Source organism: Calonectris borealis, chromosome 2 (genome assembly GCF_964195595.1).
Source record: "Calonectris borealis chromosome 2, bCalBor7.hap1.2, whole genome shotgun sequence".
Lineage (NCBI taxonomy): Eukaryota > Metazoa > Chordata > Aves > Procellariiformes > Procellariidae > Calonectris > Calonectris borealis.
In genome coordinates, this window is record NC_134313.1 from 53,063,724 (window position 1) to 53,135,812 (window position 72,089).

The 72,089-nt window shown below is 38.6% G+C and overlaps 1 protein-coding gene across 1 annotated transcript; it reads right to left on the reverse strand.

The window, feature by feature from the left end:
* Positions 1–13,144: 13,144 nt before the first annotated feature.
* Positions 13,145–56,047, reverse strand: RBBP8 (RB binding protein 8, endonuclease). Its single transcript, XM_075141990.1, has 20 exons — positions 55,949–56,047; positions 54,327–54,464; positions 52,547–52,771; positions 46,784–46,826; positions 41,153–41,248; positions 39,054–39,166; positions 37,297–37,372; positions 33,985–34,154; positions 32,431–32,532; positions 31,274–31,371; positions 30,506–30,633; positions 28,666–29,548; positions 28,453–28,579; positions 25,320–25,420; positions 24,402–24,516; positions 23,328–23,498; positions 22,629–22,698; positions 21,548–21,644; positions 16,331–16,472; positions 13,145–13,743 (listed from the first exon to the last, which is right to left on the reverse strand). The coding sequence occupies exons 3-20, from the start codon at positions 52,656–52,658 to the stop codon at positions 13,646–13,648; spliced, it is 2,742 nt and encodes a 913-aa protein (XP_074998091.1). The 5' UTR covers positions 52,659–52,771; positions 54,327–54,464; positions 55,949–56,047; the 3' UTR covers positions 13,145–13,645.
* Between the last annotated feature and the right edge of the window lie 16,042 nt (positions 56,048–72,089).

A 72,089-nucleotide genomic window follows, 5' to 3' on the forward strand; every position in this document is an offset into this window, starting at 1 on the left:
GGGGCTGTTATTTAGAAGGTGCTGGGTTAAATGATTTATTAGTGTGCTCAGCGCTGACGCTGAGAGGGTTCTTCTCGGGTTGGCTTTTATCACTGACACCTCCTTATGGGGTCTCGCTTACTGGAAAATTCCTAGTAACTGGATAGTGGGAGGGACCTGCAGCCCCAGGTCATGCAGCTGATGATCTTGTGCTCGAAGCTGTGTAATCCCTTTTAGCATGAGGGGACGAAACCCACAGGCACGGCTGTCCTGGAGGCATGGCCCTGCACTAGTGAAATCCGATGGGAGAAGCTGCAGCGTCTGCACTAGTTGCAGCTCAAAGTTTCTCCCTCTGCAGTTTCTTTCTCTTATTTTTGAGTTAGAGGTGCCAGTGCAGCAGTCAGAAATGACTTCCCCCTGTACAGACGCCTGAGCAGCCACCAGCAGAGACCAGGCAAATCTCGTGTGTCTGTAAGCCTTCCCTGTTTAAGGGAAATCCTTCATTTAGAAAGCCCAATAGCCTAAAACTCATTTATTATCAGACTTTAGGTCACTTATTCATCATCACTGCTTTCAGCAGAGCAGAACCCCAGACATGGGGATTCTGTTTTTACGTTCATGAAGCTTTATTTTTTGGGGGTTGCTGGATCCAGCAGCCCAACAGGGGAGGATAGCCTGTAGCCAGGCTGAGCACAAATTCCCAATAGGCACACACACGTGTATACACGTGGCCACGCAGCACAACCCAGAAAACACAGCACTCGCACGAGCAGCACGAACAGCTTTAGTCCTGTCCCCCTCCGTGTCTGATCAGGATGAAGGTCCATCGTCAGGAAATACGTATATACACACCATGTGGACAGCAGCTGTCCTTATACATCCAGTCTGTCCAGTAACTGCTGGCACCTGGGGCCACACGAGCCCCCGGGGGCCCCAGCCCCACGTCAGTTGCAGACACACAGACCCTCTTGCATGTCCACCCACACAGAGGCTATGGACCCCTCCAGTAACCAGTCATGGACACGCGTCTACCCGGCAGCTGGCCCTGGATGCTCGCATCTCCCTTTGCACAGACAGAGACACACACACATGCAGACGGGTCTCGCAGTGGACCCCAGACCCCGCAGCCCCCCCCGCAGTTGGCCTGGACCCCCTGGCCTGGCCAGTAGCCATCTCCTCCAGCTGTCTCACAGGCAGGGACACACACGCATCTGGCCCGGGCTTATCTCCGCTTTGACACCTGGCTCCCAAGCCACCTATCCCACTTGCCTGCCAGCAATGGTAGGGACCCCCTTACCCAGGGAAGCAGTTAGAAACAGAGTTCAATGAGCAGACAGGACAGACGGCAAAGATGAGATGCAGGGCATGGCCAGACGAGCGTACTGACCAGCCGCTGTTGGCATGCACTGGCCTCTTTTATCCCCTAATTTTCCCACACTCGTTATTCCCCAAACCACCATGATCCCTCCCTTCCGCCGCTTTTGGTTTCTCCCCGTAACATCCTATAAGTCTGTGCAATCCCAAGATGCTGTTCCCCTGCGTCCCATAATGTGCCACCCCCCCCCCCCCCCAGTCTGTGAGGTGCTTGGGAGAGCCTCTTCCGTTGTCTCACCCTGATGGATGCCACCCCCGGCCCATGGGGGCTGAGGCTCCCCTGGGACAGCCCCGCAAGGGGCAGGGAGGGGCTCGTGTCCCCAGTGAGGTTATTAGGGTCTCCCCTCCTGCTGTCATGCCTCCGCGCTCCTCTGTGTGTGTGTGGGGTCAGCCTTTTGTCACATAACTTAACAATACTAGGTTTGACATGTGGAAAACTTTTTGCCCTCCCAGGTTTTTTGAAAGCTTTGCCTAAATAAAAGCAGAAATTTATACAATTTGATTGCAGGGGCTGAAGCTTTAGTGATGCAACAACTGTGGGCTTGGCGGTGAGATCATGACCCTCAAAAGCATTGCAGCGGTGAAAACAGGGAAGTGGAATGGTCTGAAAACACAAACAAAATACCTAAATGCACACACGTAAGTAGCAAAAGAGAAAGAGCTCAAAAGGGCTGCCAGTAGGCCTAGGAAAATCCAGGATCTAGGAAAATCCTGGAATTTCACGGGTTGAAAATTCATCAAATCTCCTTGATATAAAATTACATGTAGGCCACTTCTGAGCAATAAATGAGTCTCTATTATCCCAAAGCCTTAAAAAAATGAATAGCCTAGTGAGTGGGCAGTTTGGAAATCCTCCCTGGAAAATTCTTCCCTTCGGCATCAGCCATGGCCAAGGAACATCAGGTCTTCTATGTTGTAGCTTTTTTTTACCTTTCGAAAGAGTGAGAGATGTGCAGAGCAGCAGATATTCTGCTTGAGGTCTGTGAGGACAGCAGCCGTAGACATAATCACATTATTTTATTTTTCTACGCTCTGTTCCTGATGTTTTTCCACTTGCATGATTTATTCTTGGTTGGTATATAGCATAAATACATAAAAAAGATGCAGTCCCCTCTGCCTGAGTGGTAAACAATACAGAAAAAGAAGCAACTAAGATTTAAAATACAGTAAGCCAATTTAAATATTTGATTGAAGAGCCACCAGTTGTATGACGGCTCAGGGAAAGCCACCAGAATAGGTTAGTCTAGATTGGTGAATTTGAAAGTGGCTGTAGAATAGGCCAGGATCTGACAAAAGGGTCTCAGCCATCCTTATGTTAACATTCTTCTCAAACGCTGGGGAAACAGAGTATTTTCACACAAAACTCCCTCCACATGGGTTGCCCTCTGCCAGTGCCCCAACCTACAGCCAACCTTTTTGCAGTGGGATGTGAATTACAGCGCCTTGCTTTCTAATTGCTGAACTCCATCGCGTTTCAGAGCATCTTGAGTCTCTTGCCCTTTGAAACAAGATCCCCTTTGGAAAACATTTCAAGTTAGTCTGAACCAAAAGTCTGAATCCAGAATTGTGAGAGAGATGGGAAATTGCTGAGGAAAATATTTTACCAGGAGGAATGCAGATGATGGCCCTTGGCAGGCAAGTATCAGTTTTGTTCCTGAAAAGGTACGTATATCTAGGACTTGGAAGAGTTGAGCAGATTAAAGCAGGGTACTACCTCTAGGTAGCAAATTAGAGTGGCAAAGAAGAGGTGTTTGTTTTTGGGAGACTCCTGCGAGTCTCGTAACTGTACATTGAAGGCAGTTCCCTCTAGAAGGATGAATGACTCCGTGCTTACTACAGCTTGTGGGTGTCTTTGCCTGGTGTAAAAAGAGCTACCACGGCTTATGGGGACATGGGTGAGAGCCCCTAGAATAGGTCATGTCAAGTTAACATACCCATTTGGAATAATCATTTGTAGCCTCCTGGTAATAAATGCCTTAGGTCTTAGTGTTCATATTCTCATGTCCTTCCTTCCCAGTTCAGTCCTAGGATGAACAGATTCTGCAGAAGTTTTCTTCTGAGAAAGCCCACGAGATCCATTTTTACATATACTGAATTGGAAATAGTTTTCATCACAAAGGGAAATACATTTTAAAAAATGTTGTTTCACATTTCCTTTAAGGAACATAAATGCCTTTATAAATGAACCCCTTTCTGGGAAGAGATCATATATGCAGTAACTTTAAACAGCTAGCACAGCCTGGAGACCACCAGCCTCCACAGCACATACCTGTCTTTTTTAAAAAGTATTGATCACTTTTAATGACTTATGAAATCTTGGTTTCCATAATGCTATGTTAGAACTGTTTGGTCATCTAACGTCTTGACAAAATTTTCACAAAAGCCTCCTTTGCTTATTCTTAGCGTGGAGAAGAGCCTTAGCAAAGTCTTGATGAGTGCAGCTGTGGAGTGGCTTACCTGTAAGCACCACTAACCCAAGACTCCCCTGGCTTGATGCTCTCCATTAACTAAGGCAGAAGATGGAGCAGATGAGACATATATGCAATTCCTTTCTCAGGAATGCATAATACCTTTCAAGAGTCACTAAGAAAATACTCTGTGTCAATACTCAGAGGTTGAGGAATAAAAAGGGCTTTTTGACACCCCCCCCCCCACACTTAAACAGTTAACTCTTTCAACACAGCCTTGAGAAGAACAGAGTCGTATTTCCAATGATTTCACGTGCTTATCTATTATAGACCAAGAGAGAAGTAGAGGGAAGTATGGCTAAAAACATATTCTTTATAACTTTTTGTATTTCCTTTTTTCCTTGCTTAAGTGTCAAATTATTAGGACTAAACTTCAAAAATCCCATTGGTTTGTCTGAATGATTTGCCAAGCATTTAACAATTTATTAGCAATTAATAGAGTGTTATTTGGCAGCTAGAAAACTGAAAAGTATTCAGTTGGTACCCAGCAAGGAAAACGCTTTAGAAATGCTTATAAAGAGCACAGTGATTTCAAAGAGGGTTGTCATGATGAGTTGGAGTTTCTTGCCTGCTTCTATTAATTTGACAGTAATGACATAAACTGAATTGCATTAGGACAGAGTGAAATACTTCAAGAAGTCTAATATTTCAAACCCAATTCTTTTAGATGTAAATTTGTGGAAAATTTTGGCTTTTTGTTCCAAAGTGGAATGCTACTACAATTTGAGATATTGGACGTTTCCACGGAATAGAAATAGGAAATCAGCTTTTCTGATTTGCAACTATTAGTGTCTTGGTTCTAATTATATTCATACTTACACTTGTTTAAGTATGTGTGTGACTCCATCACTTGTGTGATAAACATGAAAATGAAATGACATTGCATGATAGAGTACCTGTATTTTGCAAACTGGCTTAAGTAAAAGAAAATTTGAATTAAAATAATCGCCTCTTCTAGGACATCTGTTCAACATTAAAACAATATCAACTCATTATCTGATACACATTATCCAAGATAATGTTAGCGTTTTTTTTTTTATTTTATGCTTCTTTTCAATTGCAGCTTAAATTCCCAAGCTCTCTGAAATGGTGAGTCATTAGGAATGTCATTTCAAAGACTCTATTTAATCTCTTTATCTTTTCCCACAACTGATTTACCCAAGGGCACGAGTAAAGCACATGTAACAGATTCCCAAAGGCCCCCAAATTGTTATTTCTTTCTTGTCTAGCCTTATTTTATTCTCACTTTATTTAAAACTGTTCTAAAAAGACTCATCGAGCTGGTAATTTTGACTGTGAGGGAATTGGGTGGCTTTTATCACCACATGGATTTGAACTGAAGACTGGATCTGAATTTTGTCTCCTCTGCTTCTTGTTTCACATGTGTCTGATCCACAGCATAGCCTCCTGTCTATTTCTACTGTCTTTGGAGTACAGGCATACAAAGGTCTTGTCTTTTCTATCACTATGGGGTTTTTTTAAAGCCTTCTCCACACGACACTGTTGGCTAAGTATAAACAATGTCAGGTAAGGTATCAAGTAAGTGAAAATGAATTAATTCAAAACCGTTATTAAAGTTGGTGAATATCAAACAACAAAAAAACCCTTGATCTCTACTCTGAAGTTTGAAGTCCTAGGTACGTTCAAGAATGTTCTATGTAAACTACTCAGAAATAAGAAGGGAAAAAAAGGGAGATCTTCTGTATTTCCAAATTGTGGTTAAAATTACATTTATTCTGGAACAGTAGTTGAAATGTATTAATACATGTCATCACCACATGGAAGTGGTATCTTTGGAGAAGAAATGGGTGGAATAGAGGTAGACATGGGACTCTTCCTACCATTATTTCAGGGATATTTTCCTCACTTTTCTTGTCTGAATATCTCATGTGTGTCACCAGATTGTATTTAAAACCTTGCTTGTGCATTGACTAGTTCCAAGCATAGCCACATATCAGTGTAGAACGTATGTACCAAATGTTACTGTTCTGATCTGGTAACATTCTAGTTTGAGGATGCCTTCCCAATAAGTACATGCTTTTAGCTTAAATCGGCTTTCCTGTCTGTAATGAAAAACTTTCCTCCCGTGTTGACCTTAAGCTCCAACTAATTTCCTTAACAAGATGCTAACAAGGAGCCTTGGCTATAAATGAGACTCTGATTAGTCTTGTTCATGGCTGCAGCTGGAATGCAGACAAAAACCACCCAAGGGCAAGTGGTCTTCAAACGTCCTTCTCAAAGTTCCTACTGGGCAGGGTTATCTCCCACCATTGCCAAGTGTGGGAAACAGACGTCGCTGTCCTTGACTGGAGACTCCCAGTGCCTCTCTTCACAATGCAGTAACTCCTCCCAGCCACCTGGGAGTCCATGTGGCTCTGCTGTGATGGTGCTTGCACCTCAAGCACTGTGCCCAGGATGCCAAATGTCTAGCCACATGCGTATCCTAAAAGTATTCTAAAGAGGAGAAGCAGATTAAAAAGAGTGGGAGACAGAAGACACAATTGTAACCCAGGAAAAATCTCATATTAATATGACCATCAATGGGAGAAGAGATTTATCTATATTTACAGCACTCATCATTTCAAACTTAATGGTCAAAAGACATTGTGTATTTTTATAGCACGTCCTTGTTCTAAGACATGGCAACCCAACCTGCGCTGACCCATCACTTTGTAACCTGTAAAATAATTCACATAAGACAACACTGTGTACATCATCTGCAGCACATCATTTTTCCATGTGCTGACATACAGGAACACAAACTGTCCTCTAAGACTTCACGCAAAGCAGAGACTAAAGAAGCAAGAGGAATTCTGAGGAAAACGTTTTACATTTCAGTTTTTACCGAATAAAACTATTCTACATGGGCATGAAGCAAGCTTGGTCCATATTCCATTGAGTCAAACTTTGGGCTTATTTCTGCATTCCTCACTCCCTCCCTTGATAGTTAGTACTTGTACACGAGAATGCTCCTGGAAATTTTATGCTCACTCTGTGCAGAAACAAAGCAAAGAGGGAATCGGTTCAGGCCGAGCAGTCTTTCTGCACTAACACACGCAAGAGAAGGTATCTTTAGTTCCTCCAAATTTTCCACAACTAATTAATTTAAATACAGCAAAGCCCTTTCTTTAAGGATCGGAGTCAACAAGGCCAGGCTGATTTTAGTGTTGATTATGTCTAAAAAGAAGACTTCACTGATACCCCATGATATATCAACAATTAGCACCTCACCACTCTCTTCCCCTGCCTATAACTTTGTTCTCTTGTATTGTTTTTTTTTTTTTGACAGGAGTTTCCATTAATCGGCAGACAGACATTGTCTTCCTCCTGCTTCATTAAGGAAAGCCATTCATCCTTTCTGCGTGAGAAAGGCAGAGTTCAAAAGCACAACTAATTAAAAGCAACTAATGACCAAGTTGGCCTTGCAGGCAGTGCAGGAAACGCAGCTTGCCTGTGGACATTTTAACAACAATCTGTCTGACTTCTGTGCTCCCAGCAGCCCAAGAAACGGTTTATGATCAAAGGCTTGCTTTTCAGGCCGAGATCTGTTTGCAGGTTAGACAGATAGTGCTCTGGATGTGCTAAAGCCATCAACTTGTCATCTTTATAATTTTGGGAATGATGCTAGGCCACTGACTTGAAGGCTCTACCATCATTGGGCCCATGCCAGTGTCATAACATCACAAACTTCAATATACGCTAAGAATCACTAGGAATACAGAGGTGACACTTTGTGCCCCAGTACTCCAGAAGAAGCTCTGCTGGAACCCCTGAGCGTTACCTTGGATGTGAGATAAGAAAAGCTGATTTTCAGAAACCACTTCAACCCATTCCAATGGGGGTCATTTTTGAAGATGTCAAATGGATGGGTTTGCAGCTATTATCTCTTTGAGGGTTGTCACTATGACAGATTCCGGGGAACTACAGGCCTATCAGCCTGACCTCAGTGCCGGGGAAGATTAGAGAGGTTTGTCTTGAGGGCGCTCACACGGCATGTGCGGGACAACCAGGGGATCAGGCCCAACCAGCACGGGTTCATGAAGGCAGGTCCTGCTTGACCAACCTGATCTCCTTCCATGACCAGGTGACCCACCAGTGGATGAGGGAAAGGCAGTGGATGTGGTCTACCTGGACTTCAGTAAGCCTTTGACACTGTCTCCCACAGCATTCTCCTAGAGAAGCTGGCGGCTCACGGCCTAGACAGGTGCACTCTTCGCTGGGTAAAAAACTGGCTGGACGGCCGGGCCCAGAGAGTTGTGGTGAACGGAGTTAGATCCAGTTGGCGGCCGGTCACGAGCGGTGTTCCCCAGGGCTCAGTACTGGGGCCGGTCTTGTTCAATATCTTTATCAATGATCTGGATAAGGGGATCAAGTGCTCCCTCGGTAAGTTTGCAGCCAACACCAAGCTGCTCGAGGGTAGGAAGGCTCTGCAGAGGGACCTGGACAGGCTGGATCGATGGGCCGAGGCCAACTGTATGAAGTTCAACAAGGCCAAGTGCCGGGTCCTGCACTTCGGCCACAACAACCCCAGGCAACGCTACAGGCTTGGGGAAGAGTGGCTGGAAAGCTGCCCAGAGGAAAAGGACCTGGGGGTGCTGGTCGACAGCCGGCTGAACATGAGCCGGCAGTGTGCCCAGGTGGCCAAGAAGGCCAACAGCATCCTGGCCTGTATCAGAAACAGTGTGGCCAGCAGGAGTAGGGAGGTGATCGTGCCCCTGTACTCGGCACTGGTGAGGCCGCACCTCGAATCCTGTGTTCAGTTTTGGGCCCCTCACTACAAGAAGGACATGGAGGTGCTGGAGCATGTCCAGAGGAGGGCAACGAAGCTGGTGAAGGGCCTGGAGCACAAGTCTTATGAGGAGCGGCTGAGGGAACTGGGACTGTTTAGTCTGGAGAAGAGGAGGCTGAGGGGAGACCTCATCGCGCTCTACAACTCCCTGAAAGGAGGTTGTAGCGAGGTGGGTGTTGGTCTCTTCTGCCAAGTAACCAGCGATAGGATGAGAGGAAATGGCCTCAAGTTGCGCCAAGGGAGGTTTAGATTGGACCTTAGGAGAAATTTCTTTACTGAAAGAGTGGTCAAGCACTGGAACAGGCTGCCCAGGGAAGTGGTAGAGTCACCATCCCTGGAAGTATTTAAAACACTTTAAAAGATTTAAAAGATGAGGTGTTTAGGGACATGGTTTAGTGGGCAGGTGGTGTTGGGTTGATGGACTTGATGATCTTAGAGGTCTTTTCCAACCTTAATGATTCTATGATTCTTACAAACAGAAGTGGGATGAGGCTGCCACGCAAGCATAGCATCATAGAATAGTGTCAAATTCTCCCATATATGACATAGTCATTAAAAAAGATGCACAAATCCTAGCATTAATTACCCTTATTTCATAAAATGAGAAAAGGCAGCATGCGGATACACCTGAATCCCAAGACACTGTCACAGACAAGGAGAGGAAACTAGAAGATAGCTGTGACTGTCCTGGCAGGGGTGTCTGATGATGAAGGTGTGACCCAACAGGCACTGCTAGTCAAAGATTCCCTTTTGGATGCTCACACTTGAAAACTTGAAGAAGTTTTCCCCTTCTCTCAACTTGTGAGTAGTGGCTTCATGTGAGAAAGTGTACGAATACTTGGCTCATGCACATTAGTTTTAGTCAATTGTCTCAATCTCCTCCAAAGATACTAACCCACTTCAGCTTATGGCTTTTATCCGAAATTCCCTTTCTTCTTCACTACTTACACATGTGGAGAAAAACATCCCAAAGAACACTGTTCACTCCCCTGACAGCGCAGCTGACCGCAATCGCAACATGTTGCCATGCCATTAGGAGTACAAAGATGGCCAATGCTAATTCTGAATGTAACAATCTTTGAGGTTATTTTTTAGCAGACTTTCCTTCCTGGGTTTGACTGGCTCCCTTCTTCCTTCCATTTCCTCGGGCAAAAAAATACACTATTGCAGGAGTTTGCTAAAAATATAGGTAAGCCATAATTAGAAATTGCAATTAGAAATTACTGCAAAAAGAAATCTGTAACTGAATTTCTAAAATTTATAAATTTCAGTAATTTTTTTTGGTACACAAAAAGTTGCTCAGACTTCTGGTACTTCTTTAAGCATTTCTCTTACTCATAGTCTATTTCAGCTGTTCTGTTTCTATTCTTGTTTCTAGATTTTTTTTTTTTTAATTGATCTTTTACTTGTCAAGATGAATAGTGAAATTTTTCTGGCATTAGAACTGGGCAAGAGATCTACCTTTTTAAAAGGTAACTGGAGTCTTAAAAAGGAAAAAAGGGTAATTCTTATAGTTTTACATATAAAAGCAGTTCCTTACTGTCCTCTAGTGGAGCGGTACTACCCTCACGGACACTAACCACTTTTCAAAAAAGTGTGTATTGCTAAAATATTCAACTATATGTTGTTCACTCTTATGTACCAAAAATCTCTGCAAATTGTCTCTCTGTATTTTTCAGTTGAAATACTAACGAACTCTGAAGTAAGCAGAAGTTAGTATCAAATGGCAGAGTCTAAATAATGGCACATTTCAACAGCTTTACAACTATAGATCTGTGGACACAGGATGCATGTCATATATTTAGTGACACAACTCTTAAGCTATTCCTAAGTTGGCAGATGCAGACCAAAAGCTGGGGTATATCACATTTCGAAGGGGAAATGGTATCTCAGATAGTAAGACTCTCTAGTAAATATACTGTGGAATTTTGACAGGATGGAACATGAACATGAAGTATGACCAGACTGAGGGACACCTACTGAAACACAAATACTTCCCCTAGGGTACTCTCCCAGCTTCCAGCAAGCTAGACTTCAAAAACTCCTCAGGCAGTGGTAGTATCTTTAACACATCCTTGATGAATTCTTTCCACCTTACATTCTTCTTAACCTGCCCAAACTGTTTGTATCCATAACATCCTGCAGCAGTTCCATAGCATAATCCAAGGTTCAACTGGGTTATGTAGGAAGATGCTCCTTTCTGCTGGTAACTAAACCTGCTGCCTGATCCCCCTTAGTGAGCAACACCTCCTATTTACTATTTCCACACTTCATGATTTATTGGCACCTATCACACCCCTTCTACATCTCCTTTTCAGATTGAATCTTATCTTCTGCTTTGCAAATTCCCTCCTTCTGTTCTATATTCTAGTTCTACTTGCAGAGTGAATAATTTAACCAACTTTCTACTTTGCCTTCCACCCTTTCTCAAAACACTTATAAATAGGCTGAACATAACAGATCTTAGCAGAACCCCACGGTAATTTCCTCCTGTTTGGTGAGTTGATATACCTTTAAACAGGTATAACCTATGACCAAATCTATGTTCATACCATGACAGATTGGTTCTACTATGAGCTGTCAGAAGAACCATTCTTTCACACCTTCAAAGAGTCTGAAAAGACCAGCAGAATGATTTGCCTTTAAGTAGTATTGATTCTTCACATTGTATTTATCCATAGGTCTGCAAATCCTGTTCATTACACTCTTACCAATTACCCACCATTTCCAATACTCCATGAAACTAATCAGGCTGCAGCTCCTCTGACCTCCTTGAAATCTTTTTTAAAATCTGGTGGCAGAATTGTCACTTTGTACTCCTTGACCATCAAAGCTGCTCTAACTGGCAAGTTCCATGCTACAGTGAGGAGTTAGCAGTTTCTTCTCACTTTCAAATCCATGGGAGTAGCCTCCAGTCCTGGCAGCTTGCTGATACTCATTTCATTGACCTTTTCTGCCATTTCAGTTTACAACAGCTCTTCCCACCCTCCCTGAAAAGAAAGGTTCTTTAGCACTTCCAAAATGACCATCGATGCAAAAATCCCAGCTTTTGTCACCTTACCTTTCAATGTTCCCATTATAGTTTGATAATTTACTCTACCAACTTACTGTGAAGTTTAGTCTTTCTGATAGTTCTTAAAAATAGGATTTATAATTAATTCTTTAAGAAACTTTTTCATATAGCCTACTTTATAGCAATTTTCACATTTGATGAATTACAATGTGCCTCCACTTTTCTTTTTGTTGACATGACTTCTACTTTGTAAAGGCTCTCCCTAGTTAAAAGCAGCCTCTTATCTTACTTTCTTTGTCAAAAACCTTTTTCTGATGGATAAATAATTATTCAGAGTATGTAATAGTTGTCTTAAAACAATTTAAGACACCTGCAAGAACTTCACCTTTTTGGCAGCTTCTGTTCATTTTCTTCAAAGCTTTCTAATTTTCAGGAAGCTAGACTTACCTTGGCACGGATTCTTTGACTACCTGCTCCAAAAAAATGAACTTTTACAGTGTGTAAACATTTATTGTCAGCATGTGGTTAGTATATATCAGAATGACTAAGGATTTTAATTGTCATTTGGCTTTATACCTTTGTTATTCCTTAGGATATATCCTTGTGAAATGCTAAAGCAAATCAATCAGCTAAGCAGGTAGGATGGGGACAGAGCCTGGTGATACATCTTCTTCTGTTTTTCTGCAAGGCCTGTGATTTCAATCTAAGAGGATTTTGTGTTACTTAGTGTTATGGTTAAATTAATCAAATTTTTTTAGTTTTCTCTTTCGGCATATGCCATAACCTCTCCACCAGCAAGAACCTACTGCCACTCCTATATAACTACACCTGGAATTAAATGATCCTATGCACCAAGTTCTTAAATACATACCTTTTTATACACACACACAAAAAAATATATAAAATACATGAATAGAAAGTACAGATACATTTTTTTAATATATATATAAATTAAAGTATCTGTACTTTCTATTCTTTTATTTTGGTTTAAGGCATTTAAATAGTTGCTTGCTTTATGATCTCCTTTTAAAGAGAATTCTCACTGTTTGAACCTAACTCTGATTGTACAGTGCTTGAACATTTTATTCTATTCTAGAATGCTATTTTATTCTTAAGTATCTTTATAGTGATCTTTGGCCTGCCTACCTACGTAAAAGCATTACCCTGCCTCCGTGATATTTGCTTTTACTCTCCAAACACAAGTACGAAATTATATCCCCTGATACAAAAAAATTAATTTAAAATACCTCTGGAGAATCCTTCATAATCTAGCAGACAGCATTGGTCATCACCTAGGAGAAGTCTGTGCATAACTGTCATCCAAATTTAGAAATAACAATGCTTATGTCCTCATCAATAAATGAGACACAGAGATACAAACAGATCCAAATTAAGAAAAAAATATTGGATATTCCAATGTAAGCGCTGAGGAAAACGTGGTGCTATACATTTAACACAAAAATTTAAGACAGACACTTAGACTACATGGTTTTTATACCTCCAAACTATTAACAGTAGATACCTTTCATATTTAATACAGCTTTATTACAAGTAGATATAACCATTATTGCCAAAAGAGAAAGGCTATATAAAAAAATCCAGTGCAAAATAAAAGCACCCTATAAAATCTGCATTTCTGTTCCCATTGACAGGTATTTAGACCTTGCAAGAACAACTGATTTCAGTGACTTCAAGCAGTTACTCACTGACACAAAGTTTAGACAGGATTTGCTGGAATTTTAGCTGTTGACTTCAAAGAAAAAAATGGGAGACTCATTGTCTGATAGGTGCAAAAATTAATACAAAATGTATTAACACAATATGAAACAAACATACATTAAATAGTTTTGTTTCCTGGTACATCAATTTTTCAAATGAATTTTATAAAATTTACATATTTAATGAAATGATTTATCTATCATTGTGGAAAACACAGTTCTTTATTTCAAGTTTATATTAACTATAAATATCTAAGGACAGGAAAGATACTCTTCAAGTTGGCGTGCCTTACTTCCCCATCCTTTATGTCTTCTGCTCTTTGCCTTTTGGAGAAAACATTACAGCATAAGGCTGCCGTCTTTTTGGACGCTGACAGGGAGCAAGATCCTCTTTAATATATCCTTAAAAGAATAAGAACAAATCTGAGGTAAGAAATACAATATAAAAACATGCATAACTTTAGTTTCATTTTTTGTTTACCCTCAAAAAATAACTTGTGAATTTTTTCTCCTTTTATGGCAACTGGTTCTCACTTGACAAAAAGTTAGAGATCCCAGGGTGCAGTATCATTAATGAAAACACCCAGCTGCTTTCTAGTAGATGACTGCATAGTAATGCAATACAAACAGATAAATTGTATTATCTGTGAAACTATGAATTGTTCATCTATTCAAAACAAAATTGGATTTTTCATTGTCTTTTCTACAGAAGATTTTACGTAAGAGTAACAAAGTATGTAAGTATTGCAAGTTCAGTTGACTAATAAAAATCACTTTTTAAATTGTATTTCCCATGTACACAGGAAATTTCAGGCACGTGTGCTTTGTGGGTCTAAATAGCACATCCCTCTGTTTTGAGGGCATTCTTTATTTATTAAAGACTTGTCCATCTGGAAAAAGCCAAACATGAACCTATGGATCAAACACACCTTGAAAGCTCTCTGATAAGAAAAGTGTATTGAAAATTTCTGTAACATGCTCAACTTAGCTAACACTGATAGTAAGCACACATTTTATGCAAATCAGTTACAGCACCTGGCTTTTGTCAAGCCCTGACTGTTTATCAGCACTAACATCCACTGAAGTGAGAGTAGTAGATTCCCACTTCATAGTTGGAAAATGCTGTCTGTGTAACTCAATTATTTGAAAAACCCAACACAAACCACAATTGGTTCAAGATACCAGTAAGAAGTAGAAAACACATCCTTTGTACCCCACTACTTCTGACTGACAGCTGCAATTGCTCATCATGGGAACTCTCTCTGGTGTTTTGGTGTTCTAGCTGCACTCTTGTATAATATGGCTTTTTACCAAGAAAGAACTGATCTAAAGTCTGCCCCTGATATGCTGTTGAGGACCACTGAACAGCTCTTACTCTAGCAGAACAAGGAGATAGCCAAGAAACTAATTTTAACGAGGTTGCAAGCAGATTCCAAATGGGTAGTAACAAACAATCTCCCTAACAGGGTATTTCAATCACCTGAAATTGTAAGTGGACATGCCTAGTTTAGACCAGCTTTCTCATCGGCTGGAACAGGTAAGAGGCAACCAGGTTGGAAGAGAAAGGACTATGATTTGTTCATCTTGAAAGATAATGATCAAGAACCAAAGGTGGTTCTAGAGCGGAAAGAACTCTCTCTCATTACTTAAGGTAAAGAAGGAATGGATTAGCCTCAGCCAAGCCCTGTCTAACTGGTTACACAAGGGAGGAAAGAGACCTCTCACAAAGGAAGCAGCGATTCAGCAGCGCTCCTGAGGTGCTGCCTAGCTGGACTGAGGGATTCACTTTCCCTTATGTGATACCAGAGACAAATTGATGGAAAAAAAAAGAACCACCTTCCTGAAGCCTAACCAAGCCCAAGGAAGCTTAATGGCCTGCAAATTCTATGACTAGCTTAACCGTTTGCAGTGGATATTTGAGCAGGGGAACCTGACTAGGGCTTCAAGAACAAATCTGATATTTGTCCCCCACAACAGGGGGGGGGAGGCTTAAAGTTCTGAACACTGTGTTTGAAATACACATATTTCTTGGAAATACAGCTTTAAATTTAAATGAACTCAACTCAGTATATCTTGATTAAGCAGTATGATTTGCACTACAAAAGTTATTTAAGTCCCTAAAAATCAGGGCTCCTTGTTCTGAAAGATTAAGGATGATACTGCAACACATAAGCACACATACACATCTCTGGCTACATTTTCCTATGCCTGATGTGAAACTGTTACGAGAACAGATAAAAATAAGTGAAGATTAATGCTTCACCGCTAATAACATATGCACAAATAAAGATATAAGTAACTCAAAAAGAGTTCATATAGGGCTCCTTACCTCAGAGTTTCACCACCTCTGACGAAATGTACATATAGTACACTACAAACTCACCATGTTTTAACATCATTAGTAAAAACTCATTTTTATACCAAGTTCTAGGATTTAGAAGAATTATTTAGGAAAGAACAATCTTCTGTGTGAAGAGGAGTCAAAAAAAAAAAAACCAAAACCAAACAGCTTGTCGCTTACAAGCAGGGTATATGTATTGAAAACTATTTAATCACACCTTTCCATTATCATGTGGTATTATGGAGCTCTAAAGATACAGAAAAAGGACACCAACAGTGCTGCCTGTCTCTCCTCAGTAAATACAATCTCGCAGCCCCCGCCTTTGAAAATGTTGACCCAATTCTTGCTTTGGTTCAAAGACATGTAGGGTTTTAATTAAATTCTATGAAAATCCCAATTATTTCTGCTCTCTCTATCTAAGCTCTAAGAAAGTTTCCTTATATTCCCTTATTCTTAGTAGTTCAGGAGCTGCTAAAAAAAAGACAATATTTATTCAAAATAATGGCTGCTGATAAGTAAACAGACCTCAACAAGATGGGGTGAGAAAGGCTACTTTATGAACTAGAGATAATTTCAGGGGTCCATTTTAGGGAAAAAAAAAAAATAGCTTTAAAAAGTGCTTTGTAAGCCTTTTTTTTTTGCACAAACCTCTTTCCACACAAGTTTGGGTGGAAGGAAATCCAACCTCCCAGAAATTTTCAGGAGTATTTGGAGGAATGTAGCGAAATCTGTGTCTTGAACAGGAAGCTAGTTTCTTTTCCCTCTCTTCTTCTGGAATGTCTGCATAATACTGAATGTTTGAGGAAAAACAAGTTCAAGTTAACAAATTAATACATATAAAGCAACTGCTTTACACAAGGACATTGTCAATTACTGTTTATTAACACAGTTATCTGAGAATAATGGTGAGGAATAGCCAAGAGTAGAGATTTGTTATCCAAATGACAAACACCTGGCCATTATCCTAAAAGCTTACTGAATTTACAGATTAAGTATAACCTTATGGTAGCAAGTTTGTTAGCCTTATATCTTTTAACATACCATAGGTACAAGGTTTAGGAATGCGTACAATTACTTATGCCAACAGTTTTACTGACTGATTTTACAAAGCTAAGTAGCATTGGTGTTGAAATAGATGGGAATTTTCTAATATACTAAGTTTCAGCTTGCATTTACAAATAAAATAGAAAAGTGGAAAAATGCACTTCAAAATCCATGCTGCAGAATTATTTCCAGTGTCTAAATTTACAGTAGTAACAGCAAACTTAAGTCAAAATGCTTCCTACTTTATCATCCTGAAATTAGGAGTAACCAAAGAGCTAGTTTAACTAGCTGACTGACACTGGGACTCCAGAAACTATCTGCCAGGTGAGCATAGCAAATTGGCTAGCTACTCTTTCATACCTGTCAGCTGTACTGGGGGCTGGAACGAGAAAAGTATATACACTCTCCAAACTTTTTTGCTGGGTGTTCCCATGAGTAGCATCATAGAAAGACAATTTTTTTTCCATGCAGTTTTCTATTGTTTTAGTTTGTGATTCTAGTTAGCATCTCCTAAAAATAGCAATCTGGCACTTAGGTATCATAGAGTACCAAAATATTTTCAAAACGAATGCACTGTTTGATTCAAGTGGCAAGCCAACAGTCACCATCTGGATTGCACAAGAAACCTGACCCTCATAAAAGTGGTAAAACAATTCTACTGAAATGACAGTGTTACAATTCAAAAAGGCAAACTAAAGTTTAAAACCTCATTCAATCAGCTGGAAAGTGATCTAGACTGGGGAAATCACGAAAGGAACAGAATACCTCTGTCAACAGATTCCTTCCTGTCTCCTTCTACTGGTAGGATTTCAGAAAACCTACTTACTTGGAACCATAAAGTACACTAATAAATCCCTTTCTTCCTGCTAGATGGCAGACAAAGTATAAAATAGGCATAAAAGTCCTCCTCCAAAAAATCGTGAGAGATAAATATTGATGATTGTATAGAAAACAGTAATCACAGCTCTGAAAACGTCAGTGACAAAACTGCATGAACTAGGAAAAGTAGGCCTGTTTCCTTTTGTGATTCTGTATTCTGTGGGAACTGCAACTCTGCCTGAAACTGAGGTACAGTTTCTTCCCTCTCCCAAATCAATTCAGATTTCTTGCCATTGTACAGAGCGTGACACCAGAACATATTCTGCTCTCGAAGCCCTTATTAGTACAGGAATCTGATCTAGTAACATGTGGGTCTCCTGGTCAAGAACAGAGATTCAGGTTGTTAGCAGGTTGTACCCAAAATTTCAGATTACTGGTCTGTCTCCTACGAAGTCCTGGTACGCAGGACAGTATAAATTGCCAGTTCCAAAGATAATATTCAGGAATGGTTATGAGCCCCTAGTAAAAGGTTCTTCAAAACGTATTGTGTATAAACCCAGGATACTCCCACACTCTTGACAGCAGAACCCCTTTCAGTCACTGAATATGGAGACACTTCGTTTGAAAATGTTTGCTACTGTCTTATACAATGTCCCCTTAAACAAAAAAAAGCCTATGCCAAGACCAGAACTTAAGTGGATATCAGCAGCTTGGGGATTGAGTCAGAGTAGGGTCATTTATGCAGCTGGACTTGAACAATGTCTGTGTCACTCAGTTAAAGATCTAGAGACCAATGAAAGAAGAGGAACAGGTAATTATCATCTAGTACACATCAATTTTCAGTGATAAAAGTTAAGAAATGACATGGTGTTAAGTCAACAAAGTTAATTATAAGAATTCTACAGTAAACCAAATAAATTAATAGCTGAGTCTTATTTAGGGATAATTAGCAGTGCACTTTATGTTTGTCCTTTAAATAGTCTGGAATTTTAGAAATTGGACTACTGGAAGTTTGCAGTGTGCTTCTTTTTTTTTTCATGTTTATGATTGTTGAGGAATATTTATGGATCAAACAGTGAAAAATACAGTACAGTTTTGTAGGAACAGAAAATAAAAAGACCAATCAATAATCAAGCCAAGTATGTATTCAAAAGAAATTAGAAGTAAATTTTTTTTATTTTGGCTTACTTAGAAGTCTATTAGGGTTGACAAAAAATGAGAAAGTTACTGCCGGCTGAACATGAGCCGGCAGTGTGCCCAGGTGGCCAAGAAGGCCAATGGCATCCTGGCCTGTATCAGAAATAGAGTGGCCAGCAGGAGCAGGGAAGTGATGGTGCCCCTGTACTCGGCACTGGTGAGGCCGCACCTCGAATCCTGTGTTCAGTTTTGGGCCCCTCACTACAAGAAGGACATGGAGGTGCTGGAGCGTGTCCAGAGCAGGGCAACGAAGCTGGTGAAGGGCCTGGAGCACAAGTCTTATGAGGAGCGGCTGAGGGAACTGGGACTGTTTAGTCTGGAGAAGAGGAGGCTGAGGGGAGACCTCATCACGCTCTACAACTACCTGAAAGGAGGTTGTAGCGAGGTGGGTGTTGGTCTCTTCTCCCAAGTAACAAGCGATAGGACGAGAGGAAATGGCCTCAAGTTGCGCCAAGGGAGGTTTAGACTGGACATTAGGAGAAATTTCTTTACTGAAAGAGTGGTCAGGCCTTGGAACAGGCTGCCCAGGGAAGTGGTGGAGTCACCGACCCTGGAAGTATTTAAAGGACGTGTAGATGAGGCGCTTAGGGACATGGTGTAGTGGGCATGGTGGTGTTGGGTTGACGGTTGGACTCGATGATCTTAGAGGTCTTTTCCAACCTTAATGATTCTATGATTCTATATATATCTGCTAAAGAGTGAAAAAACTCTCAGCTATTTTCTAGATTGATCTCACTATCCACAGCATTTTCAACCCACACAAAACATTTGAGCTAGGCTTTTCCATGTGTGAAAAGATATGCAAAATCTCATCCTGCAGTATCTTCACTGTAAAAGAATTGTTTACAGAACTCTACAATTTGCAGTCTGAAAAAGAGAAGAAACCCTTAAAATGTTCCTCTCCTTAGTTTAGCATAGTTACTTGCAGAGTAATTTCTGTAATCTAAATATATATAAAAACATCTGGCCGATTCTCCTATTTACCTAAAGCATAGCTAGACTTAATAACCACACTAACAAACGTTACTTCTACAAGCGACCAGTAACTCCTGCATACAATTTTTCTCTGATCGCATCGCAAAGTCATAACAAACCAAAACAAGACCTCTTATTAAATGTTCTACACTGTAAAGTGAATGAGATGTTTCCACAAAGTTTTAAGATAAGGATTTATAAAGGACTTTGATATCAGTCCACTACGGCATGTGCAGAAGTTAAATCTCTCACATCTTCTCAAAATGACAGATAACTCTCCGCACTCTCATACTGCATGCAGCACACGGCCAGAAACAATTTACTGATTTCTACCCGCTCCCTAAGTATTTCCTTAGATTTTGGAGACTTTTCAAACCCGTATGACTAATAAGTAAGCAAAGACTTTTTTTAAAGCATCATTTATGCATTGTCTAATACTCCCTTTTTCCATAGGCATTTCATTCAAAGCTAGTTTTATTACGGTGCAATGACACCGTAATAAAGCATTCCACACATTCCAAGACATTCATCTTGAATGGCGTAGACCTAAAAAAAACCCAACCAAAACCAACAACCCCAAATTTCTAAAGTTTAATGTAGAAACCTAATATTGTAAAATTTGAGCTGTAAATGTTTCCAAACACCATAGTTACCACTCTAACTTGCCAGAAAATAACAAGAACTGGATTTGCTGAGAGGAGAAGATCTGTAGCTTACAGAGATAGGATACTAAAACACTCAACACATGTCTCTTGGGCCAAGAAATAGACTGAAAGTTTGGGTTTTTGGGGGTTTGTTTTTTTTCCAACACCTTGTTTTCTTTCAAACTTTTAAAATCAAACATATTTTTGAAAACGGTATTTATAGTTGACTGTAAAACTTAATTATTTGTATTTAATGCGTTTTACCAAAGCTATTTTTCAGGAATGTGTTTTTGATAAAAATACACTCTAATAAATTTCTTCAGCCAAGTAATGTGACTTAACTACAAAGTGAATAGCAGGAGAATCTATGAAAAATGTTGGTTCTATATAGTTGTGGAAATTAAGTGAAAAGATTCTAGAGAATCCATCATTATTCAGTCATTAATCCATACTTATGGCGAGTCATAATGTATAAGATCATTGCCTAATTAACTCCAGCCTGAAAGTCTATTAATGACCAAATGAAATATGTCCTTATTACACATGTAATTACTTCAATATTTTATCTCTATACCAAGTATCTGAAAGAAGTTTAGTAATTTGAAAAGGAGGGAAAAAAAGTGTAATGTGAAACCTAAAATTTCATACTTTTCAACCTGCTAATGTAAACATTTTTGCATGCATTTGCAGATATGTACACATTGGCACCTATACTGGTGCAATTATCTGAAAACACAGATACCCCAGAAAACAAGAAAAAAAAAAAACAAATCAAGATATATCTATATATAGGCACAACAGGACATAGAACTTACTTATTCTAGTACCTGTAAATTTCAGTAGAGCTTTTGAGCTAAAGTTTAGAAAATTGTAATCATTCTTTGACTAGCTAATGTATTTTTTGTTAACAAAAATCTTACTGGAGCCATGATGTGAGAAGTTTCTATCCTCATACAGACACACAAAAAAATTTAAGACTTTCTAAGTTACATGCAGTTACTACAGTTAAAAACAAACAAACCAACCCAAAACTTGGTAAAACAGCTTTGGTAAACACTTACTTCTCTGCTACTGTAGGTACTGATGATAATGCAAGCAGATTCATAATTTCAAAAGCACTTTAGCACTTAGATACTAGCAGAGTTAGAAGAATGGAAAACTGACCAAATTTTAAAGCACTACTTACTATCTCGCATTCCTTACAAGTATGGCCAGGCAATTTTCTTCTTTCTTCTTTTTTTCGAATAACCTCAATATGAGGAAAATCTAACACAGTATTCTTTCTGAAAAACAAAAGTGTTTTCACATGATAGTACATTTATTTCTTTTCTTCTTGTTTTTAGAACACAATGAAGGAGAGTCTCAAGAAAAGAAAAAATATCAGAAAATGCCTGCAAAACCCCATCATAGTCCTATTCAGCTACGAAATGCAGTACTTTTGTAACTAAAACAGTTCCAGGGTTTTTAAACGTAATATGATTTTTTACATAACCAGAGATGTGCATCTCATCATTATGGCTTTTTATAGTGTGAAAGTAATTACTAGATCAAAATTACTCAAATATAGATTTTCTGTAGAATATTTATTTTGTCCGTGACACAGTTATGCTTGCACTGATTTCTGCAAGAGGAACGTATGTTGGGGTTCAAGAACAGAACTGACAGATTCTTTTCAATTTATCTGCTTACAAAACACTGAACAAGTTTTCCTCTACAAAGAAAACATATGCTGAGGTAAAAAATAAGCTAACAACTATTTAACTGAAGAGGTTGGTATCATTATGAAATGAAGATTCAGACTACCAATGATGATTATATAGAAAGGCAATAGAGGAAGCACTAAGAGGTACAGTTGTTAAACATTACTCATTTATTGCCTAAAGGAAGGTGCAAAAATGCCAGAGAAGGAAAGGTTTTTATTTGTACAAGCAACCCATAGGCTCTTTGCTCATAAACTCATGCATGACCACATGCCTGAAAGAAACTACATGGATTACAAAACACTGCATTCAACAAAATTATAAAAAGCAGAAGAGGCAATCCCTTCTCTTCAGCAAATGTGATAGACAGGCATCTCAACATGTTTATTTTTTTCCCCATACCCCAGGTTTATCTAAGGTTTTTATCTAATTCATTAGATCTTTTACCTGTGCATCTTCAGCTGCTAGTACGTTATGCACAAACTCATTTATTTTATGGAAGAACAAGTTCCCTATAGGGAAGATATAAAGAGCCTTAAAATGCCTATACAGAACAAACTAAATTACCTTTCATCACTTTTGAAATATGGCTCCACAAAAGCTTTCTGCTTGGCTTTGTCTTGTTTATCCTCATGTTCTGTAAATATACATGCAAAACAAAAAATTATATGTCATATAGGGTTAACAAACTGCCTGGAGAAACGTCTGTAAAATTATTAGCCAGCTATTAAGAAATACAAAAATGCCACGTACAGTCTGAGACAACAGATTCAAACAGATACCAAAAATAATATAGAATTGATTGAACCAGTGATCAAAAAGCATTAGTGGAGTAGAAGAAAAACAGCAGCGAGACAAGTAAAAAAGATCAGCAGAATAGCAAAGGAAAGGTTGCTTAAAATACAAAATACTGTGAAATCTTCAATAGGACCGAGGATAGGGAGAAGAAAGGAAGCAAGTAATCTGCAGCCAAAACCTGCTGTTTTCTATAAAAGTCACTTTGCTGTACAGCTCCTATGCCAACTTCCATTACACATCCCATATTTGTGTGGTGGCTATATAAATGAACTACCAAAATAATTTTCATATTGATTTATGTTATCCCCTTACAATGAATAAATTTTCCCATGAATTTATGAAAAATGAACTCATGGTTTATTTGGCATATTTGTTCCTAGAGAACAGAGCCTAATTTCAAATCAACTTTTAATTTGATAAACTGGTAGTTTAACCAGGCTAATAAAGACAAAACAAATTATATCCCACTCTTTAGTTTCTTGCTTGCTGCTGTTACTCCCTTATCCTGCTCTTCGTCATGAAGAGTTTCTTTTTCATCACATGCAGAAGGACTATCTTCTGGTAGGCAGGATTCATATTCTTCATGGGTTGTCCGATCAAACATTTCTGTTAAGGTATCATTCATTTTTTTTTCTCCTCCTATTATAAAAAGCATAATGAACATCCAAATCAGTCTCTCAACAATTTAAGTCAAGAAAGCGTATTTTGATTGAATGTGTATCAAAAGAAATAACATTTACTTCCTGCTTCAGCACTGCTTAACACCAGCAATACATTTATTCTTTCTGCAACTTCTCTGTCAACCTTTTAAATGTGGACAATGCTCATCTATTTTTCATAAAGACACCTTGATTCAATTTCTAAAATTGTATTAATTAGTAAATCACTTTGATATACCTTTAATCTTAATACTGGATACATGAAATTTTTCTTCTTGTAACTATGGAGTTATCCAAGCAGAAGGAAATACTTTCTGTGGGTAGGAGATAAACTACGGAAATGTGATCAAGTTGCAACAGCTTAAAAAAACAAAACACACCGTTAACAGTCACTGCCCTGCAGCCATGATTCACCACACAGCATAAATTAAATGTGATATAAACACGTTTGGATTTATTTTAAGTATACCAGTTCTATTTATATGCCATTAAAAATGAAATTAGTCTTCCCATAGAAAGTCTGATATGATTACATAGCAAACTTTCAAAGCTGTTTGTTGTAAGAGTGATTGTTGCAGGTGAGATCAGAACTATTATATGGTTAAGTATTTAACTCTTTAAGCACTGTAAAAGCATAGCTACTGGCTCTATCTCAGTACAAATCCTATCATTTTCTTAATCTAAGTTAAAAAAAGCTCAACAACAACCACTGATTCTACTAGGAAACAGACTGATCTTTGTAACCTACAAAAATACATCAGTGCTGTTTTACTGCAAACCATTTTCTACTATCTATTCATACAGGGGGAAAAAACACCCTTCACTCTTTCCTCCTCCAAAAAAAAAGCAAGCCAAAGGGGAAAAAAAAAAAAAAAAGTCTTACTTGGATTGCTTTCTTGGTTTTGCTCTTGATTTTTCGTTTTTGACAGCACACTTTCACTAACATATGTACAATCCATATCAACAACTTCCTCTCTGACTCTTGACTGAGAGCCACCCTAAATAAAAAAAGCAAACATGACAATTGCACTCAGAAGCAACTGGTGTAGTCGGTGTCATCGCTGTATATCTGAAATGCTTTCACAACAGTTACTGGAATGTTTTTGAACACTTTCTGTGATGTTTTTTCTGCAGTAATGTCTGCATGATAGAGACGTAAAATCTAGTTAAGAGAATAACATGTTTTGAAATTCAAATGGGAAGCATTTATCTGGTGGATTACATTACTTGATGGGCAATAAATGCCCTAAAAGTTTTCATGTTAAATTCTACAAAGATAAAAAGTAACAATGAAACATACAGAAATTAAAAACTGGTCAAATAAATACATTTTAAGATAGCCTTTAAGCGAGACAAAACAAACAGACTTCAGGAAAATTCTCAGAGATCCTAATAACAAACCTGCACCCAACTGAAAGATAATAGTCATTATCTGCACATTTTCTATTACTTAACATAAAGAGATATCACAGTGAACATTTTCCACAGGAAAAATTATGAGAAACATTTTTTTTTTTTGTCTTAAAAGAAACCCCAAACCACCCCCAAATGCATCAGTTTCATACAGAATAGCCACCTGGCTGAGTTTATCACATACAACTAGACAGTGGAAATGCTTTAGGATAACTGTAGTGTACTCTGCATAAACAAACATTTTAGGAGTGCAAACAAATATCAAATGAGCTGAATTTAGATTTTTCCTAAAAAGTGGTTTTGGTCTGCCCAGAATAAAGTTCATGATACTACTTTCGTAGGCTTTTTTCAATATCATAGAACATGCAGACTTGTTTCACAAGTTTACCTTTGTATCAATCACAGTAATGTCCATTTTGTACTGTGAAAGGTCAGCTCCTGGGTCTACGCTCCACTGGAGATTTTCTAAAGAAGGTTTATCTTTCAGGTCTGGATGCAGAAAATATGAGAAAAAAAAGCAAATAATCAGAAACCAATTCTGCCAACAGCATCCTATAGAGTCAGCTAATTGTAAGTCACCCTTCCTTTTATCAATTCATCTTTAGGTTTAGGGATTGATTTTTCTCAAACAATAAACATGCTCATTTGGTGTAAATCATATTTTGTCTGAAGAGTTAGAAATAAATGTTTACATTTTTTGTCATATTCAGGTAGCACACCACTCCTTTGTGTTTGCATGAGGTATGTAATACATACAATACTCTTGCAGTTAAAATCTCCATACTGTGTAAATCAAGTAGTATTAATACTGGATAGAAGACATTGGATCGACAAGAATACAAAAGTCAGGTCTTAGAATACAAAAGCATACAAAAGTGTCTGGTCACTGTTTCAGAGATGGCTCTTGATTTATCTGTGAAGTAGAGGTTTAGATTCCAAGCTACATGGCCAACACAGCAACTGCTGACAGATTTTTTTTTTTTTTAAATTCACAATGCAAGTATTTCTAAATAAAGTATGCAGTGTAACAGCTCAGCTAAGGATACAAAAGCAGTGATTGTACAATCCCAGTTCAAAAAAAAAAGTTTTCAGACTGGGACCACTTAACAGAAAAGATGATACAACTTCTAGGAAGAGTATTTGGCAGCATCTGTTCATTATCATTACAGGTACAAATTTCTTTAACAGATCATCAGGAATCATGAATCATATTAACCAGATGGCTTATCCTTACACTTAAGTACAGTTTTCAAGCAGTTGATACAGATAATTTAAACTCAAACTTCCTGAGATTTTATTTCAGTATCTGTTATTCACATGCTGCAGTAAACAACAAGGCTAAATAAACGAGAAAGAACAAGTTCTAGCCCAGCTAGAACTCCACCTGGCCACTGTCGTGAGAGACAACAAAAAATGCTTTTATAAGTATGTTAATGACAAAAGGAGAGCCAAGGAGAATCTCCATCCTCTATTGGATGCGGGGGGGAACGTTGCCACCAAGGATGAGGAAAAGGCTGAGGTACTCAACGCCTTCTTTGCCTCAGTCTTTAGTAGTCAGAATGGTTATCCTCAGGGTACTCAGCCCCCTGAGCTGGAAGACAGGGACGACGAGCAGGATAAACCCCCCATAATTCAAGAGGATGAAGTTCATGACCTGCTATGCCACCTGGATGTTCACAAGTCTATGGGGCCGGATGGGATCCACCCGAGGGTTCTGAGGGAGCTGGCGGAGGAGCTTGCCGAGCCGCTCTCCATCATTTACCAGCAGTCCTGGTTAACTGGGGAAGTCCCGGACGACTGGAGGCTCGCCAATGTGACTCCCATCTACAAGAAGGGCCGGAAGGAGGATCCGGGGAACTACAGGCCGGTCAGCCTGACCTCGGTGCCGGGGAAGATCATGGAGCGGTTCGTTTTGAGGGTGCTCACGAGCCATGTCCGGGACAACCAGGGGATCAGGCCCAGCCAGCACGGGTTCATGGAAGGCAGGTCCTGCTTGACCAACCTGATCTCCTTCTATGACCAGGTGACCCGCCTAGTGGATGAGGGAAAGGCAGTGGATGTGGTCTACTTGGACTTCAGTAAGGCCTTTGACACTGTCTCCCACAGCATTCTCCTAGAGAAGCTGGCGGCTCACGGCCTAGACAGGTACACTCTTCGCTGGGTAAAAAACTGGCTGGACGGCCGAGCCCAGAGAGTTGTGGTGAACGGAGTTAAATCCAGTTGGCGGCCGGTCACGAGCGGTGTTCCCCAGGGCTCAGTTTTGGGGCCGGTCCTGTTCAATATCTTCATCAATGATCTGGACGAGGGGATCGAGTGCTCCCTCAGTAAGTTTGCAGACGACACCAAGTTGGGCGGGAGTGTTGATCTGCTGGAGGGTAGGAAGGCTCTGCAGAGGGACCTGGACAGGCTGGATCGATGGGCCGAGGCCAACTGTATGAGATTCAACAAAGCCAAGTGCCGGGTCCTGCACTTCGGACACAACAACCCCAGGCAACGCTACAGGCTTGGGGAAGAGTGGCTGGAAAGCTGCCCAGAGGAAAAGGACCTGGGGGTGCTGGTTGACAGCCGGCTGAACATGAGCCGGCAGTGTGCTCAGGTGGCCAAGAAGGCCAACGGCATCCTGGCCTGTATCAGAAATAGTGTGGCCAGCAGGAATAGGGAGGTGATCGTGCCCCTGTACTCGGCACTGGTGAGGCCGCACCTCGAATACTGTGTTCAGTTTTGGGCCCCTCACTACAAGAAGGACATGGAGGTGCTGGAGCGCGTCCAGAGGAGGGCAACGAAGCTGGTGAAGGGCCTGGAGCACAAGTCTTATGAGGAGCGGCTGAGGGAACTGGGGTTGTTTAGCCTGGAGAAGAGGAGGCTGAGGGGAGACCTCATCGCACTCTACAACTACCTGAAAGGAGGGTGTAGCGAGGTGGGTGTTGGTCTCTTCTCCCAAGTAACTAGCGATAGGACAAGAGGAAATGGCCTCAAGTTGTGCCAAGGGAGGTTTAGATTGAACATTAGGAAAAATTTCTTTACTGAAAGAGTGGTCAGGCCTTGGAACAGGCTGCCCAGGGAAGTGGTGGAGTCACCATCCCTGGAGGTATTTAAAAGACGTGTAGATGAGGCCCTTAGGGACATGGTGTAGTGGGCATGGTGGTGTTGGGTTGACGGTTGGACACGATGATCTTAGAGGTCTTTTCCAACCTGTATGATTCTATGATTCTATGATTCTATGATTCTATGATTCTATGATTCTATGATTCTATGATTCTAAGATTCCTAGCCTATTGAGTTTACAGCTGAATGCCAATGATCTATTTATTATATAGTGGCAAAAGAATGCCAGGAAGACACAGACTGAAAATGTGGGGGGTGATCTTGAGAAGTCCTGAATAGGATGAGACTAAGTTAGAAGCAGAACAGAGAAAGTGATTGAAGTGGGAGAAAGGAAGATAAGAAAAATTCTATTCAACCATAGCACAGGCTGGGGGGGGGGTGTGTGTGCAATAAAAGGAACATTTTCATCAAGTTACCTTGCTCATTTTGCAGTGCTTTATTTTTTGATAGTCTGCAAGGGTTTGGCTGAAGTACAGATGCTGGTTCAGACTCTCCATGTCCTGTCCTTGTTTTCTTTCTATTTGGTACATGGCCACTGGCAACCTAAAGACATATTGCAATTTTACTATTTCCCACAACTTAAATATAATATTTCAAAGGAGAAAGAAAAAAAAATCAGAAAAGCATACCGTCACATCATCAAAAAGTTGCTCTGTCTCTGCAGAACTCAGCAGTGGTGCAATTTTGAAGGGGGGAACTTCTTCTTTCATTTGGATCTGGTTTTTCTTATCTGGGAATGTTTTTCCCAGCATTGCCTCTTGTACATAGGATTCCTCTTGTAAATCTCTGCCAAACAAACAGCTCTCATTGTTGGCATTTTGAATGGATGATGAACCTTCAGGAATGGGCTTCCCTAGCTGTGAAAAAATGTCACGCAGAGTCACCTGTTTCAGTCTATTTTTACAGGTCTCCTCACCTCCTTGTTTTTTCTCTTGACAACGAACTCCAGAGAAGCGATCAGACAGATCCAAGGGCTTATCAACTGTATGTTCCCCATTAATATGCTGAACATCTGATCGAAAGGGCATAGAGTTCTCTTTGTTGAAGGATGTTTTTTCACAGCTAATTGCATGCTCATCTTCAGCTTTCTTTCTCTTAGCACACCTGCTTTCTAACTGCCTCTGGTGTATGAGGAAATCGCTCTTGATCACCTCATTTTTAGCTGCACAAGTGTTTCCAACACAGGTTACAGCCTCATTAGTATTCTTTTTCACAACCATTTGCCTGTTGATAGAGGCCTGGCTGATAACTGAGTTGATTTCAGTTCCAAGATTCAGTGGTGCAACAAAAGCAACATCTTCAGATTTTGATCTACTTTTATGAGACCTGGAACTGGAAGGATTGTTGAAGAGGTTGGTTTTGAGATTAGGCTTCAATCCTGAATCTAAAATACAAGAGGCATGACTTGTACTTGAGTTGTTCTTCATATTGCTAGAAGCTCCAAAAACAGGAGAGGCTACCTGAGAATCCCAGTCAGCATGTGGTGGAGTGTTCTGAGATGGATCTGAAAGACTGAATACAATGAGAGATGAGACATTTTTCTGGAGTACACAGGGGGCTGGGAGGAGAGAAAGGGATATACAAAAATTGTAAGTTTCCTATCAGTGATCTACTTTAAAGCTGTCAGAGCTGCTAGTATTAACTGAAAACAGAAGGAAAAAGAAAAGGGAAATTTTTGGTCTAGGAGTAAGTACTGTTGCACTTAGAGCTGTAAAAGGCAAACAAAACACAGACCTCGTCCTTCATTTTAGTATAGTGTGAAATTCTGTTCCACATTCAACTAAGAACCAAGGACAGAATTAAGCATACCTAGAAATCTCTTCTACCAAAGGACTCCCTACCTTTCCATGCAGTGAAATGGAAGAAAGTGAGAATGGTTGTGATAACAGTCTACCTAGGTTTTTGTATAGATCTTATAAGCATGATAACAGATTCTCAAAGCCTCTGCAAGTGAAGGAAAACTGTGCAAGCTTCTTTCAGGTATTCTGGTTTTTACTTGTCATCAATAAAACATACATTTAAGATGACAAATAGGGGCCAAAAAAAATTTCAGTTTAGACCACAACATCCTGAGGAGAGTGGGAAGGGCAACAGTCAACTGGTATGACATCTAGTCAGCAGAAAAGTTTTATGATCATTTTCCTACCCCAGCTCCAGGCCCCTTACCCCCAGGTTTATGGGCCTCAGAAGATACCTCGCAATAACAAGCAGTCAGTGAGGGAGGGACTGTGTACATAGAAAGCCCAAATCAGAAGTTTGAGAATGAAATAAAAGTCCACAGTTTTGCCTTCTACTCGTTCCTTTGCTTTTAATATTATTTACTTGAAAGAAGTCCGTTTAATATGAAAATATTTATTTCCATGTCTGTACCTTTAAAGCAAACTGCTGTAAGGTTTTAAATTCTACTAAAACCAGAACTTCATATAAGCCTGTTTAAAACAATATTATTATAACCAAGTGGAAACACACCCTAAATTGTTGTCATCATTTCTTGATTCAGAAGCTGGATGTTTTCTTGAGTCTTCAGACTGCATGCTCTCTGGGGCCTGGCTCATAACAGTATTAGTGCAGGGAGGACTCAGTACATTCTGGGACTCCTTGCAAGTGGTGGAGGAAAACAAAGAAAGGAAGTGTGAGAAGCTATTAGAATTAAAAATTAGAAATATGCTAGGTTTGCATGTAAATACTCTGAAGACCCATTCAAACTGAACCATTCAAAACTCTGAAAAATAATAAAAGTTACAAGAGAGATAAAATTTTGACCAACAACTTCAAAGAAATCTTATGGAAATTAAAAAATGTCATCATTCAAATGCACACACACACAAAAATAGTCTGCATACTATAATTTTTACTGTAGTTGCCAAGCAAAAACATCAAATAATCTCACCTGAGTCACCAGTCTCATCACCAAATAATCTTTTTTAGTGTCTTAGACTTGATTACTGCACAAAGGAGGTTTGGCAGACCCAAGGATTTAGTCCACTGTCTTAGTCAAACTTGAAAGTTGTATACACAGCAGGAAATGCGCCCCTACCCTCCTCCCTAACCCCCAGACAGGTCACCACAGTTCTTGCTAGAGCAATTCTGTAACGAGTCAGCAAAAGCAAACCAAAGTGAGCTTACTGGAACTCAGAATACTTTTGCAGAATTTTAATGCAAAAGAGAAAAATACTGTTTTCGAAAACAACTGGCAAAAAAACCTGACTGTGTAAGAAATCTGGGAATACTACTTACAGATTCCTCTTGAACAGCAAGTCCAATTGTTTCTGCCACGACTGCAGCCAAGTTAAAAGATGGTTTTGAAACAGGATAGCCTCCCATCCTTGGTTTATCTTTATGAGTAGAAAGCAGCTCACAATAAATTACATATACATTGTAATATCTTACTCCACTCACACAGATGGTACAAAGACAAAACTAAAAAGATCACAATGGTAATTATGGAAATAGTTTGACCTGTGTCAGATAAAAATCTTATCTGGAAGTGGTAAGTGGAGAAGGGGGGCAAAAAAAGAATTTCTGATGAGAGCAAACTGCTGTATCACCACAGAGAAATATGCTTCCAATCTGAACACAGCTCCACAAAATCAATATACAAAGACAAGTCAATGTAAAATATGCTTTTCAAACTCCCAGTCCAGGGTATGAATAGTGTGAGAAAAGCATGTAGAACAGTGATAATGTGTATTTATAGTAAAATGCTTGTGTTGCATATTTCCTAGGTGACACTTATTATTATTCTTCCTGTGCTTTTATTAGGAAAACAAATAGATGAGTTTTCCTTCTTCCAGAGATTTAATATTGCTCAGTTTATTAAACTGGGGCAAGGTAATATGAAGGGAAAGAACTACAACCACTACAACCCTGACTTGCATGAATAATTCCAAAATGCTGATTCTCACAATGATTTATAGTTAAATACTTCACAGAAAAAAATCACGGACACAGAAAGTTCTTGTCAAAGAACTTTAAGTCTTAAGTCCTTCTCCATAAAGACTTGTACCATTCACAATTGCAAAAAAGGGAATAAGTAACAGAAGCACTTCTAAACGTTACATATTCATGTCAGACGGAAATGCAATTCTCAGAATATTCTATCTCCTGTACCGTTGGAAAAACAGATGTAAGACAATTGGATAAGTCACCTAAAATATAAGATATCTGCAGTAAGAGCTGCATTAAGCTTCTTTTTATTTCTTGACTCTAAGTCCTGATGCTAGGCCACTGGATCATGTATCACTAGTGGCATACAAACAGGCATTACAAGATAGGCATTTCAGCAGCAATTCTGTGATTTCTGGCTCCTGTGTTTAAAGAGATGAACCCTCAGTTTTACAACATTTTTGCCTTATTTTGAATGGAATTAGAACTAATTCTATTAATACACTTACTTAGAACAGGGGACAGTTGTGGATCACAGGTGTCTGCCACTAGTATCTCTTCTCCGTGGTGACTGTTCACTTGTGTGGAATACAGCGGAATTTTTCCAAACTCTAGGAGAAGATGTAGAAACATTCTCACACAGTGAAATTAGGTATCCTGTTGTGATAATTTTGTGTAGATACAGACAATGATCCTGATCTTAAAAGCACCTGAATGTGAATTTTGATATGTCAGTAGATCTAAGCACATCTGATTATTTTTATTCTGAGGTATCACTATGACAAATTAGTCACAAATATTTCATATTAATCCTTTCTCTCACAAATATGAGCCTAGCCAGTCAGCTATAAAACAATACTGACACATAATTACATCACTTTCTATACTAACCACATAAAAAGTATGTATTCAATCTATATTTGACCTGTTAATATGGCAATAAAACTATTAAAAAGTAAACCATCCAAGGGAATAATTTTCTGCATCAGCTAAGGTAATGAAAAGGTGAAAAACCAGAGATTTTAATCATGACCAACTTTGTGCCATGTAGTCCTTTCTATCTGGATACCAACACCTTTTCATAGCCATTAACTGTGTTAGGTATTTACACCATTTCCTACATATTTAACTTTGGTTTAATTTAGTAGCTCAATTTTTTATTCAGAAAATGGAGAGAAGTAGGTATGTTTAGAAAGGAGAAACTATTCACAGCACTAAAATTACATATGCAAAATAAACGGTGTGAATAACCAACCCACCCTTTTCACCTGACAGTTGTGCTATTTTTATTCTTAGAAAGAAGCTTTTAGTCAAGACTTATATTTAGATGTAATCATATATTATTTAAAATTCTGGTTTTTATTCCACAAGATAAATTAACACATTAAGAGCACCTGGATTGTTTATCATATTTCCCGTGTACCATTAAAACACAAGCCCAAAGTCCTTTATTTCACAAAAATATTTCTTACAGTTAAAATACATTAGAGCTATTTCTATGACATTACAGAATGAAGTTTAGAAATTAAATGTGCACAATACTTCCGGACTTAGATACAAACCAAATGCAAGCAGTGTATCAGTACCAGAAAAAGAAAGATCATGTAGCTGCTAGAATTAGATATCTATAAGTTTCAGTAACATTACTTCAATTGCAGAATAATTGCTGAAAGTAGCAAAACATTTATTTCACTCTCCACTAGGTGGTGACATAGTTGTACGCACAAGTCAAACCCGAACAGATTTTTTTAGTTAGTTCGGAGTTACAGAAGAGATATGGGTTGGAAAACTGTTATATTTGCATGTGTATGTGGATGAAGAAAAGCAGGAGCTTGAGATAAGCTTTGAGCATATCACTGATATAACAGTTACTGCTAAAGACATTCTTCCCCTGACTCATGTATTATAGCATAAATGGAAAAAAGCCAAACCAAAAAACCACAAGACTTTTTTTTTAGTTTTCACTCTTTGCAATCAAATTTATACATCGTTTTTTTCTTTAGCCCTTAAAAATACATTTTAAAATTAATTTTAAAAAATAAAATACAATACAATACTCTTACCACTGTTGCTTTCTGCAAGTTCCAAATCCGGGTGTGTATGTTCTGTGTAGCGGATATGCCTATTCTCTTTTTTTCTTCTCATACGATTAACCACAGAAAATGAAGAAGTCAGAACTGGAGAATCTGGAATGACTCCTTCTTCTAATTCCACTGCTTGTTGCTTTCGCTCCCTGGAGACCAAAATTAGGTGGTCAAATAAAACTCCAAGTCAGCAAAATGAAGAGCTTTCATTTCAGCAAGCAGGACAATCATATGGTTCAAGAAAGCAACAATTTAGAAGATACAGCCATCTCAATAACATCACAGTGAAAAAATGTAATACTAGAACCCAGTTTTTAGACACATCTAACAACAAATTCACACTTGCTCCAACAAGCCTACGAACGGCATACAACCCTAGCTCTTCACATGTGAAATCCACATCTAATTACTGCACTATGGAAGACTTTCTCCCTAGAAGAAACTAGGGACCGTAGAGTTTCTAGCTTGTCCTCTGAAGCATGTGCCACTTGAATGAAAGAATGCTGAAATGGATGGACTAGTGTCTCTCTCCCTGTATGGAAGTCCCTGCATACCTCAAGAATACTAACTGTCTTAAAAACAAAACAAAAGCTTTTGGACAACTTTAAATGGTAATGAACTGCACTATATTAAAAACAATCCCTCTCTAGACCAATGGATGATACCTCTTATTCACCTCACAAAGGTCTTCAGAGAGGAGCGTAAAAAGCAATGTAAATCATGTAAAACAAGCAATGTAAAACACAACATGAGTTATGAAGTTTATTTTCTCTCACACTGTCAGCTCTAACAGCATGTTGCAGAGTCAGTGTATAAAATTAGCATAACAACTATGTCTTTTCTATCCAAAAACTTAGCAAGGAAATAACAACAAAAAAAGCATTAATTTCAGTTCTTTCAACTTAAATACAGTTTGTTTAGTACTTAATAAGGGCATTGCTACCTGTCGTATGGTGGTGTAGTGAGAAATGGAAGAGGCAGTAAAACAAAAACACAAGGAAATCTAACTCAGCCTGCTTGGTCATCTTTCTGCAGTAGCACTTCTCCTTATGACTCTCAAGAGAAAACACGGGCCAAAAGATCATTTCCTAACTATAAAGAGAAGGATGTAAGGTCTTGATCTAAGGGAAGAAGAGGAAATATGGATATATTTCTGCTTGCATGGAAATGAACCACAAGATCTTAAATAAAGTAAGTTAATAACGTGATGGAGGACTGTAGAAAGCTGCCTGACTTGAGACAACGAGCATTTTAGCAGTTAGGCTTTTTACCATGACTAACTTCGAACACTTAATGACAAACACTCATGCATTGATGCTCTGAAGTCTTGACAAATCCTATTGTGTGATTTTGTAATTCCTCTTTTCTAGCACATTTACAAAGAAAGCACCGTAACTGGAAAAGTAAATAATCTACTAACAATATCTTAAGAAATAAATCAAAACAAACAGTAAAACAATATATTCATCAGTTACTTTGCAAATTTGAGTTAGCTGTTAGAGTTCTCTTTAAATTTACTGGCATATGTGGCCTTGTATGACAAATTAACCTGCTATAAATATATTTTTCTGTACCCTATATCCGTGCAAACCAAGAGGTAGTTCCTACATACCACTGCAAAAAACTATCAAATGAAGAAGCTGCCATACATACTATACATCAAAAATATGCAATAAATAATTTCTGAATCATGGAAACATTTATCTGAGACCCCAGAAAAGATTTTTGCAGAAATTTCCTTGCTGTTTCCATCCATGGATAATGAAATTCTAATCTGATAAAGCATCAGATAATACAATTCTAAAATTTCACTGATTTCACTTTTATAAAGGATTCTTAGATTTTTTCCTAAAATATTAGATCTTGGTGACAAAATACAGAAGATTGCAAAAATCTAATTTCATGTCATGCACCAGAAACAATCTGTTACCTGCACCTACGTGATGTTGTTATATTGATCTAAGTTGTTCATTCTAAATGAAGTAACATGACTATAGTTCAACCAAAACAACCAAATGCAGTGGCTGTATCACAAACAGCAGGACCATCCTTCTTAATTACTGTTTATCCACTCAACTGCACTCATTTAAATGACCACCTAACATGCAGAGCAAATAACTTAGTGCTACATTGTTCATTCTCAACTTTCCTACAGTGGCCGGACATTTTTACTGGAAGCTAAATTGCAAGACTGGGGATCAAACTAACACCTTCGGATGGATCTGTCTGGCATCAATTTTTTTAATGTCACCTCCTAACTGCTGTCAAGATGCATAGGAGAACCATTATTGAGAAGCATTATACAGTGGGAAGCATATAGAAATTTATTCCTACTTGGTACTAAAAAGGAGTACTCCTAGGGCCATGAAATATCTTACTCCGAGAAGATGAAATGCATACAGAGAAAGAAAGGATGATTAAGGTGCAAACGATGGGAGGCAAACCTCCCATACAAAGGAATGGGACCACAGTCATTTTGAACGGAACTCTAAGTTGTTTTACTCCTCTACCAAAGTTACTTTCTGACAAAGACAAGAAAAAATTGCATGCAGAAAAAGCCTTACAGATCAAGTCCACACATCCTGTCCCATCCCCACCATGCGCGTATGCAACTTGTTCACAGACAGGCAAAACTGAGGTAAGTTTCAGATGATGTCAGACCACAGCTATACAAGAAAGGAATACTACCTCTGCCTTGCACAGTGCACCATATTTGCATATTAACCACAACATTCTATGGCACATTCTTCCTATCATATCAGATTACAATTTGACAGTCAATCTGTAGCTCATTATTTTTATGGTTTTCTTTCGAAATTTACTGTGTTTTTTTCTTTTTAAAATCGTAAAATTATTGTAAGTTTATTTAAAAAATTTATTGCAAAGTCCTGGGACTTTCTGACTAGCTGAGAAACTACTTTTCTAAAGTCTTAATCTAAGAGGAAAGAATTGGTAAAGAGTCAACAGAGGAATAAAAGAATGAGACAAAAGGTTTTGCTAGGCACTGTGACCAGAATAATCTTGAACAATCATGAAGTCAAGCAGAATTTCTATGACAAATTTATCTCTCTCTTTCAGTTTAAAAAAAGAAAAATGCACACAGTTAAAAAAAAGCAAAAATTCTGCACAATACAAAGATGCTAGTCTTATGTTGTTATAGTGGCTGTAGACTATCTTTTCACAATCTGTTAAAAAAGAGGAAACTCAAGTTTTAAAGACTTAAAAGCTGATATTTATATTCCCAGACATTACTACTGAGGAATGGGAGGGGGGGAATATCTCAAAACTTACTCCAACTCCTTCTGTAATTGCTGGAACTGTTCAGTTATCTTTTTATTTTCATCCTGCAAGTTGTTTTTTTCATTCACTGCAATTTATAGAAAAAAAAAGAGAAAAAAAATCAATGCACACATGTTAACATCATATCATACCTAATTTTGTCAGGTCCTTTAAGGAAACAGAACCAATTCTAAAACGTAATACCATACACCCTCTACAGCTTACCAAAATGAATTTTCAAGCTAGTTATAAAAAACGTTGTAAAATGATGTGTTAGAAAAGGCAAAGCTGTCACAATCACTGGATCATAATATTAGTTCCACACAATCATTAACTACTTTTGTCCACGTACATACAAGTGAGACTGCGTTGTAAAGATGAATTAATTGCTTGCTCAGCCCCATGGACAAAATTGCTTCCTTAGGTTGAAGACAGCCTATGAAGTATAAAGTAATTAGAATTTGGTTTTAGCCACCGAAGTGACCAGCTAATTATTTTGTCAAAAATTTTTTATTTACTTTTCTTAATTTCCAATTCTTTCTGCCTGTACCTCACACAAGCTTATTGCATCACCTTCAGCGTTTTTTCCACGCTGTCTCAAACTAATGTAGTGATAGCTCTCAACTTCAATTTTTATTTTTTCTTGGTTTTATTTTTTTGTTGTATATTTTACCTCTGGATTACTTTTCACTGACCTTTTTTGCGAGTTGCAGGAAATACATAAATTGTCATATAGATCTCAATCCAAACCCACGGAAGACTACTGTTCTGTCAGATAGTGTTCAAGAAGATTTGTACCTAATAGGTCTCACCTTGATTTTTAAGGCTCAGAGATTTATTTAAAGATTGGTTGTACCCTGTTTGTTGTTAATCATTAAACTCAAGAATTCAGAATATTTTTATATAAATATTCAATATTAAAAGTACTTGAAAAAAGGATGTATTTTATATTAGTACAGAATCTAATATTTCTATAATTTAAGCACCGAAAAGCTACTTTTTGTGTCTGGCATTTCCTGTATTTTAAATCTCACTGAATGTCTGCCTGTTCTTGATCAAGCAAGACAACTAAATGACACTAAATAATTAATTAATGGTAAAGATACCACTAACATTTTAAAATCCTGTCCTATATTTTTTAGCACTTTATGCAACCAATCTTTCCAAACTCTCTTTATGAAGACATTTGTTGTGTCCTGCCTTTGTGTCACCCAGAAGAGTTTATTTTTTCCTGTCCCATATGTACGACTTCCTGATTTCAAAATGAGCTGGCTACAAGCTGCCTGGCATGAAGCGATTCTTTTGCAGCTTCAGAGAGTTATGTGAAGGTTATGGGTTACTGCAGTTAAACTCCAAGACCAACTACAGGACACAAGCTGGACCCAGGGAATTTCTGTTTGAACTTGCTACTTTGTGATCACCAGTTACTTTTGAAGTAAGGGTTTCCTTAGGAAAACTGGCAATCAGTCATTCTATGCTTTAGCTGTAGGAATAAACAGAAGCAGCCACATTTTATCTACAGTAGCTACTTTACACTGTAAGATTTTCCACATCAATTCACTTTCAGTATCAGCACTTCAATCTAAGAAGGTGGGTCAAATGACTAGTAATTGGTATGTTACATATTTTCAGACTGTAGAGTTAAGTATCCCCCGACTGATGGGCTTACTAAACACACCATATATAAATTATATCAAGTTACAAGAATTCATGAAGAACTAGTTTACAAAATAGTATGTTTTGTCTTCAGACTCGTGGATAAAACTCACTAAGCTCAGTGATAAGTTTAAGATTCTGCTGTCGGATATTTTCAAACTCTTGCTGCTTCTTTCTCATATGTTCTTCGGTTACAGCACAACGATCACATAATCCTGCTCTTAATCTACAATAAAATTAAGAGAAAAAAGTCCCTCTGTTAAGAAAATATTGCCATACATGAAGCAGATATCCACACTTAACTGGCCTTTTGAACAATGAAAACCAGAAAATTTCTGACAACTATGCAGAACACTACTAAGCACTGTGGTTTTATATGTTGACATAGCAATATTTTGAGATTTCTGAACGATCTAATACTACATGTACTAACATTTCCATAAATGACTGTAGGTACTGGATACTTCTAAGCAACATGCATTACTTTATTAAATAAAGCATGCTACACCTTGCCACTGAAAGCCTTTGTGAGGTGTCCTACTAAGAATACTGTCAGATATAAATTACCATTCATTATAAGTAAAGTTAATTCAAGCCAATATAAATAAGCGAATCATTTCAGTTATAATATAATTACTACTTCATCTAAGAAGGATATATCACTGTCATTAAGAAAAGTAATCAAATGAAAAGGACAAATATTAAGTTCGCTCTGTAACAAATATCAAGCAAACGTGAAATCCTTTATCTAGACACCAACAATTAGAAGTGGATCCAAAAGTCCATGGGAGGCATTGCCTCCACTGTCTCTAATGCTTTAGGTCAGCTGTTTAAAGCATATCTGTTATCAGAAAAAGACTTGTTATGATCACTCCATCTTACTTGACACATTCATTCATGCAATGAAATGTGTGTTCATTTTACAGGTGATAACTGAAGTGTATTTATTTCTGGTACACAACAAAAAGCTAACAGTATTACCAAAGTGAAAACCAGACTCTCTTTTGCCTGCTAAATAAGAGACCAATCAGTTAAGAGTTCTGCATTGCTGCTGCTAGCACACGAAGTATTAAAAAAAAAAACAAACAAAACACCTAAGTTTCCAATTCCACAGTTGAGTATTGGAAGTAAAAGCCATCTTGGTTTATGGGTATTTTAATATTGTGGAATTATGGAAAGAGTAAAATACTGAAACGCCTCTTCATACTAGCTTATCTGACTAACTGTGTAATAAACACAGTATTATCATCTCCTTGCATTAAACCACTTTAAATACTCTTTTTGTTTTCTGCAATATGAATACTTCATCTACTAAGGGATTAGAAAAGTCCATCCACTCTGCAAACGTCTCTCTACCTATGTGGTGTGAAAGTTTATTACCTGCACAGTTACAAGTTTATCGCTAATGCCTTTCACAGAGAAATCAAAATCTGAGTATCATAGCTCTAAAATTTGAGGTAACACAGGAATGTGAGAAAATTATTTACTACGTAATGATCTCCCAGAAAGCTTCTGAGAGCCTATTAGCAGCAAATTTAACATACACTTTCCAAAACAGGTATCATTTTTAAAGATGAAAAAATGCACTGCAATTTCATGTCTATTGGTTTTGTTTTGCTACACCAGATTAAACAGGAACAAATAAGGGAAAGGCAGAATGGGTCAAAAGGTGATCAGAATGTCTAAGTCTAAAAGAAGGCAAAAGACAGAACCTGTGATTAAATTTAGGTAAAACAGACAACTAGTAAAAAAGACCCCCTCAAATCTGAAAGATTTCCTAGTGAGTTATTTCATGAGTTTCAAAGTATATTATATAGTTTGCCCTTGGGTTTTCTGCTTGTATTACATCTCAATTGACATCAAATTTACCTCTACAAAAATGGATGCAAAAGAACATGCTTTAAAATGGCTGGCTGCCTCCCAAGCTGATCTATTTAACTCCTATTTATCTTAACTGAACTAAGCAAGTTAAGCACTTTGAAAATAATAAAATAACAAAAATTTAATTCAGTCAGAAGAATCTAAATTCTACACTTTTCTTTAACACACACTATTTGGATTGTATTAGAAAATGACTGATTTGCTAAAAAAAAAAACCAAAAACAAACCCAAAACACCACAACCAAAACCAAACCCCAATTTGCAAAGTATCCAGAGCTACTCTGTAAGAGCAAAACACAACAAACTCAAAAGCTAAACGACACTGCTTCACCTGTCTTCTAAAACCTTGATAGTGTCATGAAGTGCTTTTTGCTGTTCTCTGAGCTGTTGGTTCTTGGTATAAAACTCTTCAAGCCTCTCTGCATCCCTAAAATCAAATAGAGAAACAATTAGTTCTAGCTTTAAATTACAGCTATTAAGTTTTTCAATAGCAAATTCTCTCTGCCATGTTTCTTTCACATTCTTGGGAAATGTGATTATCATCAGCACAAATATTAAGTTGAAGATAAATGAAGGAAGTGTTTCTGGTGAATGGTAATTTAGAAATGTCTGAGTTAGGAAAGGAGCAGCTAGTTTCTAATTCATATGACAGTTGAGCTTCTGTTTATAAATTTGATTTTTGCTCAGGACAAAAATTAGAGTTGATGACAGTCAAGGCATCAAAGCTAATAGTATTCAAGCAACAATTTCAGGGAACGTAAGCTCAAGCACTTCTCTTATTTTACTGTGTTGTGGAGCTGTTGGGAAGCAAATTGGAGGCTCTCACAATCAGGTCATTTTGGTCTTGTCTTAGAAGTGAGCGCATCTTGCAGTGTGGCAAACCACATTAGGTTTGTAAAGCTCTGACAAGTCTTTAGATCCATTAGAGCTTTAGTTCCTCAAGAAGCAATTCTCAGAGTCTATAGAACATGGATACCCATAATACGGATACAGTGGACTATCTTGGGGAAAATACCTTCTCTAAAAGCTAGGACTATTTAATTAACAAAGAACAATTCCTCCTCAAAAGAGCTAAGGAAAAGCAGTAATATTAACTTCCCAATTTTAGCTCCCCTTCACTTTTATTATCAGATCACAACACCTCTTCAAGATGCAAACAAGGTATGAGAAACAAGCACACAATTTTTTTTTTTACAAGGAAATTAACTTTCAGTAAAAGCTAAGCAGCTGAATCTATGTAACACGACAATGACTAACTTCTGAGAATTCATTCCCAGCTCTTCTTTTTACCATGGAATCCTTTGTATATTCCATGAAAGCAGGTGTTTGTTTTCAGTGTGCCCAAGATGGATTATTTGAGGAAGCCATGAAATTGGCTCACACAAAGCTGCTAAGCACACACACAACAGGATATTAAAACATATTTACTAACTTGTCGATTTTTTTTTTACACAGACATACTTTTAAATTGGCACTATCCCTTTAAGATACATTAGTGAAATCCATTTTTATATTGCTGGTATTAGAGTAATACAAGAAATTAACAATCATGGATCATAAGGAATGGGACAGCCAGAAGCTTCCGCAGTGTACAATCAGAGACATTTTATTAATTCTGAAATTTAAGTACAGATATTTTATTTTTCTGTACTACCATCCAGAGCAATATTGTCCTTTTCAGCTGCATATACAACATATAAAACTGTTACATGCAAACAGCATGAGGAACCATTTAAGACTTGTACTTTCACCTGAGGATTACAAAGTGTTAAAGTTCTGTTACCTCAGTTCATTAACCAAGTACAGCCAGGCCACGGCAAAATTTGAAGTCTGGCAAAAGCAGTCTGTATTTTTCTGATGTTTCTGGCATAAAAAAATCTCTTTTTTTTCAGTTTATGCAACTTACAGAGGGTCTAAAATACCAAACTTTAAAATCTTTTCTCAAGCTACCTTTAAGTCATTGTATGGCATTAAGTTATTTGTTTAAAAGGAAAAAAAAAAAAAAAAAAAAGAAGACATTAACACACACTAAGATTCCATGCCTTCCACCTAAACCCTGTAAAACGTCACATTTAGATAGTAAAACGACAGAAGGAACTAGGCTTTTTTTTTTTTTTTTTTTTTTTAACAATTCCAGTGCACCTGATAAACATGACAGACATTATTGGCTATGAAGGCACTCTGCATAATGAATGGTCTCTGACCCAGCATTTACAAGTCATTAGCTCCAATGCTGAAGTGAGATACAAAATAAGGTGCTCATTGTCAGCTGATTACCAAGTCTGAAATACTAAACCTCAGGTATTCAGATGCACCAAGGAGAACAAGACCTCCTATGTTAAGAGTACTGTATCTACAATGTGGTAATTGTAGAAAGATTCCAACAAACAGTAATTAAACCATTCGGTATGTGTTCAGTCACATCACTGATAATATTAATCATCTAGAAAATTAACTGATCATTTTAAGATTTCAGAACGTAGAAGCAACTCATGATATACCAGATTAAATTAACAATAACAGCAAGAGATAATTTCATCATTTTAGATTAAAAATGAAATAACTACTTCATTTATGAATTGTACATAAGAAACAACAAGATGTTAAATTGATTTTTTTCCAGGAAAGTAAGTGTAGCCTTTAAGTGTAAAACAGCACCAAATATTTGCTAACTGAAAGCCATCTAATAACCTAATATAATTTCACCTAACATAAATATATTCCTTGTGATACTGCAATATCAATCTTAATGTTCAGAAAGCATATCTTTAAAATGTAAACAACAATCCAATGCATTTGGATTTTAATGAAAGATCTGACAACATTCCATGATACACCCTGAACTCAAAATCTTGATAAAGTTCATATGAATTCATATTTCCAAGCGACTAAAAATTCACCGACAGACCAAATAAGCAACTGGACTCTATTGCCACTTTTTTTTTTTTTAAATAATTTGTGAACTCTTACAGATAATTAAACAGCAGCTGCAAATAGTATACACTGTGTTCTACTAGCGTTGGAGATTGAACAAGAAACCATATCAAAGCTGACAAATCTTGATCCTGAGGGGCAGGTGCATATGTGGAGGAACAGGGAGTTAGCCACACAGGTACTCTTGGGATTGTAAACCCTGCTGTAGGTTTGATGAATTGCTCGGTAAATGCAGGGAATCCTGATGGTACCAGAATAAGGTGGATGCTGTTGTGGAAGTGATTAATTAATCCTTCCTTTTGTGATCCTGTCCTGAACTGTTCCTTCAGCTGCTACTGCTATCTTCTAGCAGCTTCTCTGCAGCCTTTAGTCCTCAGAAAGTGCAAAGAAAACACTTGCACCTGCTCTGCAAGCATCAGAGTGACACCGTGCAGACAAAAGTCAAAACCATAGGCAATTATCTATAGCCTTCACAGATGAAATCTGTATGAATGCAGCTGAAATGTGAGAAAACACAACACTACGAAGTGCTACTGTGGATTATCAAATGCCAGCAGGATGGGTGATATTTAACTGAAATAAGCAAAACAAAAGCTCAGAGGAGGTTTGAGCACTACAAAGGATAAACAAAATCCAAAAGGATATCTAGGGAAGAGAGCAACACAGCCATTATACAACTGAAGGCAATTTCTTCCAAAAGCCTAGTGAAAAGAAACAAGAACAATTTTCCTGGAAGTAAGACACAGTTATAATTACAGAAGAACAGTTATAATTAAAGAAGACAGCAAGTAAAGTATGTACTGTAGTATAATCAAATTATACTAGAAAAGCCAGTATCATTATAAGATGCATTTACATACTTCATATTACAGGAAAAGGAAACGTGGATTCCACTAGAATTTACTCCTATGGAAAGAACACCTTTGTTTCCCTCCCAACCAGAAATATAAGCATATCAGGGAGTTTAGACAATAACTGTCAAAAATGTTTGAGTTACCATTGTACAAAAAAAGCACATGATGACCTAATTTTTCTAGATTAGGGGAGGGTTATTTCCTGCTTATACAATTTGAAAAATGTAACTAAAAAAGAAACAACTAAAAAACCTAGTAAGAGTTAATGAGGAAGAAAACTGACTAGATGATGATAAAAATGTTAATTCTGAAAAAGCACAAACTATGATTGAGAGCACTGTGGCTACACTTTAAAACTAAGCTTGCATATCTTTGACTTCAGATGACAATGCTGGGAATGCAAATATGGAGTATTTTTGCTAATTTTAAGAAGAGTTTAATTTCATAGAATCATAGAATCATTAAGGTTGGAAAAGACCTCTAAGACCATCAAGTCCAACCGTCAACCCAACACCACCATGCCCACTACACCATGTCCCTAAGGGCCTCATCTACACATCTTTTAAATACTTCCAGGGATGGTGACTCAACCACTTCCCTGGGCAGCCTGTTCCAAGGCCTGACCACTCTTTCAGTAAAGAAATTTCTCCTAAGGTCCAATCTAAACCTCCCTTGGCGCAACTTGAGGCCATTTCCTCTCGTCCTATTGCTTGTTACTTGGGAGAAGAGACCAACACCCATCTCGCTACAACCTCCTTTCAGGTAGTTGTAGAGCACGATGAGGTCTCCCCTCAGCCTCCTCTTCTCCAGGCTAAACAGTCCCAGTTCCCTCAGCTGTTCCTCATAAGACTTGTGCTCCAGACACTTCACCAGCTTCGTTGCCCTTCTCTGGATACGCTCCAGCACCTCCATGTCCTTCTTGTAGTGAGGGGCCCAAAACTGAACACAGGATTCGAGGTGCGGCCTCACTAGTGCCGAGTACAGGGGCACGATCACCTCCCTGCTCCTGCTGGCCACCCTGTTTCTGATACAGGCCAGGATGCCATTGGCCTTCTTGGCCACCTGGGCACACTGCCGGCTCATGTTCAGCCGGCTCATGTCAACCAGCACCCCCAGGTCCTTTTCCTCTGGGCAGTTTTCCAGCCACTCTTCCGTAAGCCTGTAGCGTTGCCTGGGGTTGTTGTGGCCCAAGTGCAGGACCCGGCACTTGGCCTTGTTGAACCTCGTACAGTTGGCCTCAGCCCATCGATCCAGCCTGTCCAGGTCCCTCTGCAGAGCCTTCCTACCCTCAATTTCTTTAAAATATCCAATATAATTATATTGTTTTCCGAAGTGGAAAATGATCAAGTAATTTATTTTTATTCCTCCTACACAGCACTCTATAAAGTGCAACTCATAATACAGGTCATATGTAATATTAACATAATATTAATGTAATTAAACCTGAAGTAAAAATTTAAATAAAGAATCGCATTAGCCTATCTCTTATCATTTAATTAAATATGGCTTTAGTCAGCAGAAGGAAAATAAAAGTTGATTTAGTGCTGTAAATACGCATTGTGATTCTACTGTACATGTAAATCTTGTAACTCACATTTTTTTTCCCAAATTGCTTCTAATGAACAGAACTAAAAATTAGTAGCAAATAGTGACTGCAAAAAAAGTTACATATGTCTTAGAATGTAAGAATTGAGTGAAAGTTAGCAAAGTTATTACCAGAATCTTTACTGAATGACTGAAAGCTGAGTTAAGGCACAACATCTGATACTAAAGGCAAACATGTAGCAAAAAAAAAAAAATTTCTAAAAAAAGTTGGCTTGTCGTCTTGTCACTTACTTCTTTTTTACAGATTTGACCTCAATTTTAAAATGCTTCCCTAATTATCTTTCGTATTAGAAATGTCAACATCTTGATAGGCATTCTAGAAATACTGTAGATAAGAGAACCTTACAAGTCATTTGTTCAAGGAAGGCAAACCTATTGTTCAGGTTACACATACTATAAAGTTACGTATATCTTTAAATTACTTCAACTGAATTGTTAAAGTGAGCAGAGTTTTGTACACGGCTGAAGGAAGAATCCATGAAACCTGATTTGATCTTACAAGAATTATGGCTCGTTAATGGTACTCAGACTTGCCTTTAATAAATTAGATCATTAGGATGAATACTTACAAACATCTGTCCTTTTTCAACTTAGATATTTTCAGCTGTAAGCCTGAAAAGTGGAAAGAAGAAAATACATGTTATAGAATTCTGATTCAAAAAAATGAGTGAAACAATAAACTAACTCTCCTTTTGCCAATGACATCTGCAAAAGAAAGAAAAAACGTCACTAATTTGGAGAGAAAATGGTTCATTCTGGAATTCTTGAATATGTTCTACAGGATCTTGGAAACAAATACCGCTATTACGATCTCTAGGAAATAGGGACTACTTAAACAAACACACAGATTCCCACTTAAACAGGTATAAAAACATCTTTGTAAAAAAAACCACACATGAATACCAAGTACTGTCAATATATTTTCATTGAATATGCACATATGTACATAAGTAGCATAAAATATGTTCTGTGTATACATAAATACATAATGCTACACTTGAAACGTAGCATCCAACCACTGAACTGAAAAATGTATTACAATGTCTATGCATGAAGGAAACATCAAAAATACATGATTCAAGGCTTTAAAGCACAAAAGAACAACATACTCTATTGGACATATGCTACCAGACCCTCTCAGCCAAAGTTTCTTTGGAATATCTTAAGGTGAACTGAGGAATGATATTTCATCGGTGTCCCTTCTCCCGCTACGGCCCACATACTCCTAAACGTATGTTCTGTGCAAAAGTAAAAAGGTTTGCAAACAAAACTGATGCTCTGGGCAGGAGTGGCCAGCTGACAGCCCAGGGGCTAGACAGCAGTCCAGCCAACCTGGTTTTGGGTGCATGTGTATGTGCACATGGGCGGGAAGATAAAGGTGCTTTAAGTATGGAACAGCTTAACAAATGGGATGCAGTGCTATGGAAATTTATGTGCTACTACCCACACACAAGCTGGCCATTCCTATTCTAAATTGTCGTGGTTTAACCCCAGTCGGCAACTAAGTACCACATAGCTGCTCGCTCACTTCCTCCCGGTGGGATGGGGGAGAGAATTGGGGAAAAAAAAAAGTAAAACCTGTGGGTCGAGATAAAGACAGTTTAATAAGACAGCAAAGGAAGAGAAAATAATAATAATAATAATTAGGCGCTTAGGGACATGGTTTAGTAGGCATGGTGGTGTTGAGTTGATGGTTGGAGTTGATGATCTTAGAGGTCTTTTCCAACCTTAATGATTCTATGATTCTAATAATGATAAAAGAATATACAAAACAAGTGAAGCACAATGCAATTGCTCACCACCCGCTGACTGATGCCCAGCCTGCCCCCAAGCAGCAATCGCTGCCCCCTGGCCAACCTCCCCCAGTTTATATACTGAGCATGACATCACATGGTATGAAATATCCCTTTGGCCATGACATAAATAAATTGTCAGAAATAATCAGACTCCAATGGCATAACATTTTCTTAAATACAAATCCAACAGAAATTTTCGTATGACGTCAGAAAGTAACGTAAAAATTTTTTCCTAACGCCGTATTTTCTTCAAACTATGAAAAGTTGTGAGCAACTTCAGTTTAAATATGAGGCGTCTTGTGAGCTTTCTTGCAAAAGCATTTCATGTAGGACAATAGGATAAAGTTATGAAACCAGAACGCTTTTAAGAAAACTTCAGACAATTTTGAATTTAAACCAAAACACACCCGATACTACATCTTACTATAGAAAATGTCGGTTAAGGCAGCTAATAAACTTCTTTTTTCTCTCTTCCACCACACTCAACTGGGAACAGCTCAAAGGGGAAAACTACTTCCTTGAGAAGGTTCGCTCTTCAGGTCACTTACAGTGTAACAGTCAGGCCAGCCAGAGCCTCAGTGAACCCATGCCACAGACTGCTACAAGATGCCAGTGAGACAATGAGATAAAAATGCACAGACTACTTAAAAAAAAAGTTCTTAGGAAATATAGCAAGATTTCTTTTATCTCTAAATGTTCAACACCTGTGAGAGGTTATGTTCTATCATGCAGATCAGCATAGAAAGAGGGTTTATTTTTTTAAGTAGTTGCTATTCATCAAGTCAATTAGGCATCTGCAATTAGAATCCCTATAAAGTGTGCTTTAATGCTGCTCCACGCCCATCGGAAGGAATGAAGCTGCACAACAATGCATCTCCTGTATGAACAGGTAGTCTGTTCAGCAAGTATTTAGGATTCTTACATTGGCAACCTGAGCCACAAATTGAAGAGGCAGCACTCAAAAGGCCGAGTACTATGCTACAGGTAACACTATCTCCCCTCTCACCTGAATTCAGGAAGAACCAAACTAGTTACTTAAAGGTTGCATTTTTTCTTAATTCAAATGACTGCAATGAGAAGGCAGGAAACCAGTTTGTTACATTTATCCAAGAGCACTGAATTACTGTTTGGTGTAATCTCTTCCTTTTGCTTTTCCAGAGCATTGGGAGGTTTTAAGCATACTCATTAAGACAGCTTGGCTTTTTCAGATTTCCTCATTTAATACTCTAGTGAGCATATAAAAACTTATGTGAAACTACACTGTGTACATTCCCAATTCAATTTTATCTTTCACACAATATTTCTATGAAATAGACAAGCTGCAGACTATATAAATCTACACTACTTAAAGCTCATAAGTGCTTTAGTAAATGACACACTCTCCATTAAAGCGATGGAGACTTCCTTTAAACTATCATTAGGCAGATTTAATTAACCGCACAACACTATTTTATAAAACTTGTAACTTGATTAGACTATGTACCTGTAATATTTCAATTAATGGCTATGACAATTTCTGTTCTGATGAATTTTCAAATGCATTAAATCCACTTTCTTAAAATTGACAGTGCCTAGGAAGACTGCAGCATCTTTATCGCTGAAGTTTTCTCGGAACGGGTTGGACAAGCTTCTGTCAGCAATGACACAGACATAATCCTACCTTAAGGGTACAGAGATGTACTAGATGACCTCCTAAGATCCCTTCCAGACCTATTTTCTATAATTATTTACTTCTGAGTAGCTTCCACCCATTTCCTTTTCTACAGCAATCTATCTATGAGATTGCTTTCCTCACAATTTTCTCTGCATCTGTGACTACTGTTTTTTCCCCATTGATACCTTCTGCTTTTCAGAGATAAGGAATAGTTGAAGGGAATTAGGCTATTTCTTGTACACAAAACTCTCCTCACATTTCTATGCTGAAATATGTTTCTTTTTAGTATAGAGCTTTAGACTTGAATTCATCCTCAGGAACCATGTTGATAAGACCTACATGCAGCAAGTACCCATATAATTACTCTGAGCTAGATGCAAGTATTAACACCTGCAGAAATTAAGTCACTTTAGAAACAGCATCATTAAATTCTTTTCTAATTTGTGAGCACTATGCACACATTCTACAGGTAGGAAACAGAAGTAAATATAGTTTTAATGACCATTATTCCGAGTTGCTGAGCACTTCTGAATTCCATGAAAAGTCAACTGACATTGACCATGCCCAACATCTTTGGAAACTGGGTTGTAGGAGCCCTACCCATTGTCACATAATGAATTTGAGAGAAAATGATAGCTATTTTGTCTGAAGAAGGCCAAAATTTGTAATTTTTTGCAAGTGATTGGTTTAAAAGAATAAGAAGCTGGGTTTGTTTAGCTAACATGGTGGAAAAAGTATACCCCTTACAATATACTAATATAAAAAAATCAGTAAAATCCATTTCAAACTGTATGAGTTTGAAGTATTCTTTAGTCTATATTCTATAGATATATAAATATTATCATTGGTATAATATGCTTGACCATTTCAAGCTCATGTGTCATAAATCCTACTTTTCATGGATTTGTAATAAATAATAATTCCACCGTTACAGTGTTCAGTACATTGTGCATTGTACATGCAAAAAGCTTTTCCTCCGACTACTAACTTCTCCTTAATCCACCTTCCACCATCTTTAAAATAATTTTTTGCTGACATTTAGATTGGAAACTCATGAGTCAATTTTAATTCTTATTTATAGACTTCAGCAACAAGCAAAGTCCAGGCAAGCCTGTGTTTGATGTTTCTAAAATATCTTCCAGTACCATTTTCTATAAGAGGATCCCCACCTTTTGAAAAAATTAACTATCCTTCAGGCATGTCTTTGATGTTATCATGGAAGACCTAATTTTACCTAACACAGTGCGGGACATACTGACAAAGGGCTAGGCATGAAAAAGACTGCCTAGTGGCAAAATTATCTGGCCCCACCCAGCATGCATTCTAAAGAGTATGCTCACTTGCATAAAGAAAACCAAAACTTTAAAATCACGTGCTGCACCATCCCAAGGAACTAGAGAAGGGGTCACTTAACATTACCCTCCACATTAGAGCTTTTTGTTTGTTCAGTTTTTGTTGTTCAGACATGCCATAGATTGCCAGATCCCATTCTGTCAGTACTTCCGCATTTATCTGCAGTTGACATCACACCCACTCTGAAAAGAACCATCAAGAATTAAAAAAAAAAAAAAAAAAAAAAAGAAAGAGTCATAAAAAAGAAATAATTTTTTTTTGTTTTTTTGGGACACAATATAAAATTATATTTCGTATGGTTACATATACTTTTTTTTAATGTAACAAAATGCTACTATCTGGTATATCTTCCCTTTCAGCTGCCAAACTGATAGAAGTTTTTTTGTTTGGTTGTTTTTTTTTTTTTAAATTACTAACACGAAGTGTCAAGGCCCAGTGTTGCAAATTGTTGAGTCAAGACTTTCAATAGGAGGTATGAAACATCTATACATTATAAAACAGCCCCCCCTAGTTTTTGAAATTAAGAAGTGATGACATAACTGGACCTAAACAGACAGACCTGGAACTGTTTTGAGGCTGGTGGAAATGACCAAGGCCACTGGAATGGTCTGGCTACAAAGATCCATCCAGCATGACTAAAGCTCTTAATTCACAAAAACTCACCTGCTTTTATTCCAGCCTAATATAAACATTATTTCATGCATAAGGATATGCTTGTTGGAAGATTCAGTCAAATACTGTTCTAATTGCATCCAAAAGAATGGATCGTGTGACTTAAGATTAGCAGAACCAAATCATAACTTCTTATGAAGTACTTTTTGGCAAAACATTTTACAAATACTACTTGTGAAACAATATTATAATAAGAATATAAATACATGGTGCAATAATTAGTCTTTACTTTGAATGTTATTAATTTCCTGCACTACTGAAGAATGAACGGACACTAACAGTCAATCCACAGTAAAATTGGTATCACAGGTCACAAAATATAATGTAAGAATAAGCAACTCTATTATAAATTTTGTTGAGAGAATTTAGAACACTAAAAACTGAAGAAATACTTTTCATTTCAGTAATATTAATCTGCATTTTGCACAAGCTAGGGGAAATAAACAATGCAAACCATTTTAATGTATCTGAAGTGACTAAATCCAAAGGCAAAAAAAAAAAAAAAGAAAAAGGCAAAAAATTCCATTGATTTGGAAACTTTGAATCATAATCCATTAAAGGTAAAGTAACATTTAAATATTTCCTAATCAAACACAGATCCCATGTAACATTGTATTACTTTTTCTTCACTGACCTAGCAAATCATTTATATTTGTTGGTAGTTTAAATCTAAGCCTGTTAAGCCAGGCTTAGGCGGTCAATCTGTAAGGCTCATTTGTAATCATCCAGTCCAACTTTCTGCATAACATAACGCATTAAAAATCTACGTAGTTCCATGCAGACAGAGTGGTACTCTGGTTCAAAGTTTTCCTGTGGTAACAGACAGCCTTTTATGAACCCAAACTTTAACAATTTACCTTGTACTTCTTTATCATGACATTCTTTCAGTTTGGACCACAATTCCTTGAAGAAATCTCCAGTAGGTTCTGCAGAACTAGGGCTCCCACAGCCTCCTCCAGATGCATTCATTTTGCTTTTTTCTGCTCCCAGCTTCTTTGATTTATTTGCAGAACTGGCTCACTCTCACACTTTAAGTTTTAAATTACATAGTTATGAAGCTGTTTCTGAAGACAGGTGTATGCCTGTAATGACAGATCAACAACACTTATATTTGCATTTATCAGAGTATAACTTGCAGCCAAGGACGAAATACAAAGCTTACTGCCTATCCTTGTTGAGTTGTACATATATACTGACAGTCACCCTGAAAGTGTGGAAGATGCTAAGTATTTTGCTACAAGTAATTATAAACTAACAGAATTCCCCCCCCCGCCCTTTAAAGAGCTATCAACTTAAAATTAGATTAAGATGCTTAGGAGTCTTTATTCTTTTCCTACGTAAAGCTACCATTAAACAGAATTCCTGTTTTCCAAAAGTAACCCAGGCTTCCAAAATCTTGCTGTCAGCAAAAGCATTTGTTAAAAGTTTTATCAGAGATATATTTGTGTACATACATCCTTTACATAAACATGGATTCAAACGACACCCTTCTGCAAAGAAAAGCTCCCATCCCCTTGAAGTCTTTGTGATTCTACATTGAAATTATTCCCACTCCCTAATGAAAAGGAAATAGGAGAGTAATCTCAAAATTTATAAATCTCAAAAGAATTAGTATTTGAGAACTATCCAAGTCAGACAGCCCTGTCTTAAAAGCCAGACTGCCTACACAACTCAGAACAATCTTACCCATAATTTTTCTTTGTTTTGAAGGGTTTCTTAGCACAGATGATGCCCTCAGGTAAACTACAGAGGAAGCATGGTACTCTGATCTGGGTCTGAGCCAAGGTAAGATTCAATTCTGCTGGCACTGGGTGTCCAATATTGAAATACTCACATAATCTCTCTGTCCTTCAGTTCCCTGTGTGTGAAACTGGACATTCTAAGTTTTCCCCGTTTTTATGTGGTCAATTTTAAACAAACACTTTTGAACTGGGACTGTGTCATTACCAGGTGGACATAACTATCTCTATTACTCCGTAATATAAACTACAATAAGAAAAAAAAATCTAAGGTATTTTGTACTATTCCTGAAGTAGCAGCCTAAGCAAGCAAACCACAATGTCTATATAGACAAATAAAAGGACCAATTGGCTCTCAAATTTTTGACGCACAAGTTATAGTTGTAGTTCAGTCAATCAAGGTCTACAATCAGTCAAGAAGCTGCATTTCCTACCTTGAGAACCTTCAGGCAACTTAGAATATCTGAATGCAGCTACTGGTTTAGCTGGTCCCCTAGATTCACCATGATAAAATGTTTAGTTCAGTGGTCAGTGACCTAGTGTAGGGCCTGGAAGCCTCAGTTCCAGTCTCCTTTCTCATATCTCTGTGCACAGCCTTAAGCAAGTCACTTTTCTTTCAGTCTGGCTGTCTTTAAAATGGAATAAAAATAATGGAATAAATGGACAAAGCGTTATTCTCAACAACACAGGAACACTTGAACTGTATGTTTTCTATACTATAAGGATACTTAAACGCTACAGTAATGGAGCTGACAGAACCCTCAGTAACCATTAGGTAACTCCACATTTGCTTTAACATGCTCTGTCTATAGAAAATTCAGTGTTCATTTCAGTATCTGGTTTCAAGTTAGCTAATGCTTTTATATTAAGAGAAGTCCTTAATAGAAAATAAAATTACCTTTTTAAATGAGCAATGCCTACAATTCTTCAGCGGAAGTTGAACAGTAATCTGCTCGCATCTTTGCAGCTGAAACGCTCCACTGTCTGTGCAGTCACATTAAGCCATCTTACAATGCTTCTTTGTGGAACCGATAGCCTAGTGACATTAGGAATGTCTTTTAAACTCTTACTTTTTCTACCTGCAAGCACAAATATCTCAGAAACCAACTTTTTCTCTGTCAAGCGCTAGGGCAGTGAAATCAACAAACTTGCTCTCACTTACTGTCTTAGATTTGAGTATGTCAGATGAATCATTTTCAAGAAAAGGGCATCTGACTCTAGAATTATTAAAGGCTCTCCCTAGTGTTTTTGGTTTCGTTCTTTTTTTTTTCCCCAAAGATGATTGTAAGAAAAAAACTTGCTCCAAGTTTTTGCAAATGATTAGTACATCAACTGAATACAAACAGGGAAAAAAGGAGCAAGGATTTTTCCCAAGCTTCACCTGCTTCAAGATCCCAAAATGATACCTTGCTTTCTACAGGTGTTCAACCTGTCTTCAAATAGAGGGCCCCCAACAAGCATTCAAGTAGAGCCTTTGACAGGTCTAGGCAGTTGCACAGGTGTAAAAGGCACTCAGTGATGTCAGCTTCTTAGCTTACTCGCTAGTCCCAAGAAAGAACGTCCTAATCCTTAGGAAAAAAAACGCCTGGATGTACAGACACTTGCAGGCAGGGAGAGAACTGGAAGCTGCCTGAAGGGGGAAGCCCCTCTCCCGAATGTCCTGCTGCTGTACGCTGGCAGGGAGCAGGGCCGCTCTCTCAGACGGGGCTTTTCTCCTATTCTCCCGACTAACCCTTTCACAGAACAATCTAAACATTTCTATTTCCCTCTTCTTCCAACCACCAACTCCCTCCGGCATCGTGAGACTTTGCGCAGCTTCATAAACGATTGGCCTTCCTACACACGCCTTCATCAGCACTGGCAATTAGCGCCGATAAGGCACTGAAGCTGCTTATCTGTATTTATACTTCGCTGACAGGAACACATTGCCTCTCTGCGATTCTGGGGAGCACAAAGCTTCCTGAACCCCTGACCCCCACGAAAAAGCCTCAGCACCAGCTGCTCCTGCGAACTCAGCTCTCCTGTACCTCCCAGCGGTAATTTTTTCTTTCCCTTTACACATACACAATACAGAAAACTCACTCGTAAGACACGCCGGGGTGCTCTGAGAAATCCTGCCATGACCAGCGCCTGGGAGTTTGCCAGGCGGGAGCAAGCACCCGCACCTGCCGCCCCAAGCTTCCCGCCAGGCTTGTGTCACGCCCAGGAGCCAGGACGGCAAAGGAGGGGTCGGGCATATCCCACTAGCCCCTTCTGCCGAGCGGCAGCAAGGTCGGCCGGAGTCTCCGTAACGGAGAGAACGGGCAAGCGCGGCCCGCTCCCCCCCGGGGGCTCCCGGCCGAAGGAAGGCCAGCGTTTGCAACGTGCCCCGGGGGAGCCCAACGGGACTCGGGACCGGGGGGGAGGCCCCACTCGCGGCGCAGAGCTGTGGCGGAGCCCGTCCCGCACTGGACCGGAGCGGGAGCGGCACGCTCGCGGCCGTTACCAGGCGGCGGCGGTGAGGAGGGCGCGCGCCGTTACCTAGTTGGCTCCCGAGGGCTCCGCGGGAAACGGCGGGAAAAGAGAAAGCCGGGGCGGGGCGCCTTTCCTGCAGAGGAAGGTGGGCCCCAAACAGTTCTCGCGAGGCTTCCGCATTGCTCTCGCGAGAGCAGCGCTGTGAGGGGCCACCGCCGCGGGGGCTGCCCTCCAGCCCGATCGTTGGGGCCGTCGCCCCGGGGCGGGAGGTACCGCCCCTGCCCGGCGTTCAGGTGCCACGGGCCCCGCCGTTTCGAACACCCATCGAGTCCAACAGCCGTTGTCCCAGCTCTCTCCTCCTCAGCCTGTGTCTGGCCTGGCGTTTGGGATTTCCAGAGAGCAGCCTAAGAAAAGCCAAGGGGACGAGCCAGGCTTTGGCAGGTGCCGCGGTTAAGCATGGTAGGCTTGTGGAAAAAGCATTATGGAAAAGAAGGGGGGTGTGAGAGCCTGCATTAAAGCAAGTGCTGCCCGTGCAGGCGGAGCCTACCTGAAATAAAGTCTTGCTGGTTTAGACGTAAAGAGGATCTTTGATACTCCTATGGCAGAAGTGGCCTTGCTAGTGTTCAGGCTATGCTGCCAAATCTACCTTTTCCACAGGATTTGTAGTCTGCTGGCTGCAGAGGTTTACACACGGAAGATGTATTTGCAATGCTTTCCCTGCCCTCCCCCCCTCCCCGATCTTAGCAGATTCTATGGGTTTGTCATTTTAGCATACGGCAGAACAGCCTAGAGCATATTTTAATGTTTTATGTGAGTATGAAAGCCTGTAGGCTCATAATTCATATGGCATAAGGCAGCTGAATTTTGTGTCACTTTTGAGATTTTTACCAACGTAGGTTTTTTGCCCAAATTGCAGATCAATGTTTTTTCCTTCATTGGGACCAACCCTGCTGTCTGCCATGAGATAAACACCTTGATTTTTAGTTTGTAGTTGTCCTTAGTAATGAAATAGAAACAAAACACAGCTTTTCACTATTTAGATTCTGCCTTCACATGATTCCACTGGACCATTTTGGTATGTATAGGAACACTTGCAGAGACAGCTTAGTGGCATGATTAGAGGACACAGTGGTGATCAGTTTGCAAGCACTGCAAACCACATACTTTCTAGATTATTAATAGTGGTATGAAAAATGTTAGGTGTTCAGTTATTTAATAATTGTTAGTAACTCTTCCATCTTCCTCTTGTTACATTACTCTCATCACTCAGATCTCCAGAAAGTACCATAAATACGGAGCTACAGCATAAATAAAACTGAACTTGAAATACTATTTCAACATTTCTGAAGTATTTTGAAATACTGTCGGACAGGAGTCCAAGACAAACTATGATTAAGCAGGCTTTAAATCTGTTGTTCACCTTCGTTGAAAATACTCTTGGTTTCCCATCAAATATGTAGCCTGAATTTTCAATTATTTTGAAAAATCTTGTGGTTAACTTTTCTGCTCATTCCTCACCATTGTTTAACCACTTATTTTTCAACTAAAATAAAATAAATCCAATGTTCAGCAGCTCAGCAGCAGATTACTTACATTGTAAGTTTGGTCCATTATTATATCAGTACACATATGGTAGAACTAAAATTATCTACATCTTATGGAAGAAACGGTCATATCTTCCATATCACGGTTGTGATAGACACTCCAGTCTTCTTAAATAATGCTTGCTGGCAGCTTTTTATTCTACTTTTGAAACTTCTAAAAGTTTGTGATGTAGGAAAGTAATCATTTCCTCAGAGGTAAGAGAAACAGATGTCTTAAATATATACACAGATCTGATAAGTAGCAATAAAATAGCCCTCTTGCCGATTGTTCAGGTATTTTACCGTAAACTGGACCTTTCTTTCTATTTATAGGAAGCACTCTGGAAAATAATTGTGTCGTCTATTTTATTTCCCAATAAACTGTGTGAGCAGTTTATTCTCATATTCTCTCATGTTGAACTTTACAGCAATATAAATCCATTGACTTCTTATCTACTCAACAGTAAGTGATAACGGATTAAGACCAGCAGTTGAACTTTACCTTTATCTCCCTTCCAGATTTATTTGATTTTATGTATTCCATAATCACATACTTGGCCACCAATTCCTGAATAGATCCCTGGCTCACTAAACAAACTAGAAGACTACTGAAGAGTCTGATATTCCACATTCACTTATATTGAATGTCTTAAGCTGACTAGTCTAACTGGAACTGCATCTCATTCATCTCATAAGAGTAAACACACACACCTAGACAATAAAACTGTGGGAAAAATACTTCACCATTGTTGCGCTTGAACAGATACGAAACTTTCTATGGTGTCATGGCTCATGTCCAGATTTCAAAATAACCCTTAATATGGCACATTAAACTAGGTGACAGAATACTTATCCATGAGCAATTCTGCAAAAAAGGAATCTTAATTTAGTCCTAGCCCATTTTAGACCTGGCTGGTCTGAAATGTTTAAACTTACTAATAGTATGTGAAGCTGTTGATTTTCAATTACGCTTTAGTGGTAATGCCTTCCTTCTTGATGACTGGAACTATTTACCAGCAAATCAACTAATGACTGAATTTCTCTTGTAAGAGTACCACAATGTTGCAGCACAGATAAAATAAAAAATAGCCTTTAATTCCCTTCCCCCCTTTTTGGGGGGGTAGTACAGAGGCTGCATCAGTGTTTCTAACCATTCAGGTAGCAGAAGGTGTCCTAGCTCACTGCGTATGCATACAGAATAGGGTTAAAAGAGATTAACAGAAAGCTTACATTTTTTGCTTCTATTACCTTAAATTTAGATGTAAAGATTAAAACCAGCTTTGAATTACACTGGGGATCTCCAATTTAAATATTTTAATTGCTTCAAACACAATGGTAAATATACCACTCTTTTCCAGTATATATAAATTTATATATATACGTATATATCTATACATAGAATAGTGAAGTCCTTATTTATTTGCATGAGATTTAGTAGATTGCACATATACATACATGGCCAATGTGCTCACAACCTCCTTGACTTGCAGATCTGCATTGAGGGATAAATACATTGCTTAACTCTCCGGTCATGTTCATTTAATGAACTTTTATGTTGCAGTTGCCAATAAGGACATAAAAGGAGCCCAACTTCAGATGCAGCAAATAAAAGCACGTGGCACAGTTCAGCTGCTACCTAAACGGGATTTGAACTGAGAGTGTAAGAACTGGCAGTCCTCTGAATGGTATGGTTTCTTACAGCTGGGAGGGCACACAGAGCACACCACTGCTGTCTGGCACAGGTAGTTGCTTTCTCTGGAAAAACAGGGAGGAGCCACTCCATCACCCCCACTAGTTGAATTTGATTCTTCTCAAGCTGCTTGCGTAGCCACTTCTGAAATCGAGCCAAGATCAAATTCCCTGATGCCAGTAACATTGTTCACTTTAGGAAACGCTCTTTGAAGTGCTTTCACTGCTCCTCATCTGTAGTCAGAAACAGCCAGGATTTATTCAACTGAAACTCTCAGGTCTTTCAGAGAGCCTTGATGGAGGGAAAAAAAGCAACCTAAGGGATGCTGTTGCAGGACCCCAGTGCAGTGTTCCTGGTCCTCAGACTCTAAGCAGCAGCAGCACCTATTTCTGTTAGCTGCATGCGGAAATGTTTTGTTCCTACTGATGTTTCTCAGGTTAACATGAATAGTCTGAGTAGTTATGCATATTTATCTCGGCCTTGGAAGTCTGTTTCAGGCTTGGAGTAAAAGTTCACAGGTCTGTGTACAAAATCATGCCACCTACCTTTTACTGTAGTGAATGACAAGAATTCAGGACAGGAAAGCGAGCAAAAGAGAAACAACATATGGGAAGTAATACCTTTCTTACCTTTAGAGAAAAAAAATCCCCAAACAATGGCCCCTACCCTTCCTGCCCCCTAAAAAAAAGCAGCTGAGGAAAACCCAAATAAAGCAGAACATATAAACTGGAGAGAGAGAGGATGGCAAGCAGTATTCTGAAAAAATTATTTATTTGGTTTGAATTTTAAAAATGTGCTGTGTTAAAATCCTGTAGCTTTAAAAATCAAAGCTCTCTTGTAGCACTTTATAGGCTCTACAGAGAGTCCCTGTGCAAACCATACAGTTCAGCCAGCTGTAATTTTTTCTTTTAAAAATGGTTTATTCCTTAGCAAGTTTTCCTTCTGTATTCGATAGCAAAATCAACAGAGATGATAAAAATTAAACGTTTTTTCCTGATGAATAATTTTAATTTCTGTGAGAATACAAAACTTTCCCTATGTTCTTTTCCGTTTTCCTACACTTGGAAGAAAAATTTTTTACACACAGGTACAATGCTGCTAATGAGAAGGTAATTTCAATCTGCTATTCATTGAGTTTTTAAGCTGCTCAAGAGGCCTTTTTATTGGCACTCTACAAAAGAATAATAATGTTCATTTTTGCATTAACCTGGAAATAGCTGGCAGTAAACACCTCCATAATTGAAGCTTCCTGTTGTGTGACTACCATAAAGTCTTACATAATCCTGTATAGATATTTTTGTATCTAGTGGTTTTTGTCCACTGGGGACTCTGATTTTTTTTTTTTACATCACGAAAGAGAATGGCAATTGTTTCACTTAAAGATAGACAAATTAAGATTTCCAGGGAGATGGAAGTAGCTATGTGAGGGTTTTCAAAAATGTAGTTACACAGATGGGGAGAAGATTCACATTTACTTAAGTTAAAGAGTTATTTCGTCCTAACAGGCATGACAAAACCTGTCTTCATTCCTTTCTATTCAGCTCAGCAAGTACTTCTGTGCTCCAGTAGTTAATCAGTTACCAGATTCCACAGCTTTTGTTTTCACACTGTTTAATTTTTCCTATTTGACACAGAACCTGTGAATGGATTCAGCTGCAGATATAGGTACATACTTTCAGGTCTGCCTACTCTTTATGATTAGGACTGCTTTTTGTTACCATTGCCACCACCGTTACTCATTCTAAACAGGTAAATTTCTAATAGGTATATAGAAATAAAGCAGTAAGAATGACAAGTACATTTCCTATCTTACCATGAAACCAATTCTGAATATGTAAATCTAGATTTAATTAACTCACTCCATAAAATTGAACAATTAAAAAAGTCAGTCTGGCAAGAATTAGTAACCACACATCTTACTGTAATGGCACTAATGCCTTGTCACGACAGGGCTGTTATGAGACAGCGATTATAAAAACACTGTATAAAAGAGAAGACCAATAGGCAATACTTAAGTGACCTACTCAAAATACTAAGTCATTGGCAGTGGAGTTTCTATCTCTCACTCCCGTGCTTAGTTCATTGAACTGTCTCTCCAGTAAATATTCTTGCAGACAGAGCAGATGATGTTGAGCTGCACACAGAAGGGTCAAAAAGCCGCACTCACAAAAATCTTGTCAACAAGCGCCATAGAGGCTGGCAGTATGCAGACACATTAAGGAGATAGCCATTATACATACCACTTCAAGCATAAGAGAAATTTTTGCTTAAGGTTATCTTAAATTAAATTTAAAGAAAGACTTTCAAAACTCACCCTTCTGTTTGAATTGTGAAAAGTTCTGTTCTTGATCGGGGTGATAAATATTTACTATTGACTTCCCCTCCAGCTATAAACCTCAAGTGTAAGTAAGATGAGGAAGCCACTGTGGACCACACTAGAGAATGCCGAGAGGAGATCTGCTGCACCTAAGATATATACAATGTGCAATGGATAACCTAATATGCCTTTCATTTAACTGGCTGGGCAGGTTTCTGCATTCTGGAGAGCATGGAATCATACCAGAATTTGTTGGCATAACAGGCCCGTCAGACCGGTTCCCGGGGCGCCCAGGAACCTGCCCAACCAGTCTGCATCAAAGGCTGGCCCAACATGCTGCAGCTCAGCTCAGCTCGGGGAGGCTTCATACACGGTGAATTATTCACGCCTCTGTCAACTCCCAACATACTACTCAGAGAGAATGATGTAGCCTCCAGCAAAATAATTTACTGAGGGGTGGGGGAGTGATACATCCTTGTTAAGTGTAGCAAGATCTTATTGTTATAAATTTTCTTTCATTTTATATGCAGATGCACTGGGCTAGAGGTCTTGCCCAGCATAAGTACAAAGAGAAACAGGAAAGAAAATACCTTTTTTTTATAACACTAACCGTACAGGCTTATTATAATCAAATAACACCAAATCTTTAGTGTGACCAGCTAAAAAAAACCCCAAATTATGCTCTAATTCAGATTTATTTCCAGTCCTGCTCTAAGTGTTTAAGTAAACCTACTGTATGTATAGGATTCAGCATAGTTTTGTTACATGTGGGAGACAGGACACTGGGAACTTGCACATAGAGTATCCACCTCGTGACTTCAGTGGAGCCCTAGGTCAGTGCAAGCTCACCCTGAATTACTGCACAGGATATTTCAAGGTGAAACAGGTCAGAGAACAGAGAACATGGAGTGTGTGGGACATGCTTCCAGAACCGTGAGGAACTACTTGTGAGGCAACACCCTTCTTCTCCGAAGGATACAGCAGCTGCCCTGTTACAATAGCACTTGGGCTGCAGCAGCAGCTGTGCTGCTTCTTGTTCATGGCTGGGGGGCAAGAATACTTGCACGTCAGTCCTGCATATAGCATAGTTATTCATGCTGTAGGCAGAGATCAAGATACGCCCCAACAGAAGCCTGCATCTGTGTAAACTTATTACTTTTTTTTTTTTTTCAAATACAAACATAGACCATAATTTTCAGATCTTCTGCTGTGATTGTGAGGGATGTTGACTAAAATCAGTAGGAGTTGTAGAAATTTAACACTTCTGGAAATGTAATCATGGATACATGCAATCTGTGTGCTAAACCTATGCTTACGCAGATTCCTGTATTTTTTTATTTAGGCACCTACATTTAAACACAGGCTTGAAAAAATCGGCTCTATTTAATGTCAAAGGCTGTGAGTAACTGTAGAAACCTGTGTTTGTTCATAAAATGATCCCACAGTGGTATCGTTTATCCTTTTTTAGATCTTCATTTCTTACTTACCCATTTTAATAATAGTTACTAGACAACTAGTGGTCAGAACAGGAAGTTACCATCAAATTCTACCAGCGTTGTGCAACATGGGCAGTTTTTTCATCATTGACCACAATACAGAAAAGAAAAAATGCTGATATTTGAATATACTCTACTCAGATTATTTTACTACAGGAAAGTAACCGTTCTTATAAGTCTACATCTTATGACAGCCTTGAAAAGAAGGCTTAATTCTGAAGAAGGCAACTGGATTACTAACTGGGCTGAAATGACAGATGTACGCTGTTTGTGCTTGCAGTCACACCTCCTTAGGCTATGATTTCATACAACTAAGCAGGGCTGGGCTTGGTCAGTACTTGGATAAGAGATTTACAAAAAGTCCGCTGCAGGAAGTGGTTTTGGTGATTCAGTAGGCTATACTGAATAACTGGGCATCAGTGCCAAATGTGATGGAGACATTGGGTTCTGGATATGCCACAGTGTTGGTGCCATATAAAAATTGAAGTTTTTAAAGACTCCAAAGCCCTTTCCACAAGCACTACATCTTGAACTGAAAATCCCTGTCCAATGTGAATGTACTATGTCTGCCTACAATTTGGTTTTGAGTGTCCCATAATTGGATAAACTGCATAACTGATTAACACAGATAAATTACCACCCAAAATAGCTGTTAGACCATACAATGTGGAAAAGGTTCTGCTTGCATAATAGAGGTAAGGAGGGCTGGTGTGCTTCAAAGCTGGTCTACTCCTCCCAGCTATATGTCAGCTGGTCTCATAAAAGATACTGTCTGAAATTTTACGTCCTGCATCCTGAGCTCATCATGGCAACAATAGGGCTGAGGAAAGAACATTTTGACCATTTTTAAATGGATAGAATAAATGCTGGCTTTCTTGATACCTTTTCTCCAGATTAAACCTGGAATCTTGTAGTGAGTCTGATGGTGGGCCTTTAAAAGATATTGGGCTTGCCATTTAACTGTTTACTGGAGTCTGAAGAGTATAGGGATAAAAGGGATCTTTACTGTCTCTTCCTTTGATTTGGTAGCTTAAAGAAGAGTTTGAACACTTTTTCTCCTCTCCAGCCTCTTGCTCCCCCAAACCAAAACCACTGTGTACACACCCTACAGATTCAGTAGGGGCTTCTCATCAGTAGGGGCTTCTCATATAGGGTTGCTGGCAGGGTTGAGAACTTAAATTAGGCTTTTATATTCACTTCCACAAGTTACTGAAATTTAGTTTTTCATAAGTAAAAACGCAAAGGTATAGGACAAAGAAATCATTGTATGCATCAATACATTCTTGGATAAACATCACTTGACTGTTGTTCTCAACCTTGTAACTCATGACAGTTCTAAAAATACATATACCACAGAAATATTGTAGTATCAGACTTGCTTGGAGTTCTCTGTGAGAGAGATTGCTTTTCCTCCTAAAGAAAGCAGTATAATTATTGAATCTTCTCTTATTTCAAATATAATTTGCAATAAAGAGAACTTAGAGATGAATGCTCTTTCAAATCAAACCATTATTAAATGCTTTTCCAATTGAGAATAAATTATAAGTTGTTTGTCATCTTCAGCTTCAGTCAAGAAAAGTCACATAATGCTTATCTGTGAACTCTTCCAATTTATACAATGATCACATAAAATCTTCTTCAGGAGAAGAGGCTCAGAGAGGTGCAATTCTGAAAAGTAAGACAATCTAAATGGTGCAGGCTTCAACTTGTTCTTATAGTGAAGGTATGCACAAACATTCATGTCTACAAGTATTCATTACAGAAAGTTTACAACATACCTCCCCGTAGCTATCAAAAGCTGCTCAGTACTTTCACAAACAAATTCAGATAACACACATGCCCCCACACCCCTATCAGAGTTAGGTAATATTTCTCTCCTCTTGGCTGGTTGTGTAGCAGTGTAAGGACAGAGATGTTGGTTCATAAAGGGCATATTGAAAAATAGGCCAAGTCCTACCTTGGATAGGGAAGACAGGCAGCAGCAGTTTATTTCTGACCTAGAGGCTAGCTAAAGAAAAATGCCTCCAAGTGAGCCAAAGGATGCAACCTAAAGCATTTTTTGATGTTTTTCTGAGCAAGAACGGGTTTAGAATTTGTTGCAACTAATTTGCTGATGACGACAATTTCTCATTTACCTCAGCTGAGACAGCAGGGCTGGGCATTGGCAAGATATCAAGAAAAATTACAAGAGAACTATCACTATTCTCACTACAAGAGTAAGCCTGATATAAAAGCTTGGCTGTTTTTCTCTGGGAGGAAAAAGCCTTGAAATATTATTCTTCTTGGTGTCAGTCTAGCTCTTTCTCCACAATTCTCAAAATTGTCTTTAACAGTTGGTCCAGTTCAGTAATTCAAGAGGGAAATCAGTTTTGTGAAGTTTTGGGTGTAGTGAGGTCTCCCTATGGGCTGTAATGCTACAGGAATGTTTTGAGGAAATGTAGGAGAAGAACAAATTCCTAGGAAATTCCAACATTCCCTTCCGCTCTCAGAGAGGAGGGAAAGAAAGGACATACAAACAGAAAGCAGCAGAAGCACCTCAGACCATTACACCGGAGTAATAACTCTGGAATGAGGTTGCACAAATGGCTGGAACCTCCATTTTTGTCTAAGTCAAAGAAGTCCTCCCTACAAATAGTCCTTTCCAGCACTTTCTTATATAGAGAGTGATTGGTTATTACTTATTTCAGAAAAGTCTGCCACAGACTAAAGTATCAACATCCCTTGTCATTGGATTTTCTTCTTGTCTATTGTCTGAATTTGACCAGGTTTGAAATATTATTATGAAGCATTGCAGCTTATCCTCTTACAGACATTTAGGAATACTTTGCCATTTTTGTGGAGATTAATCTTTACAGAAGAGTGAGTATTTGCTATAAAGAGAGTTTTAAAGCAGGAACCAGAAGTGGCATTGCTGTAATTGTTTGGGGGTCTTAATAATAAATATTTTTCTGTCATTCGTCTTCTTTTTCAGATGATATTGTATTAGGCAACAGGCTTCCTATGTAGAGACATGGATGGGATACCAGGGACCTCACACTTATCTTTTCCCATGCTGAAATTGGATATTTTATTTCTCCATTTTGTCTTCTACGTCTTCAGTTTTTCTTAAACATGAGAATTACTTTCCCACCTCATGGTGATGTAGCTTGTACTTACAGCCTCTTCTGCAGTCCTTTGTCAAAGACCTTGGAAAATCCAAGTAAATGATCTGCTACTCATTTATCTGCTGTTTTACTAATATACCACATAGTTTAAATAAGGAGCTACAGTTTTCTATTGAAGGAGGCTTGCTGAAACATCCTTAGCATATTAGGTTTCATTTTGTGTTTCATATTGCTAAATGTAATAATAGTTTAAATCAAGCTGTTACTGAGGTAACACTCACTAGAATTTCCCAAGAATATTCACTAGGTCTGTTTTTAAAAAAAGAATATGTATTTGTTGCTTTCTGATTCTTTGAGTATTAGTGAGAAAATATATTTTTGGTTTGAAACTTGATATTAGTGAGAAAATATCTTTTGTTAGAAACTTAAAATGCCACTTTGTTATTAAGCATCTTCAGAATTCAGAACATCAAGAGAAACCGCTCTGACGTTCTGTTACTTCATTCAGCAGTTTTTTGTTGCAACGTTTTCTCTTCCAATACCTAAAGCTTTGTTGGTCTCTCATATTTCTTGTACTTAGAAACAGCAAGAGCAGGAGAGTACTGGGAAAATACTAAGTGGAAGTAAATGTAGGTTCCAACTTTTCAAAAGAAAAACAGGCTTCTGCAATTAATATCTTTCAGGTAAAATTCTGACCTTCTGAAGTTAGAAGGAGCTTTGCTAATGACTTTACTGAAGCCAGATTTTTAATCGTCTTATGCTACCTTTCTTATATGATAAAATAATCAAACAGTCTTTTGAAAAAATTACCGTTCCAGTATATGTTTCTGGCTTAAGCTGTTAAGGGAGCTACTTGCTTTGTGAAGCTTTGTGAAACAAGGGGGAAAGATAAACTTGAGCAGCCGTTTCCCCTGTGGTGCTGGTCAGTACGCAGAATACAGGACCATGCTTTACTGTATCCCGAGAATCCCTTCCAGGCCTTGCATGATAAAAGCAGCAAATCAAGACACAGACCCATCAAGCCTCCAGCTTTGGCCTTCAGCCTCTAACTGGAACCATAAGTATGCTTGTATCAGTTCAGCGCATCATCCAGCAGATCACTAGACAGCTGTAATTCAGTGACCATCTGCCTCTGGTGAATTTGATTCTGTGGGAAAGGTCTAGCAGCATCCCGTTGCAATGAGCAAGAAAGCATACTGCTTAACAATGCCTTGTGCTCCGATAAACCTGTTAAGTGGCAGGCTCCCCAGCTGCATTGTAGGGTTTTTCCGTCATGCCTTTTGCCTGCCAAGTAACACCGTGTGTCAGATATGTCCTTTTGTCTTGAAACAGGTTGAGATACTGTGTTGCATGTCAGAAAAGAGGAATCATAAGAACATTTTTAATGAAATGCACTTCTTCATATTTAGTTCTTTTGCTTCCTTAGTGACAGCGCTTCTAAGGCTGTAGAAGTAACAGTAATTTGTCAAGGGCTACTAATGTATATCTAGAATACATAGAATAAGACCAGTCTTGCTTCATCACTCTATCTCCAAACTAGCTAATCTGTTTTTTAATCCGCTTTGCAAGCTACAACATATTGAAATTACAAGGTGCTATGAGAAAGGATGCTGAATCTGAAGTTAACTACTGTTGTTTCAAAAGCAGTCACCCTCAGAACAATCAAGTAACCTATAGAAAACCCGGGGAAACTGGTGTTTATATAGCTCTTATGTCTGATTCCTTAACAATGTTCTGTGTTTCTTATGGATATCCATAATTAAAAAGAAATTTGTTCTTTTATCATATTCCTTTTATTTGCTCTTTGTATGAAGAAACTTTTGAGAGCCTTGATTTTGGTCTTATTTGTCATTGTTTCTTATATTAAATTATATTTTGTGACCTCTGACAGATGTCCACTGTCCCCACTTAAGTGTCTGAGAAGCTAGTTATGTCTTGGCTTAATCACACTGAACTAAATTAATTTCTGTTAAAATTAGTGTAACTAGCAGGAAGATGAATTGGGCCTACTTGTTTCATCTGATCTCCTCCTCTCCCTCTCTCATTTCTTCAACTTCTGTCATCTATGGCCAGTTGTTTGTATTTTGCAGCTACAAGAGAGTCATATCTTCATTGCTTAACCTATTGTCAGCTCTCTCAGGACTTTAAAAGGAAAAAGTTCACACCAGTATGGCAGCATTATTGAAATGGGATGAACAGAGGGGCTTGTTTTTATGCCTCATCCAGTATTTCTTCTTTATCCTGTTTAAAATATAGCTTAGCTACCTTCTGGGCAATCCCAGGAGGAGGTAGCTTCTGGCAGAGGGAGGGGAAGAGCAGCGGGACGTGGGAGAAGGTGTGGTAGTTAGTGCCTTCCCCCAGCACAGCTCTCTGCAGAGCTTCTGTCCACCTTCCTCTGAAACACGCAGCTGGAGCCCTGACTCCCACGAATGGCAAAGAGGCTGTCACTCCCCTTCTTGACTTACCCAAAAACCAAGTTTGCCATTGTCTCCCAGTTGTGCCAATGAAAGTGTTTGTGGGTTTTCTTGGTGGAGGGCATCAGTGAAATAATCTGGTTAAAAAATTCTATACTTCAGCAAAAGGAACTTTGAAACAAAAATTATTAAATTAAGATAATAGCACAGCCCCACAAACCCTGTATTAGGGTAGCTGAAGTACTGGCAAACCTTGGCAGGGCAGGCAAAAGTGATGGGCCCACAGGATTATTTTTTAAACAAAACCTATGTTTGATTTTAAAACAAAGCCATCAGTGATAGCATGTTTGAGGGGGCACATGCTTGGAACTTTTCAATATATGAAAAAGATCAAACTTCTGGGAAACTAGCACATGCACAGTAACCAAAACCTTATTTAATAAGATATGAATGCTGTTCAGGCCTTAATTTCATGAAGAAACTGTATAATGGACTTACAGCTACAATGTAAGCGCATTACTGGACTAATTCTAGAAACGACACAATACATTTTCCTCATTCCGAACTTGTTTATCACTGAAGAGATGGGATCAACTAAAAAAAAACAAACACAGAAGAGGTAACAGTGATTTAACAATGTCTTTTGTGTTAGATTTATTTTCCTCCCTCAGGAAAGCTGTATAGCTAAAACATAAACTCTTCACCTGCACAGGAAAGTTTTAAACTTTGAAGTGATTCTTCGCTACATGACGCCGGTCAAGTTTCTTTTTGCGCTGTGGTTACTGTGCTGTGCATAACACCACAGTATTTTCAATGCTTTAGTGATCAAAAAAAGAAGTACAATACAGACACAATGTAAGTATTGTTGTTTCCGTAAGTACTTATGAGCTTCTGAAAATTCCAAGGGAAGTGGGAATTTGCCTTAAGGAAAGCGTATTTTTTTTTGGTACTTCCATAAGCTCCTGACAGAAGGCAGTTGTGTCAGGGCTGATGGCTCAGGTAGCCTTTACCCAAGCCTCCACCTGAGGCAAGACCAGAATCCAGCTGATAGCTCCTCAGGATTCTGAGTCATGCTGTCTGAGAAAACAGATACTACAGGATTTCAGGATAGAAGAGCTTTTTAAATGGTTCAGTTAAGCTAGACCAAATTCATCTGCAGCTACTTCTATTGATTTCCATTCCTAATCGGCTAAGCTAAGCCGGGAAGTCTAGTTTGAATGTGAACTTCAGTGATCAGACAACTGCTCAGTGCAATCAGTTTAAAATCTCATCTTCAATCAGTGTGTCTGACATAGGAAGATTAGAGAGAAGTAAGCTAAGGTGTGAATTGACAGCTCTCCAGCTACTTTGCCCTAGTCCTTTCTGAACGAACACTTGTAATAAGTGTAAGTGTATCCTACTTTCAAAGTGGACTAACTAGTGAACTCTGATGGCATTCCCTAGTCCACTTGGCAATGGTTACCTTGTATAGCTGAGTTTCAATGGACTTAATCTATTGAAACTTGCTCATATCCCATGTACAAGATTTGTTTGTATTCTTCCATGGTTATCACAAAGTGGGCAGAAATGTCAGCAAGTCTGGCCTGGAGCATCTCCTCTAAAACTGGTGCTTGTACAGATAAAGTGTGTAAATGAATTGGGTGCTATGTAATTCAGGTATCTAAAAGGGACTTTCCTACCATCCCTTGTGCAAGTTCTCCCAGTATTTTCTTTTTTAGGAAATAAATCATATTTTAACAGATGCTTTTTTGAAAGTAAAATAATTGGAATTTCATCTAGATTAATAAAAATGGATCTACTCGTACAGTGTGGAGGCCTTGAGTGTTTCTATTTGCAAATCAGTACTGTGGCAAGCATCTAGAAATGCAAAATCAGAATGCTCTGGTGAAGCCATTCTTTGTTTGGCCCAACACTGAGAAAAATAACTCCGATGCACCCTCTAGAATTAACAAAACCACATTTATAAGGAAAAAAAAAACCCTGACAATCTATTTCTAGCCAAAACTAACCAGGTAGCCATCACTCTCCTTAGCTGGCCCAAACACAGACTTTCCACCTACCTTCTTATAACTGGTCTGACTCATACACAGTCAGGACCAGACAGTATGCTCTGTAAAATGGTGGCAAATAAGAACCTAAAAGACAGCAAAGAATACTGTCTAACAAATCCCTTTAGAATTCAGTAAATGAAAATGTGTGAGCTAAATGAAAAACTGAGAGAACACCTTCCCCCACCCCAGGCAATTTAAAGTACGTATGGAATAGTGAACAAACAGTGTATATGTACCTCCGGTCATATATTTTTTCTGTCTGTAGTTCACTCCTGGCTCATATTCAAGCAAATACAGGAATATGATTAGTTCCAAGAACAAATATCAGGGACTCGTATTTGAGTTATGCTTTAAAAGGCACCGAAACAAAAGTATAAGGTGTTAAACCACATCTGAGGTATGGATCTAGGCTCTGCTACTATTTAAGCAGACTTCCTTGTTATATATTAAGGTACAAAATATTTGACTAATGAAGTGCATAAAATTATTTTCCAGCCTGAAATGGATGATCTCAGTGTAGGTGAGGGATGAATTTGTCCTGTTGTGCTTTCTCCTTTCATTGATTTGTTGCTTTTTAGGTTTTGTGTTTTAGGATTTTTCAAATAATTGTCTCTATTTATTCTGTGGGGGCACACAGAACCGAGGGATGAAATTGGTTCCTCTCTTTTATGAACTGGGCTGGCAAGGATCCTGCTGCCTAAATGTCTGTGCTGGAAGGGACAGGGAGTGCTTGTTGCCCACGCAGACAATTGCTGCTTCCCCTGTGCAGCCAGATACGTAGCTGCTCCTCAGTAAAAGGTCAAGGAAATAGATGGGTGGTGGCTATTTTGGGGTGAGAGCAGAGGGGAGGGAGGGACTGTACCTCCTTGCAGGAGCAATCTACTACTTCCAGTTTCTTCACTGCAGCTGCAGGGGTTAAACCCTCAGCTCTTAAGTTTTGTTAGCACATGTGAGTTACTTTATCCTCTTTTTTAGGGTGCCAGGATCCAATCTTCCCTACATGCTGAGAAGCCCTGGGACAGCCCAGTCTCAGCAACTCTGGTTTCTAAGAATTCGGCACACTTATATACTTACTGCTCAGATGATATCTTTGTTGTTTTTCCAATCATGTCTGCCTCTTATATTTTAAACACAAAGCAGTACAAGGATTAATGCAAGTGGAATGCGCGTACTGGAACATGGCCTATTTGTTACAGGAAACTATTGTCACGCGTTACTGACAATCTGACATAGGCTCGATTGTCTGAATTGCAGCATAAAACGGGAAACTTACCTTTGAGGAAATATAAACCATTTATCAATGGCTAATCTCCAGGTTGTTTTCTTAACGTCAGTGAAAAACAATAATTCAGTGACAGAGAGAAGTTGTTTTTTTTGTCATAGGTACTCTACCTGGGTCACCAGTAATACCAGGTGGATTTTCTTCAGAAAATAACTTTTTTCTTTTTTGCATTGATTGTAGCCATTTACAGTACTAGGCAAGAGGAATAGCACCAAGAAAAGACATTCTGGTCTCAGTGAATTTCTTGGCACAATGGGATTACTTTCAACT

Coding starts and splice junctions, on each gene's coding strand:
- RBBP8 (XM_075141990.1), bottom strand. CDS start 52,658: ATGAATGCATCTGGAGGAGGCTGTGGGAGCCCTAGTTCTGCAGAACCT. Junction 34,155..37,296: donor CAATTACAGAAGGAGTTGGA/GTAAGTTTTGAG, acceptor TTTGGTCTCCAG/GGAGCGAAAGCAACAAGCAG. Junction 30,634..31,273: donor TTGCTGTTCAAGAGGAATCT/GTAAGTAGTATT, acceptor ACCACTTGCAAG/GAGTCCCAGAATGTACTGAG.